A 71,889-nucleotide genomic window follows, 5' to 3' on the forward strand; every position below is an offset into this window, starting at 1 on the left:
TCTAGACAATGTGAAGATATAATCTTCAAATGAAATGAAACGTCTGCTGTATAAAAGAATACACCCTCACCCTCTTATTTGATTTGAGCTAAACTGCATCAATGCAATCAATTAGCCTAGAGTAGACAGTGTGTCTATGTGATGGAGATGGGGGAGAGGGAGGAATGGAGTGAAAATGCAACAATGATTTCACAGTTTAGACTTTTTACAAAATGTTTATTGATAAATATAAAAACGTGAATTTTATTATAGGCTATATAGATGATCATGTAAAATATATTTGTAATCAAATGTAGCCTCTTTTTAATTGTTATTTGTATTGATTCACTTTGTATATAAAATTTTGCAATTCACACATCTTGATTTGACATACTGCAGAACATTCACTATTACAAACATTTCCCGTGTACACCAGATATTCAGCATAATAGTCTATAAGATGACATATTCAATATTGTAAAAATACGTTGTTGCCATATAATCTCTGATACCGACATCTCTTGTTCTGTAAATCTCTAACAAAATGGCATTACGGTCATACATTGATCATTGGAGGTGTGTTATATTATCACAGCTGGGAGATGGTAATGGCTGACTCATACCAAACCCAGAAGCCTGCGTAGACAGCTTCGCTGAAGGTGGCATTGAAGCAGTGGATGAGAGACATGGAGTCCCCTACGCTGTAGAAGGACAGGGTGCCTGCTGCGTGGTCCAGGAACACCCCGATGCGGGACGAGTAGGGGGCCTCGATCTCCTGCTGGTCCTTGCTGTGGCGGGCAGAGTAGCTGGAGTCGGAGCAGAAGAGGCTCCAGGACTTGCGGTTGTAGCCGATGCGGCAGCTGTCTCCGTAACCCGTCCTCTTGATGCCCTTGTAGGTGACTCCAACGGCGGCCCCCTCCCCGCTCCACTCCACCTCCCAATAGTAGGCACCTCCAGAGAGGGGCTCCTTACACAGGACCTGGGGCAGGCAGTCGAACCGGGAGGAGCTGTCGCCATACGATTGGGGGTCTCTCTTGAGGGTGGCTTTCCTGTTTCCCCGAGATAAGTAGAGCTGTCTGTAGGCTGTGTTAGGGTCCAGAGTGAGCTGACAAGCATCTATGGGAGGAGACAGAATACATTATGGAACAACTGCTCTTCAGATTTAGCAACAGGCAGTTATCTTAATTGGCTTGGGTTAAATGTAAATCAGCAAAGTTTCTATTTCTCAGCAGCTCAAGTACCCTTCCACCTTTGCACCCCCCAACAGCAAGGTCATAGTAGTTAGTTGAATGGCTATTAGCTGTTAGTTCTGTTAGATATTTAACTAACTGATGCTATGATGGGATTCATAGGGGAAAGCGTGAGACCCTCTGGCTGGGTTAGATGTCACCTGCCTGCTGCTGTGAACCTCCACCTCGGCAGGTCACAGTTGGTGGGACACCCGGTGGCCTCGGCCCGATCTGGCCGGCCTATTATCTGGAATGCCAGAGGTATCAACACTATTTGTGAAACAGAAGTCCATCTAACAGTGCATCTTAAACTACATATGAGCTGGGGACCCACAGTGGACTGCTGGACTGTTTTCTGGTCAGCCCCCATGACAAGATTGCGAGCAAGCCCCAACTCCAGTGACTTCAAAAACAATGTGAATTTGTAATAACCAGGCAAAGTAGCAGTAAAAAACTGGTTGCTGCCAGCAGGAAAAGGCAAAGCTGCAGGTTTTGATTTTGGTTGGGATTGTTAGAAACAATCAGACATCACTTTCTGGGATTAACTGTTTTTTCAGATACATTTAGAGATCTGGTAAAGGAGCTGAGGCCACTGGAGGGTGTCTTTAGTCAGCCTGGGCCCTGGGGCACATTTATGGAAAAGTATAAAGATATTATATTCACTGAGATACCACTACTTCAATGGAATATTAATCAAATTGAAGTAAAGGTAAACATCTTCTACTCAAGTAAAAGAGTAGTTTGGTCACTTGTGATTTAATTTGTACATATCCTCAAATTGTCCCCACTTTGAATTATTAATTAATTTACCCAATTGGTCATCACCAACAACGTTATGTTTTGCTTATGTTAACTGTGATGTCAGAATGATAATTTTTTGACTACAAACACCCATTGCCATTGTCCTCATACATATATGATATTATACTGTATAGTTTTTACTCAAGTAAAAGCAGGAGGAAACACTAAAGATGCTGATCAGGTAACATGACAAAACTGTTAAAGTAGTTCACACTTAACAGTCGACCACTGGAAGACATGATAACTGACATCTGATTCTGTGGAACCTCATGAGCACCTGGTTTGCCTCATCTATTCAGTTATCACAGGCAGAGCATCCTAATGATCTGTTCGCCTGCAGAAGACAGCATTCTGATAAACTATCACTCAAGTTTCAGTTATCACAGGCAGAGCATTCTAATGATCTGTTCGCCTGCAGAGGGCAGCATTCTGATAAACTATCACTCACATTTCAGGAAGTCGTCCCTGTGCTGGGGTTCATGGGTTGGTACAGACTTGTACATGGCAGCTTCATCAGCTGTGAAAAGAAATATACAGCATGTTAGTAATGGTGGCATATTGACTTTCCATGCTTTGAGAAGAAAGACTTGTTTATAAATGAAGCATTGTACTGTTATTTTCAAAGTTAGTCTCAATTAAATTAAGTTACTAGTTTCAGTACTGACAGGTAATTGCCTCAAATGGAAGAAATCCAAATTCACATATTCTAATGATTGATTCCAATGATCAGATTGACCAAGATCAAGATCTACAACTCCCACCAAAAGCTAGATTCCAGAGAATGAAAACTCTATGAAGTGGATGGGAGCTTAACCTGGTGGAGTCAGAGTTTGACCTGTTGTACCAAATAAACTTGTAGAAATGCTAACACTCTGTGCATTGAATTAGTTCATGTGTCCATATCGTTGTAAAATCCCACTGGGTGGCTACTGTGTCTATCACACAGTCCACAAATCCTTTCACGATCAATAGGCCCATTTCACAGCAACCGTTTTGAGGTGGTGAAGGGAGCAGGAAGTAAAGCAGGTGTAATCAATAACATTAATGAGGGCTGGCACTGGAACACTTAAATGGAAAGGAAACATCATAATGGTATTGGTTACACCTGCTTTACTTCCTACTTACCACCTCAAAAAGGTTGCTGTGAAATGGGTCTATGGAGCAGCTGTTGAACATGTCTCTTGATGACAAATATTGTCTCTTTCCATTCCAGTTATGGGAAACACTTGTTCATGTGCACAAATACAGATGGAACTTTCCAAGACCATTGGAATAACTTGTATTTTAGTGGAATTCAATTTTAGAGGTTGTTGAAGTGTGTTTATGTAAACTCCATCGCAGTTTGGTATCCTAAGAATTATCAGTCAAAGTAAACATCTAACCATGTGGCTACTGAGTGACCTCGGCCTACCCTCTACTTAGTCTACTAGATATCACAGTGCTCAGGCCACGTCCCAAATCAAATAGAATTGCACAAGGACTTTCTGCAACTAAAAAGGAAATTGTAAACCCATTTGAATTTCCCTAGTCAAAGTTTGTAAGATAAACCTTACGTTTCAGTGTCCGTCTCCTTTTGGCTTCATCCAGCGTGCAGAAAGGCATTTTGTTGACTGCAATGGAGAAAATGAATAGTTGAGTTTAACATGGTGATTAATACCTGTGAAAATGTGGTGTTGCAACAAAGACCAAACTGTTATCAGATCATCATGTTTCCGTTTATATTATTCTGTTTTTTTGAGTAACAATCCTGTCTTCTCACTCACCTGTCTTGGCTACCTTGACCAGTTCATCATTGCCAAACTCATTGAAGTGCTCTTTCATCACGGAGACGGCCTTAGTGACCGGGCCGAAGGAGAAGTAGGGGTTGACAGTCACTGTGGGCAGCTCCTCAGCCTCTGTCTGCGCTATCAGCATGTGGTAGCTCTAATCAAGAGAAAATAGCAATACGCTTATGAGACATAAGCATAACATGCAGCATATTTTCAACAGGGCGTTTACATTAAAAATTCAAAAAACGTTTGACTGATACACCTTTCAAACATAAGAACAAAGTTACCGTAGTTTCATGAAATGTCACTCCAATGATGTATTTATATATCATAACACAATATAATGTGATACAAAACATTATTGAATCTTAAAATGCATTGGTAAATGGACTGTATTTACAGTATATAGCGCTTTTATTCAAAGCGCCTACATTCAGCTATTCACACGCCGAGGGCAGCAAGCTGCCATGCAGGGTGCTGGCACAGCCATCGGGAGCAATTTGGGGTTCAGTGTCTTGCCCAAGGACACTTCGACATGCTGACTGGAGGAGCCGGGGATCGAGCCACCGACCTTCTGGTTAGTGGATGACCTGCCCTACCTCCTGAGCCACAGCCGCCCCGCATTGGGATATAAGTTATAGTTATAATCAGAAATATAGCTAGATAAGAAAATTCACACCACCTTTACAAATTCATGCCAAGATAGCAAAGTATTTTTCTAATCAATTTGATATTAGCCTCATATTAAGAACGCAAAACTATCCAGGTGTAGCCTGCGTTGTGTCGACAGTACTGGCAACAACCATGTTAAGGGTTTGCCCAGGGGTGGAGGCTGGATTTAACCATGTTAAGGGTTTGCCCAGGGGTGGAGGCTGGATTTAACCATGTTAAGGGTTTGCCCAGGGGTGGAGGCTGGATTTAACCATGTTAAGGGTTTGCCCAGGGGTGGAGGCTGGATTTGATCCACCAATCTCCTGCTTGCAAAGCGCACACGCTAACCGCAACCCCAAGAGAGCTGGTTAACGGGCCTTTATACTGGGGAGTGAGTTGAATCAACTTACTTGCTACCACTCAGGACTCTCATTCACTTGGTTACACAGGCATAAACTATTTACAACCTTATTTAAACTTTAACTTATTTTCTGATATTGTGTCACATCACATTGTATCTATCTGAACTTCTCATCTTGTCCCTGTTCAGTCACAGTGTGAGTGTGTCAGTCACCTGGATGAAGTGGATGTGGTCCTCAGTGCGGGACAACTGGGTGATCTCCTGGTCCCTCCTCTTCAGGTCGGAGATCTCGTGGGTCAGCCGCTCCATGTGGCCCTCGGCATTGTTGAGCGCTGCCTTCTTATTGGAGGAGATCAGCTTGACCATTTCCTGCTGCATCCTCTCAATGGAGCGCAGCATGTCCCCGAAGATCTTCTCACACTCCTGCATGGCTCTCTGGGCTGAGTTCTGCAAACAAGGAAGAAGGCCATAAATCAACTGGGTGCCGTACTGGTTTTACCACTACACTGACAGAAGCTGTCATCACTGTTAGGAATGTTGTCTGTGTGTCAGTGGTGGATTTTGCTGTTAGTCCGTTCAATCCGTCATAAAAGCCTGCACTGGGGCCAGTCATAATAGCCTGCACTGGGGCCAGTCATAATAGCCTGCACTGGGGCCAGTCATAATAGCCTGCACTGGGGCCAGTCATAAAAGCCTGCACTGGGGCCAGTCATAAAAGCCTGCACTGGGGCCAGTCATAATCGAGAGCCAAAGTCAGCGTCACTTCCTGCTTCAGCATACGAACTAGGCCTGCACGATATGAGGGAATTCTGCGATGTCCGATAACATTGTTCAATATTGCGATGACGATATGACTTGCGATAAATAAAAGCATATTAGCTATACAGTTCCTATGTCTTTCTGCTTTAATATGTACACTGTTGACATAGACTGCAATATTGAATAGCCTATGCCTACAGAATAAAGAAATGAAATACACACTGCCTCGAGCTGAAACTACACACAGCGTGTTTGGGCTTTGGCAGAGAGGCGGAGCACAGCGCTGCACCACCACCATTCATATTTGTTCAGATGCTGGCGTGTGCAGGCCCTGACTGGAGAGCCTGCACTGGGGCCCATCATAATAGCCTGCACTGGGGCCCATCATAATAGCCTGCACTGGGGCCCATCATAATAGCGTGCACTGGGGCCCGTGGTAACTACCCTACACCACTGGGTACAAACCTTGAGTGAGTCCACAGCTTGTTTCAGCTCCTCCATCTGCTTCAGCCGATCATGGATCTTCTCCTGGATCTCAGCCTGCGTGGCGCCCAGCCGTTGCTGTGAGGAAAACAGCAGAGAGTGTTAGAAGAAAACAATGCAACAGCACATCAACAAGACATTGTCTGAGTCAATGTAAAAAAAAAATCTTTAACATTAAATAGGTGGTGCCCGGCCCTTAACACCAACCGCTCCAGAGCTGCTCAGTGGCCAGCAGATTAGACTGTGGTTGTACTGGTCAGCTTCCAGTTGTGAATGTGTGAATGTGTGTGTGTGTGTGTGTGTGTGTGTGTGTGTGTGTGTGTGTGTGTGTGTGTGTGTGTGTGTGTGTGTGTGTGTGTGTGTGTGTGTGTGTGTGTGTGTGTGTGTGTGTGTGTGTGTGTGTGTGTGAATGTAATCAGGGCGTTGTGATCAGAGAACATTGTTCTCAGTGAACTCCCCCTGAATAAATACAGGTAATAGATGGAGCTACTGCACCATGTATTACCTGTGATTTACTCTTTTGTGTGCTGCAAAGAGCTATAACACATGTCAGCCTGTATTCAAAATGTCAAAAAGTGTCATGGTTATGGCATGCAAAAAGTGATTGTCCTGTTGAGCAAAGCACATTCTAGTATTCTTAGTGAGCCTGTTAGTGAGCAGATGACTATGTGAAACATCAGTATTGTCATCAGCAGCCTGTTTGTAGAAAGAAACAGTGAAGTCTTACCTGCTCCTCAGCTCTCTCCTGCTCAGCAGACACCATGTCGTGACCTTTGTGCTCCTTCACCGTGCACAGCACACAGATGCACATCTGGTCGGTGCGACAGAACAGCTCCAGACCCTTCTGGTGCTGGGGACAGATCTGCCGGTCCAGGTGGCCAATCTCATCCACCAGCTTGTGCCTTTTGAAAGTGGTGTTGTCGTAGTGGGGCTTGAGATGCTTCTCGCAGTAGGAAGCCAGGCACATCAGGCAGCTCTTGATGGCCTTGTGCTTCTTGCCGATGCAGATGTCGCAGCCCACATCCTGGGGTCCGGCGAAGTTGTAGTCGGGGGACGGAGGTGGAGGTGGAAAGGATTCTGAGGCGCGCGGGGCGGAGTGCCGGGACTCCCGGGAGCCTCCCATGCGCCGCGGGCTGGGCCTCTTGTTGTAGGTGACCCTGCACTGGGGGCACAGGTAGGAGCCTGTGTGGTCAGCATGGTCCCAGTATGTCTTCAGGCACACAGAGCAGAAGATGTGGCCACAGGGAATGGAGACCGGATCCCTGAGGTACTCCTTGCACAGGTGGCAGCCGTCCTCAGATGACATGGGTCCAACTGGGTGCTACTTCTTCTAATGCAGTGAAGATGCTGTGAAGCTGCTGTGTCAGGTGTGAGTTCCTCTCAATGTCAGCACAGAGGCAAAGTGATCTCACAGGTACTACTGGCGCATGTTATATAGAGTAAACAGAGAGGGAGGCTAAACTGGTTAAGCCGAAACCAGTAAAAGAGGGCGGGGTGAGGAGAGGACAGAGTTAGAGAATGCAAGTAGAATGAATGAAATGTGTGATCTATGATACAATTGCTTGATTGACTGCAATTACATAGCACTTTGCTAAGTCCTCAAAGCACTTCACACATGGGGGGAGGGGTACGACTTAACTCATACACCAGCGAGAACAAGTTTTACACTTCAATATTATGGACAAAAATACAATAATCAACGTTCTCTTATTTTATATGGAAGCCACAAGACAAAAAGACAAACCCTGAGGTTTGCCAAGATTTTTTTGAAAGATTTTTTTAAATCCATTTCCTACAAATAGCCCAGTGAAAGTAAAAGGACTTTGAGAAGTAATTACCCATCTATAATGGTGCACAGAATGAAGAAGCCATGTTTTTTTTTAAATATTGAATTTACTCAATTTAAGTACATAGTGGTTGCCTAGAGACAGATCCCTGACTTTGAGGATATGGTGTATATCCAGTCAGGCCAAGGCACAAACTGACCTCTTGGTAAAGGGAGTCAATGATGATGCTTTTGTTCACAGCACAGTAACTAATGTCAAAGCTAGTCTACTCTAATGTATTGTATAATGGCCTCTTTATGTGCATCAACAGCAACTCATCACTGCAACATAGTCATTTGATGGAATGCAGTGATGCAAAACTATATGACATAATACAAATACAGTATACAGAAAGGTTAGCCTTGGTTGACTTAAATTGGTTTGGTCTTCAGGAGGCAGTGTGATTTCAAGTGTTCACTTTCCATGTAACAAGTTAATTATCTACTCTATGTTACATTCAAGATTATTACCACTGATTCCTTCTTCTTTCTTCTTAGTTTTGACCCTGTGATGTGCTTTGCCAGCAGGAGTTTCTTCAAGTCAAAACCACAACGTGCTGTAATCACAACTGTAACAATTTCTCAATGAAACAGAATTTGCTCCACCAAAATAAATTCACATAACATTGCCTCTTCCAACCTAAAACATTTCCTCTGTAGCTATATTTCATGTTACATTGAATGCTCCTCCCTGCCAAGATGGAGTTTCAGGGTTGTTTAAATGGAGAAAGGAATGCGCCCACACTTGATAGGCCAGATAACAGGAGGGCCGAGAAAGCTTGCTTCAAAGATTCCATTGTGTTGCAGCCAGCTCTGGCCAAGCAGAGTGCCAGGCAGTATAGGGTCTGTCCTCCATCAATAAGAGTAACTAGCTCACATGTAATCCTATGAGAGTAACTGTAGCTGACATGTATGTCTCATCTGACACGTTACTTTATGCTCTGCAGTGCAAGTGACGAAACCTCAATTGAACCCAGCCATAATGATGACAATCATAAGGTGAACAACCACTAACCACAAATATTTTATTCTGAATATTGTTCATCTATAATTATTTTCTTGGAAAGATCCTATATGCATGCCAATTTCATCTGAAACTATTTACTATAGTCAGATACACAGATGCATTATAGCACTTCTAGGAAATTAAATATGAAGACAATGTTAAGACAATTTTAATAACTTGGAGAAAAAACTGCCTCATTAATCCATGTTTAATATTTCAAATAATCCTCATAACCATCAGAAGACCTTGAAGGATGTTCAACAAATCATTGAGCAAGGCGACAGATTTTCGAGTTACTTACTGTGATTGACATTATGACTGACAGTTATGTCTTGAAAAAGCCAGTGAATTCGTAGTCAACAGCCCATAACACCTCCGTAACATGTGAGTACATGGGTCTCTCATATGTATCGGCATTGGCTAATTAAGTCTACAAATTAAATTGCAGTTTTTGACAATACCAGAAGCAACAACTCCCAAAAAAGAAAGAAAGGGGATTTGGTGGTCAGATTTTTCTTTTGTTTTTCCCATTCAAACCAATAACATTCCAAATGGAGCCATAAAAGGCCTCACGATGGTATAGGTAAAGTTGGCGTATTAGGTGATTGTATTTAATCAGGCCATTTTATTATTGTCTTGGAAAGTCTTTATTCCTATTTACATAAATCATTGGTCCTCTACTATTGTCGAAGCTAATTGGCCCTGTAAGTCTTTATTTGTCATCAGGTGAACTTTGCTTCTATAAAAACTGGGGACATAAAATTAAGAGATTTTATGACAGGCGGGACCTGCTGTCAATTTTACTACACTTAGCACTGATATACTGACATACTGACTTTTCTATGAATATAAAACTGACATAAACTCTGCCTCTCCCCAACCTCTTCAGCTACTGACATAAACTCTGCCTCTCCCCAACCTCTTCAGCTACTGACATAAACTCTGCCTCTCCCAACCTCTTCAGCTACTGACATAAACTCTGCCCTCCCCAACCTCTTCAGCTACTGACATAAACTCTGCCCTCCCCAACCTCTTCAGCTACTGACATAAACTCTGCCTCTCCCCAACCTCTTCAGCTACTGACATAAACTCTGCCCTCCCCAACCTCTTCAGCTACTGACATAAACTCTGCCTCTCCCCAACCTCTTCAGCTACTGACATAAACTCTGCCCTCCCCAACCTCTTCAGCTACTGACATAAACTCTGCCTCTCCCAACCTCTTCAGCTACTGACATAAACTCTGCCCTCCCCAACCTCTTCAGCTACTGACATAAACTCTGCCTCTCCCAACCTCTTCAGCTACTGACATAAACTCTGCCCTCCCCAACCTCTTCAGCTACTGACATAAACTCTGCCCTCCCCAACCTCTTTAGCTACTGAATGTTTTACTCTGAAGAATGTTTCACAGCCGGCAGGTTTCTAAACACAAACCCTATCAAATGAACTGTCAAATGTTCATTATTTTCATATGATCCTTTCCTTTCCTTAAATTCGAGATAACATAAACAAACTTAATGGAACTTTCAGTTTCGCTGGTCTTTGTCATGTATATTTTTGTGTGAAAGCTCATACTTCTGGCTGAAACGAATAATTCCAAAGAAGCGTGCAAAATGCGTGCAAAGTTGTCAGCTTTATTTTTTGTATCTTAAGGCAAAATGGCATATAATAATTCTAAAATATGTGCTTAGTATTTTTGGCATGATTGGTTACAAATAAGACTTGGTCTACTCCAGTCTATGTTTTGATTTGGACTCACTTCCTCAGTGGCCTCAACACTCACTGAGACGTGCTGTGAAGTGCTGGTCTGGGTTTGTATTGATTCAACCAAGGTGGTCTTAACAACAGCGATGCTTTATAATAATGTGCGGCCTGTTCATTCACATCTGGATTGTGTCAGTGTCAGCTCTCCTCCTATTTACCTTGTATCTACCAGCACTAACAAAATAACCATTGTGCCCCCACAACACTTAAATATCTTGTCTTCATGTTCGGATTAATCACACTCACTGAGATGGGTCCCTGACTTCTTTAATCAAATGGCCATTTGTGCTCTCTTTCACTCACCCTTCAAAACATCTCCTCACCACACCTTAATGAAGGTTGATCTTTGACCTTGATCTTGGACTCAGCAGAAATGACCATGTGGTTTCGCTCTGTTTGATCAAAGAACATCGGGGCTCATAACAAACATGCCACTATTATGGAGACATCTTACAGGTGAAGTATGTTATTATCCCAATCTCAGCTAAGTGCCTTGTACTGTAACTGGTTTGATTATGTTTCATATTCACTTTCTCAATTAAATATAGACATTGTCCTTGACTAACTTGCAGCTTATAGTTTGTGCTTTCTTGTCGTCGGTTGAAACACAGATAAAGGGAAGCCATGCTGAAAGTCCTGTGCCCAGCAGTGATCCTAACAGGTAGTTAATCTGTAAGCACAGAGTGCTCCATTTACTCAGGAGAGTTTATCTCTCAAAAAGAGGAAGGAAAGAAAAACTGGCTTATCAGAAACCTGACCAAATATGGAGAGAGGCGAAACTGCCTATGAAGTCATGCAAGATGTGTAGGGAGGAGCCATGTCTACTTTGCACAACGTTAAATTAGCAATACTTTTTTTCTGTGACACAATCCCAGATCGAGATCCAGAAGAAAACACAGTTTCAACAAACAATTCTTTGACAGTCAAGGGGTTTCCAAAGTCATTCTAACATCAAATAAAAGACTCTCCATGAGAGACATGAGCATGGGAGGAAACCAAGGAGTGGCCCTCATTTGAATGCTAATGAGAGGCTATGATGTCATCAGATACTTGAGTGAGAGAAAAGAGTGGAAGACAAGACAGTAGAAGAGCTCAATAGATCAATAGATCAATAGATCAATAGATCAATAGATCAATAGATCAATAGATTCAGACCCTGACAGAATCATTTCCCCAGGCTGGTTGGAGATGGCAATAAACCAACGAAGGCGGACGGCTGAATGTGCAACATAGCCTGTAGTGAAGTACGCACACAAATATTTCAAACATCCAGTGTGACAACACACCTGTATTTGACAGGAATGTTCTGTGTAATATGCATGTTTTTGTTTGTTTTTTTGGTCTGCCTCCACAAGGAATATTTTCTCTCTGCTTTACACACAGATGCTATCTACATATCTACAGTTACAAATAAACCTGTAAAAGTGACTAGACTGGTCTGACCGGTTACAGAGTCAATATTTTAAGTAGCTCATAAGCTGAACTCAAAACTGTTCTTGGACAAAACACCTGAGGCAGTTTCAACTTTGGACACGGCTACAAATTTTGGGTGATAAAAGCAGCGGACAGGTGCCTTTGAAATGACCCTGAAACTCTTCCTATGGCCATAGAGTCTCTGCTTGTTTATAAGGTGGTCCATAAAATCCCTACACTACATGTGTTCGTCTATGTTTGTTGAACTGTAACCAGGGTCAAACGAGACATCAAATGATGTGGTCATTTACCAGTTAAGACAAATGTCAAATGCTTTCAGAACTGCTCGAAAAAGAAGTAAAGTGTGTAGTGTCATTTATCTACAGATTACACATTAGTTTCACTTTTCGTGCCATTTACAGTTCATTCATTCTCACTCTGCCTGCCTATGCTCCTTTTCTTCTCCTGTATGCCCGCCCCCGCCCCCTCTCTCTCTCCCACTCCCTTTCTCTCTCCCTCTCCCTCTCTCACCATCCCTCCCTCCATCTCTCCCTCCCTCTCTCTCCCTAAATCTCCTGCAGCCTTTGCTCAACCTGCTTATCTGAACTGGGCAGGGCTCGATGGGGGAGGGCCTAGTCTGCTTTCAATCAATAACCTCTGGAATTCAGAAATACAAGTAGGTCCTGTCTGTGGCAGGCTGTAGCACAGTCCTTGAGGGCGGGCTCCCAGGCGCACTCGACGGTGTCCCTGTCTGCCTCTGGCATTCTCTCCCTGTCTCTGCAGGTCTGACTGTGTTTTGTGTGCCTGTCGCAATGGCTGAGCGCACGTCCCCAGATTACTTCAGCTGCCCCCTGTGTGTGAGCCTCCTGAGGGACCCGGTGGCGATCCCCTGTGGCCACAGCTTCTGCATGGACTGCATCAGCGGCTACTGGAACGAAGCGGACTACACAGGGATCTACATTTGTCCCCAGTGCAAGATCACTTTCACCCAGAGACCCGTGCTGCGCCCCAACGCCACTCTGAACATGGTGGCTGAGAAGATCAAGAAGAGTGGCCTGAACCTCAACCTCCACGCAGCCCCGGCGGGGAACACCTACGCCGGGCCCAGCGACGTGCCCTGTGACTTCTGCTCTGGCAAGAAACTCAAAGCCGTCAAGTCCTGCCTGAACTGCCTGGCGTCCTACTGTGAGAAGCACCTGAAGCCCCACTATGAATCAGCCACCTTCAAGAGGCACAAGCTGGTGGACGAGCTGGGGAACCTGGATCGGAAGATCTGCCCGCAGCACCAGAAGTCCCTGGAGCTCTTCTGTCGGACGGACCAGATGTGTATCTGCGCGATCTGCACAGTCAGTGAACACAGGGGCCACGACATTGTCTCCGCTGAGGCGGAGAGGAGTGAGAAACAGGTAAGGAGCAGTCACTCTTCCTGTTTCTGTTGATGGCTCTTAAGGAGTTGCCTAGAAACTGTAGGACACAGTCATAGCAGTGCTGTTCATTTGAGAAAAATCACTTGCAATCAACTTCTCAGGAAACGAAGGTGTCATGTCATGATAACACGATGAAGACAGGTAACCAGTACATTCACTTTGTATGACAGAAACACCAAGCTGAAAGTACAGGGCTCAGTCAAGGCAGAAGTCAGCTCTAACAGACTCAAAGTTTTTCACAGGGAGATCTTTTGACAAGAATCACATACATGAGGATTAAACAGGACCGTCTTGTTGAAGTCATGTGAGTAAAGGCAGATGTGGTGTTATTGCCAAACTGCTACCCCCGCACTCTAGTGGTTGTACGTGTACTTTGACCCAGTTCACCAACGTTATCAGCAAGCCTGGCAGGCGCTCACCCGCCAAAACAAATGAAGCCCTCTGATTCGCTGTATGGATGCAGGAGGGTCTCGGTTATCAGCTCTGAAAACGCCTTTTAGAGTGTGCGGTGTTCCAGCTGTGGGAAAGATACCACAGAAACATGACTTCATTCTGCCCAGGAAGATTCCCACCTGTGGGAGTGAGCCTGTGGTGAAACTGGAATGCCACAAGTTACTGGGAGTCAAGGCCTTCAACACCTCACTCACATTCAAATGACTCACCAATCAAATGGTGTGTAAAGCATTCTAGACTAGATAAGAAGTTTCGGCAGCTAGTATAAATCTGCATAATTCTGAGCAATGACAATGTATGCATGAGGGATTTATGAAGGCTATTTTCATGTCAGCCAGTGATATGTTTTTTTTCCTTTTTCTTTTTTTTTTACAAGATGAATGATGATGGTGAACTTAACTCCCAACCCCCAGGGGGAGAATTGGGTCCTACAGCAGACATAAGACATACAAAAGACAGATTACACAGTCCATTAAAACACACACACACACACACACACACACACACACACACACACACACACAAACACGCACGCACGCACGCACATTATATCTCATATCACTATCCAGTATCATACAACAAGCATTATGGGCTTTTAGAGTGCAAGCCAATCCAGCAATACTAAGCCTAGTCATCCACATCAAAAACAAAGGCCAATGGATACCCAATACATAAAGCACTAATGTTCAAATCTATTTAGTAAAGAAGTTAATTCTTCTTGATGCTTCCTTTACTAATGGGGAGTCTGTCTTCTCTCATCCCCAGATTTACAACCTGAGTCTCACACATCTCTCACTCTCCATCTGACTCTCTCCCATCCCCCTCCCATCCCCCTCTCAGTTTACCCCCCCCCCCCCCCCCCCCCGCCCCACCTCCCTAGATTCCCTGTACCCCCCCTGCCCCACCTCCCTAGATTCCCTGCATTCCTCAAGCTTATCTTGAAGAATGAGTTGGTGGGCTTGAGTCAAAACTGAATCAGAAGCCCTCCATTCTGCTGCATGTCAGTCCTCTGTGTACCTTCAAACATCTCTTTCAAAAGTCCCACAGCGCTACTTTCACATTCCTGACATGGCCAGGATTCCATGACAGATTTCCCCCCCCCCCCCTCTCCCTCTCAGATAAAAGCCGGCCATGCTAAGAAGATTCTTTGAGCAGGGTTTATTGGACAAACAGAACAATCTCCCCAGCTATTCCTTGATGAGAAAGAATCCTTCTACCGAAGCATTAATTATGAGGCTTTATATCTCGTAAGATGGCACCACATAGACTTTCACTGCAACAAGGCAACAATGATCACACTGAGATCAAAACTGGTGTATTAACCAACAATAAGACATAACAAGATTGATGACCTCCTCAGCATAACTTTTATGATGAAACACTGCATCATAAATTAAGCTCAAAAGATGGAAGGCAGTGCAAATGTAATTATGCAAGGGACTGCTTTGCAGAAAGTGAAGAAGGTGAATATTAAATGTGTCATTCTCATTCCATCAACAGAAACTCTTGGGAGTTTCCCAAGCTGAGATTAGGCAGAAATGCCAGGAGAGGGTGAAGGAGCTGGAGGAGCTGCGGACTGCTGTGGACTCACTGAAAGTAAGGAATACATCCTCAGTCTGGATCAGTGCTATTTTAACCACCACAAACTTCCTTACTGCAATGATTGGAATCCTGTCATCCCTAGAGCTGCAACAAACCATTATTTTCATTATCGATTAATTTGTTGATTATTTTTTCAACTAACTGATTAATCGTTTGTTCTATAAAGTGTCACAAAATGATGAAAAATGTTGATCACTTTTTCCCCAAAGCCCAAGATGACATCTTCAAATGTATTTATTTTTTATTTTTGTCCTGACCAACAGTCCAGAACCCAAAGATAATCAGTTTACTGTCATCATAGAAGACTAAAGAAACCAGAAAATATTCACATTTAAGGAGCTGGATTTCCCTCCCCCCTTCTTCTTAAAAATTGGTCTAAACGATTAATCGATTATAAAAATAGTTGGCGATCAATTTTCTGTCGATCGACTAATCAATTAATCTCAATAATCGACTAGTCGTTGCAGCTCTAGTCGACTCCATCACTGTCGATTCTTAATAAGCCAAAGCAGATCTGTTGATGACAGTGTAGTTCACCAGAGAGGCCTTATTAAGGGAACTTAGTAGCAGCTAAAAACACTGACATCCTGGGTCTCCTGTCCAGAGCTCAGCCCAGAGAGCCATGGTGGAGAGCCAGAAGATGTTTGAGGAAATGATTCGCTCCATCGAGAGGATGAGGTCAGAGGTGACCAAGCTGATCGGCATCAATGAGAAGTCTGCCTTCAACCAGGCCGAGGCGCTGACCGAGCGCCTGGAGCAGGAGATTGATGAGCTGAAGAAGAAGGAGACTGGCCTCAAGCAGCTGTACAGCACTGAGGACCACATTCATTTCTTGCAGGTGACGTATAGTCGACAGCATTTACCGATTTAAGAAGTAACGGAAGTAACAGATGATGAGTCGTCATGTTAATGTTCACCGTGGAGCAACCATCCCATGTGTAAGGGAGTAACTATACAGTCAAAAACAGAATTTCAATGTGATATTGATTCATTCAGAAGAAAGCAGGTCTCTCTCAAAGCCATAAATGAGAGGGGAAACACTCTAATTTGTGGTTGATCAAATGCCATACAATTAGTCAATATCTCAATGTGGATTATTGATTACTACATGTGTGGGTGTGGCCTTTGAACAGATTGTCTTAAATACCACTCACAGTGGTTGAACATTACTGTGAATATAGTTAGCAATGATATTAGTGGATGAAGTGCTGTAGTTTTAGCAATAAAACCTCCAGCACATATTCATCAATTTTTGATTGACACATTTCTCTACTGAGATTTGTTTGTGGGTTAAAAAAGGAGATTTCATGCTTTTATTTAAGCTTATCAACCCCCAATGTTGTACTGCATGTAGCATTTATGGACTGTAGGCCTATTACACAAATAGTTTATGAATTAGTCAAATCAGATCCATAAATTGGGCACCATTCATTAACAAATATGCAACAGACTGTGTCACAAAATTATCTCCAACATAATGAGAAGCCATTACATTAAATCTACAATCCATCAATCAACTAACAAGTCAAGACCCTGGATAGACATGTGGGAAATATTTGTATGCTATGATGGAATGATCATTGGGCTCAAATTTAGCAAGTTATCTCTGTTTCTCCTCTTCTCACCCACCTCCCCAAATCTAACTCATGTTGATGTTTATTCATCTTTATCATGAAGCTCGATTATATGACACAATTTCTTTGACCATCAGAATTTCAACTACCTCTGCACCCCGACTGATGACGGCTTCATACCCAGAGTGACCGTGAACCCCGACTTCTCCTTTGGGGTTGCCAGGAAAGCTGTGGCTGAGATCAAAGAGCGTCTGGAGGAGTATGGCAGAGAGGAGCTACAGAAGATCTCCAAGTCAGGTCTGACCTCAGCACTGGAAACACAATTGCTACAAGTTGGAAAACCAAACTCCAGAAAATTGCGGATTATGAATGTTTGATCTCTTACTTAATGAGGTCCCATCCCAGTCTGTTTGATGTCTTACTTAATGAGGTCCCAGTCTGTTTGACGTCTTACAGTGAATGAGGTCCCAGTCTGTTTGATGTCTTACTTAATGAGGTCCCAGTATGTTTGATGTCTTACTTAATGAGGTCCCAGTCTGTTTGATGTCTTACAGTGAATGAGGTCCCAGTCTGTTTGATGTCTTACTTAATGATGTCCCAGTCTGTTTGATGTCTTACTTAATGAGGTCCCAGTCTGTTTGATGTCTTACAGTGAATGAGGTGCCAGTCTACACTACAGAAAGTCTGAATATGAATTTTTGATGTCTTACAGTGAATGAGGTGCCAGTCTACACTACAGAAAGTCGGACATTAGATAGAAGGAGCAGAGGTGAGCATTGCCATTTCCTATAGCAATAGACGACTTGGAGTTCACTTATTGCAATTCCCCGGCAGCGGTGCTTCCAGCTTGGTCAGACGTTCCTACAGACACAATTGGCCGTGTATGCCGGTGGGGTGTATGAGTCGTAGTCACTGCACACTGCCTCCTCTGGTCGGTTGGGGCGCCTGTTCAGGGGGGAGCGCTAAGTCCTGCCGGTGAAACTCCTCGCTGTCAAGTGAAAAGAAGCGACTGGCGACTACACATGTATCGGAGGAGGGTCAGTCCTGCGGCCACCTATAGTCATTGGTGTGGCCTCGGCTCATATACTGTTTCTCTCTGTGCTATGTCATTTATTTTTTACCATTTGCCAATGTGTGATTTTAGTGGATTGCTATCTACCTCTATGTGTTCTATTTTTACTGTTATGCGCATTGTATATGTTGTATCTTGCTAATAGTAAGTATCATTTTTTGTCATGTATCTTGATTCTTTAGACATTAGGATTTTCCTTTAATTGCTGTATTTGATATGTACTGTGTGCGCACAGGACTCTGTGTGCCCAGGGACTACAGATGCAAATTAGCTTTTAGCTATCTCTGGTGCAATATATTTATTGTGTACTGTCCCTGCTTCAATAAACAATAAAGATAAAGATAAAGATGTGCTAGTCTAAATCTAAATCAGAAAAAAACGTGACAAAAAGGGGGCGGAGAAGAATTGATAAAGCAAATAAACAAAAGTACTGGGTGTGGGCATATGCAGTTGAGTATAATACACATTGTTGTCTGACATATTGCTTCTCCATCTCCAGTCAAAGAAATGACAGTGGACAGTGCTCCTCCTCCAGAGCCCAAAAGCAGGGCAGACTTTATCAAATGTAAGTATCTGGTCCATTTACCTGACTTTTGACCCTTTCTCAACTCAGCCAATATAGACAATAGAACTGTATTGACTCTCCTCATTCAGACTTCTGCCAGCTGAGACTGGACCCCAACACGGCCTACAAGGAGCTGCACCTGTCCGACAGCAGCAGGAAGGTGATCCGGACCAGGGAGCTGCAGCCCTACGTAGAAGCGCCGGAGAGGTTCGACAGCTTCGCCCAGGTGCTGTGCCGGGAAGCCCTGTCCGCAGGCCGCTTCTACTGGGAGATCGAGTGGAGCGGGGAGTTCTCCGTGGGTGTAGCCTACAGAGGCATCAGCCGCAAGGGCAAAGGCTCGCTGTGTCTGCTGGGCTACAACGACAAGTCCTGGAGTCTGCTCTGCTCGGACACAGGCTACTCCGCCTGGCACAACCGAGTGGACAAGGCCATCGACGCCCCCCACTCCCCCAGGATAGGCGTCTACCTGGACCACACGGCAGGCGTCCTGGCGTTCTACAGCATAGGCAACACCATGACGCTGCTACACAGGTTTGAGACCACGTTTGTTGAGGCCCTCTATCCAGGCTTCGGAGTTGGAACCTCAGTGAAGATCTGCCAAATCAAGTGAACACTGATACCCCCTCTGATTCAATTACTGGAAATGTGAGAATGTTTTGTATATCTTTTGTTTCTCATAATATACAGTAATGCCTTTGGAATACTGTATATTTTTGAAGTAATTGGAAACTGTCCCAGTCCCAAACTACATTAATGAAGTTATGAATTTGTTTATTTTTGAAGTCCTCACGAATGTGTCTCCTTTTTTTCTTTTTTTTAATATATACATCACTCTAAACATCACATTATAAGGTGTGTATTGTGCTGTCAAGTCACAAAGTGCTGATAGTTTCCTCCTGTCTATATACTATAATTTCTACTTAATCACACGAGTAGGCTACAATACAATGAAAAGTGTTACCCCATGTTGCAACTGATGATCTAACTGCTGGATAATGTAAAAATGTAATAAAATATCCCTCTAAATGTATAAAAACAAAGGGTGTAACAGATTTGTAATTATTATGTAATAATGTCAAATGATGAACTACATTCTTCTTATGCTTGAGTCATTACATTATTAGCATATTGTTAGCAATATTGCTATTGCATCATCAATTACAATGTTACACTGACTCTTATGATGGGTATGGGTAATGTATAAAATGTTAATGTTATTACAGCACACAAACATATTACCCTTTCAACTCATTTAGAGGGACATTTTGACAAGTTATTGCTAATCTGGCTGTAATTACATAATCTGTTGCTAAACAAAAAATATTTTTTTTCACTTGAACTAACCTCTATTTAATGTCTTGTTTATTGATATAAAGGAGAACCAGAGTATAATTATTATTCAAAAAGGACTTTTATTTTAATGACAAGAATTATTCATTGATAGTTCTCAATAAAGACTTGAATAAATGAATTGATTGTTGTGTTTTCTAGATGATTTTTTATTTTATTTTAGCATAAGATTAATATTGACTGGACCAGATTGTGTAATGTTTATTTTGTTAAATTAGCATTTAGTCATTCTATAATAGATCTATCTGACATGGATTTAGTTAATGATTGTTTTAAGGCATTTAATTACAGCTACACACGCTCGATTCCTGGGCTCACCTGCCCTGCAGCTCACATACGCAGCTCACCCGCTGTGTGGCCTCACCTGCTCTATTGGCACGCGCAGGCGTGTGTGTGTGTTGCTCACAAAATGTTATTTCCCTTAAGTTTACGTGTGCACGGGGGGTGTGTGTGTGCCCCTTAAGTTTACATCAGCGCCTATGACATCATCAGTGATGTCATAAGATGATTTTTCTCACCTGGCACGGTGGCGCAGTGGTAGCGCTGTCGCCTCACAGCTAGAAGGTCCTGGGTTTGATTCCCACCTGGGACGCTGTGAGCTCTGAAGGAGTGCGTGCCCGTCCGCATGTCCTCAAGTGCCCACCCCCCGGGTGGGGTCGTCAAAAGGGCCTTACTGGGTGGAGTTTCATGTTCTCCCCGTGCCCCCTGGGGGTTTCCTTCATATAGGAACCCCTCACCAAAACATGCAATATCCTGGTCGCTGAAGTGGTGCCTCCTCTGGTCATTCCTGTTCGGAGGGAGGGAAACTCGTTGGAATAGCGTGATCCTCCCACATGCTATGTCCTACTGGTGAAGCTTCCCCTGTCAGGTGAAAAGAAGCGGCTGGCTACTACCCATGTCTCGGAGGAAACATGGAGCTAGTTTCGGCTCTCCCAAGATCGGCAGAGGGTGGAGCAGCAACCAGGATAAAAAAATAAAAATAAAACACTAATGGGGGATAATAATAAAAAATCTGGAAAAAATCTGAAAAAAGATGATTTTGCTCTTATGACATCATCAGTCTTATGACATCACTGATATCATCAGTGATGTCACAATGCCTCATATTATGCAAAATCATCTTATGACACAATGCTTATGACATCATCAGTGGGACAAAAATTGAAACAGAGAACAGAGAACCAACATTGCCCACTTGCTCCCTTTGGCTTATAATATAGATGTGTGCATCAGTGCATGTGTCTGAGCATCAGCAAAGTCAAGGACAGGTCTAACATTTTCAGTTATTAATACTCAGGTAGTGAGTTTGAATTGATCAATTAAAATATCTAACTGGTGTGTGAAACAAGTAGGCCTACAACCCATTTACAGCGAGTCAGCAAACCACCTGTTCTGACGGTTCTTTGACTTTCAGTGATACCGTTAGTGTTACTTGAAGAGTATTTTATCGTCCTTATGGCGCCATCTGTTGGTTGCCAAGCTCACCACAGAAAACCCCTTTGAAGATGGAAAGAAATAAAACAGATACTTCAAGGGAATCACTTGATTATTACAAAATTTCTTACCGTAACTTCTTCTTCCCCTATTTATCGTTAATGGCGGATGGCAAACACCCTTGCTGGCCTTGATGAGGAGAGGAGGGTGAGTTCTTCTTTAATGCGGAGCGCGGACTGACGTTTGTGAGACGTGACATTTTAATTGAGAGGGGCCTATTATTATAATATGAATTCGAATTTTCATCTGGGCTATTTTAATTTAAAATCGTAAAATATTCTATTTTACGATTTGTGGAGCCTGATATTCAGAATGAATCAATGGCCATTTCGTGAATCCAATCACTTGACATAATGTAAATAGTTCGCCAGAAATGCCAACATCCCCCGGTTTGGTTTCTTTGCAGATCCCTCCGCACTTGCTCTCTCACAGCTTCACTCCAATGTAAAAACAAGACCCAGTTTACATCCTGTCACATACTGTAGTGTACTGTACACCATCCAATTGGCTTAGCTACCAGTTCATACAAATATGACATGTTGAGATAATTCATTTTTTAGATCTGATTATTGAGTTACTGCCTCGATACATACAGTCAATGCTCGATACATAAGAATACATGTATGCATAGAATAGATTATCCAAAAGGAGTAGATATAGCTTGACTGCACTGCTGGTTTTGCATTATTTATTCAGTCGTTAACTAACCCAGATAAGAACTGTAAATAATAACCAATATTTAATGGTGGACTGGGAACAGTATAAACTACGGCTATGTATTTATTTCCATGACAATTACATACTTTTGTTAGACTTTGTGTCATTTTAGTTGGGTTCAATCCATTGTTGAGGATGTAACTTTACTGTAATAGGTATTGCTAAGTGTATGCTATAAGTAACACATTAGGTTTTAAAACTGTTGTTTTTATACCTGATAAATGCATGTTGGTTATATTAAAATGCCCTTCTAGTTGCCTATACCAAGAAAGCAAGCACTCAAAAACACACAATGTAGTTCTTAAACAATAGACATTTATTTATTGGATCCCAAGATTGGTGCAGGAAAGTTGAGCATACAACGCTCAAAAGCACAAGGACAGTCCAGAATTCAGACAGCATAGCCAATAAGGCCTCCTTTGCCGATGCACTCTCCGATATAGAACCACATCAGCACCTCGGTGGCCACCAGTCCATTCCTTAACGCATCCTGTGAGAAAAACACATTGAAATTAGCCAACACTTGCATTTGCCAGCCAGGGATATTATTTATCAGACAAAACGTCTGAGAATTTTTTTTCCTGCCAGACAATCCACTTTTGCCCATTTATTAGCTGCGGCCAGCAGCTCTATAAGTCACTCTGACCTCTCTGCCCATTGACATGGCCAATTTCCTCACCACCACTCGCAATTTCAACAGCTCAATGATGGAGGATGGCCCTATGAGTGAGTGAAGGCATCGCAAGACATTTTAGTCTCAAGCCAACATTTTCAAATGACAAACCAGTGTTTCCATTAGATTATTTCATGTTGTGATGCATCACCTCTTTACTGGCCATTTATGTTGGATTTCTACTCTAATTAGCCAGCTCAATAGTCTCTGTGAAAATGTGTTCATTATTTGTGTAAATTATGGGCCAACATAAGCTGTGCCAGTCACCTGTCAATTCCTTGAGTTTGACAGACAGCATTATATTGTGTGAATCATGTGTGCCTGCTACCTTGCATCATTCTTTGAGTAGTCACGGTAATGCTGAGGAGATAACAGTGTTGTCTAGGGCTGTCGTGGTTATCACATTACCGCGGTTACATACTCAGGCCCACCGCAGAATCAAGCTGATTACCGCAAGCAAATGAGTAGACATGCAGATAATTCATTCGAATTTCAACGTCGCTAATACAAGGGCCAAGCAATGCGCACAATAGTGTTGGAGTCGAGACCACCTAACCCGAGACCGAGACAAGACCAAGACCGAGGAGGGGCGAGACCGAGACAAGACCAAGACAGAGGGGGGGCGAGACCAAGACAAGACCAAGACCGAGGGCGGGCGAGACCGAGACAAGACCAAGACAGAGGGTGGGCGAGACCGAGACAAGACCAAGACCGAGGGCGGGCGAGACCGAGACAAGACCAAGACCGAGGGGGGGCGAGACCGAGACAAGACCAAGACCGTGGGGGGGCGAGACCGAGACAAGACCAAGACCGTGGGGGGGGGCGAGACCGAGACAAGACCAAGACCGTGGGGGGGGGCGAGACCGAGACAAGACCAAGACCGAGGGGGGGCGAGACCGAGACAAGACCAAGACCGTGGGGGGGCGAGACCGAGACAAGACCAAGACCGAGGGGGGGCGAGACCGAGACAAGACCAAGACCGAGGGGGGGCGAGACCGAGACAAGACCAAGACCGTGGGGGGGCGAGACCGAGACAAGACCAAGACCGAGGGCGGGTGAGATCGAGACAAGACCAAGACCGAGGGCGGGCGAGACCGAGACAAGACCAAGACCGAGGGGGGGCGAGACCGAGACAAGACCAAGACCGAGGGGGGGCGAGACCGAGACAAGACCAAGACCGAGGGCGGGCGACCAGACAAATGCGAGACCATTTTTAAGACCATTTATACGCGACAATTTAACCTTTAGACTATTGCTCTACTAATACTAACAACAAAATAAATCATTAGCCTACATGTATTTAGGAATTATAGTAAAATATAAATGGCTGTACAGTATATACTCAGTGACAGAATGCAATCCTTTGATCTGAAACACTCTCATATCACTGACCTTCAGAAAGGCTCAACACAGTGGACAGAATGAAAAACACCTTATGACCTATGACCCCCCCCCCCCCCCTTTGTGGTTTGTCTCCAGCCACCTTTTTGACCTGTGTTGTCTTCCTTTGTGCATGAATGTGAGGGGAGTGGCTACATACAGCATTAGAAACTTTCAAACTGCAAGGTTATTGGTTGCGATTGCGATTAAAGGAAGGATTTTTACACCCAATCACAGTAAAAAAAGATATATACACAGGCAAGGAATGATGTCACTGCAGTTGTGGTTTCGGCTGGTCCTGAAATAAAATCCCGAGTCCGGCTTGCCCGAGACCGAGACGAGACCGAGACCGAGACCGAGACCGAGATGAGACCGATGGAGGGCGAGTCTGAGACGAGACCATCAAAATGTGGTCTTGAGACCGGTCTCGAATACTCCAACACTAGCGCACAATATAACCCATTAGCAGCAACAAAGAATCGCAAATAGCTCTCCAGTACCAGTCACTCTGGAACGAAAGTGAATGCAGTCAGGCTGCGGGGCACCCAGTGCCATTGATGATTGATTAACTTGTAGATAGGAGCGTGCATGTTGTCTGTGTTCCAGAGTATGATCTGAATGCAGACTAATTAAATATTCTTGCTGCAAAATATTTTTTGTTGTTTTTTATTCACCTTATGTAGCCACACCCATTTGACCCGGTTGTGTGGTCGTGTGACGACTTCCGGCAAAAAAAAAGAAAAAGAAAAAGGCCGGCTGCTCCAATATCATCCAACTCTGAATTAACTAATAATTTAGCCAATTGTATGTAACATACAAAATAAAAGCAAACGGCAATGTCTAAGAATGCAACGCCATGTAACTGGCTCGTTAATTCTCGCATTCCAGGGAATTACGTTAACTCTGCGGGTCTTATAGACGTAAGTGGCTTGAGCGGCGCTCGGAGGAGAGAAAACCATTTGAAACTTTCTTTGTTGGAGTCCAGGTATGTTTTACAAGAAAGTGCTCGTCATTGTCGACGATAACGTTATCTGACCTGGCTAACAGTGGATACTCCGCTTGCTTGCTGTGTACCAAGCTCAAAGTAGTAGGCTACCTTCTTTGTTTTACCCCCTGCACTGTCCGCTACAAAAACAACTGTCTTCTTCTGACTAGGGGTGCACCGATTGCAATTTTGTTAGCCAGTTCCAAATTCCGATTTTTGAATAGTCTGACTTGCCGATACCGATTTCTGCCGATTCCGATTTTCTTTCTAAGAACAATAATTAACAGCTTACACAAACATTTTTGTAACTTTGTTTGAAAATTAAGATTCATATAACAATTCTTATCATTTGCATGAAGTAGGACCATCTCACTCAAACACATCTCAAAATAAAAGTGTTCCAGGTTGCTGGACAGAGCTTTTTTGTGCAAATACAATGAATAAAAATGTTTATAAAATCCAATAGCCTATATCCCACAGCTATCATGCATTTACTTTTCCAAAAGAAAACGGGTGCAACAGAACATCAAAATGTGATCCATGGACAAGGAGTTTATAGCCTGGCTCCAGACCAGTCCGCTTGAGTAGTAGGGGAAATGAGTTCATGAGTTAAAGTAACGATCTTCAGTCTGAATATCAGGCGGTGTTTACACACAGTCCGAAATTTCGTATGCGTTTTTTTTAAATCTGCCACCCGAAAAAAAGATCGTCACACACAGAAAACCTTGCACACTTGAGTCAGATGCATTTTTATTATTATGTCCGTCGTTGTGTCCATATTATTATGTCCGTCGTTAACCTGGAGCACCCACGTTGATAGTCTATGCAGCGCCTGCACGTTCTACGCCGCCTCAGAGTTCATGGTGTCGACAAGAAATGTATGTTACTTTTTTATCAGTCTGTTTTAGATAGCCTTATTAGAAACGGCATCACAGCTTGGTTCGGTAACCTATCTGTCCAACTTAAGTCCAAACTGGTCCGTCTGATGCACACGGCATGGAAGATTATAGGGGTGAAAGACCACTCATCCCTGCAGTCTATTTTTTAACAGGCCACTCTGAGGCAGGCTAACAGAATAGTTTCTGACCCCTCCCATGTTCTACATGCAGAGTATGCACCCCGAGAGAGAGGGGCCAGTGAGGTGAAGCGAGCCGCTCAGACTGGACTCCAGCCGAGCGGGACTCGACCGCACCTCTGTCTCCACGGCTTATTTTCGACTTGCATGTGTGACAAACTGTGAGCTTTGTCTTCTTCACTGACGGTGAAAAAATTCCACAATGAGGAAGGTATGCTGGCGTGTGTGTGGTGTGGTGGCTGCCTGTCTCGGTGCTTTTGTTGTGCACGCACATCACGTGAAAAAGGGGGGGAGCCAACCGGCACACAGAATCGGCTACAGTATGTAGACTGACCGGCGCAGGTCACCGGTCACGGCCGATCAGCTGAAAATCAGCCATTTCCGGTCATGTGCCGATCATTCGGTGCATCTCTACTTCTGACGCTTGTATTTCGCACCGTGACTGCCGGAAGTGTTAACACGACCCGGAAGAATTTGGCCCACCCCCGCGTCTGAACATAAGGGGCCAGTTGCACCAACTGGTCTTACGACTGGTCTTAAGCTAAGTCGGTCGTAACTTTACGACCTAACAGCTACGCCGGTTGCACCAAGAGGGCTTAAGCCTTCTTTTCACTACGCCCAGGCGTAACTCTTACGCCTGGTCAGGAGGAGGCGTAATGAAGTGCCTGCCTGTAACAGAGATCTCCGTGTCTATCAGCGGAGACCTGCTGTAATTGAATCCTTACCGTCCTTATCGTCGTAAAGTCGCCTTTGAAGCATGACATTAGATTATAACGAACTAGTTGTGTGGCTTAGCCTTCCCAAATGTTGAGGGTCGTTTTTTAGAATTTAATACATAGAATTGGGAACGTTACATTCAATTTCATTCAGACTGCCTGTCATTAATCGCCGCCGCCATTTTCCCCCAGGGCTTCTACAGGAGGAGGGGGGTGGGAGGAGGGAGGGTGTAGTGACGCACATACAGTAGTGGGTGACGGCGCGAGGCACATTTGTGGGCCAATCAGGGGGCATTCCCCGGCAATTCACATGGCTACGACCAGCGTAGTTAAGATCAGAGGTAAGCCCTGTTGGTGCAACAAGCATAAATCCACTCTAAAGACTGGTCTTAACTAAGACCGACGTAGGAGTTACGACCAGGCATAGTTAAGACCACTTGGTGCAACTGGTGCAAACATTTTTTTAAACATTTTGGTCCGAGTAAAATGTTATGCGATCTCTCCTGTTTCTAAATATATCTGTACCGTTTGGTTTGAACAAGTAGGCCGTGTGTCCATCTAGCGTCTTTTTCCGACCGTTAAACGCTGGAACTACGCTGGGGAAGGTGACTCACTGTTACCTAAAGGTGACTAGTTTGCATCCCTGCTTATTCTATTATTGTTACTTGCAACGAAATGGGTTGTCTGCTTCCACCAAATTAAATAAAATACATTATGTTGTATGTTATGATGTTGACTGTTTTTTTTATGTAAATGTGCGCATTTGTTTTCCTTATTATTGATCTTCAAACAGATCATGGTCCAGCACCTATAGTTAAGATAAACTCAAATCGATTCTCCCCAAAGCTAATTATCTACCCAGTATCTGCCGTTAGCGGGTAGACTGGATGTTTTATTTCAAGTAAAGCGTGAGAAGTTTTTATATGGATCACACCAGGTCTGGGAGTATGAAGTGCTTTCAATGCGTGGATGTTTGCCACAACAAGCCGTTTGGAGAGTGCTTACACCGATTGTGCGAAGACCGGTTCACTAGTAGCCACAGCTAGTCTCAGCCACAGCTAACATTACTGCTAAACAAATCTGCTGCCTGCTCGTCAGGTTTGGTTTAACGTAACGCCAGCTCAGGCTTTTCCTTTCCTCTGGGAAAGCCTTGCGAGACATGCGTTGCAAATCAGTAGAGGCTTTTAGCGTTGTCGAGAGAGGACTGAGCGTGCTGTGTTTGCCATGGATGGTGTTTGCTGTCAACTTGCCAGCAACGGAAGTGAAATTTGGTCCGCGGTGTAATCGTCTGGCCAGTCGTTTGAATGCATTAAGCAACGTTCCGCACAAACACATAGATCGGTCAGCGTAAACCAAACTACTGCTGCTGGTAACCACTTCACCGGGCTCACCAGTGACTGAGTGACTAAACGTTTTGCTTGTTAACCAGTTTGAGTCACGCTCTTTCCAGTAAGTACATCATCTTTGAAATCCATTGGCCGGTTGTTGAGCTGCTTGCTTAAGTTAACGTTTTACGGCGGTTGCAGGTGTAGGTACCAGATGTAGCAGACAAAGAGTATTGAAGGCAAGAGGCAAAGCTCTTGTGCTTTTTTGACAACAGCGCTCCCGCCTTGATGTTGCAGTGGAACTTCAGTTCTTATCAATTTAAGTTATTTGGCGCAGAATCGTCAAAGTTGCCCTGCTTGGATACTGCGATTGGTCAAAGAGTTTGATGATTTGACAACAGACAGCAGCCAATCAGTTGGGGCTGAAAAATACGTCACTGAATCCGTGGCTTTGAAATGTTTCTGTGACACTTTTAAATATGTGTGTATCACTGATTTAGACTGCTTGGGAGTGACTGTTGGGGGGAAGTCTATTGACGGATAAGGGACTCTGGAGGGGAGATGAAGTGTCATATACCCGGAAGAGTGATGTAGGGGCTAGTGTCATCTCTGCTTTTGCAGCAGGGTTAAAGACAACAGGAATTCAGAATGAAAACCAGTCCTTATTTGTAAATGTGTGTAAACTAATTCACTTCACCCTCAAATTTAGATGCATTTTTGTGTAGTTTCCCATTGGCATGGTATGTCACTGTGGTTGATGGGGTAAATCTTACATAATTGACACAGAAAACCCTCATTAGCATTAGGGGGTCATAAGTGAACAGCATGAGTATATTATTATAATATACGGAGTGCAGTACCAGGGTAACTTTCTGGGGCTAGCTTTACCCCAAAGTAAAATATGTTATTGTCCATTTAATGTTGATAAAGGATTCGGTTTGAGTCATACATTATCTACACAAATAACTTGTTTGACACAAAATGTCTAGATCTGTCACCTTCACTGTAGTTTGTCCAAGGCGTCCTGACTGGAAACCCTTAATGATGTTTTTAGCCCCTTCGATGGCCTTGGGGATCTCAGCAGGGGAAGGAGGGACCAGTTCAACACGGGCGTAATACCAGAAGGTCGCTAGCCGGGGTTTGGAGTAGGTGACAGCGGCTAGGAGAGAAAACGCAGCGGTCATGGCTCAGGTGTTAACCCCATGCTATCGGTGGCTATCTGCGTTCCACATAGTTAGCTATAAAGTGCTGCAGGGAGGTCCTGCTTGCTAGCATTAGCAAACGAGCTACATGGCCTTTACAGTAGCGTTACATAGTTAAATTAGGAAGGAAATAAGACAGATTTTCACTTCGCCGATTACTTCCTGCTCTGTTAGGTAACATTAACTCCAGTTAACATAACGTTAGCGGTCTCTGTGGCTAGCGTTAGGTCACGGTGTGCATAACATTAACGTTAGCCTAGCTAGCTAATGCCTGTCAATGAAGCTGTTTATTTTCACGCATCTTCCCATAATTATTCGCATGTTGTAGTAGTAGCAACGACTTAACTTACCGCCGACCAATGTAGGTACTTTTGCCACCAATTTCTGCACTGCCTGTGCCATGTTGAAGCGTTATATTGTATTGGATCTCACTGCTCCCACTGGCCGTCAGCCGACTGAATGTCACCTCCAGCAGAAAGGTTCTCATACTAGAATGGATCAGCCGGAGAGACCTAACCTAACCAATCGCCACTCATCATGTCCTTCCAGACGATCCATTCTATTCTAACATCGACCGACCCAGCAGAAAGACCCACAAGCTGCCCACTTAACTGCCTGTATGGAAACAGGCTGCACATGGGCTGCACTATCAACGCGTATCAACGTGGGGTGCTTCCAGGGGGTCCCCAGCAAATTGATTGTTAAACTTTGGCATTATTTCATTTACAAGAAGTTAACCCAAAAGACTGACAGTTCTGTCTGTTCTATTCTACAATTATTACCATCGACATAAATATATCTCTATAATGATTACAGACACACATAGGCTACGTCACTACATGCCGTCACGCCCACATGGAATCCAGCCAGAATAATTGTGGTTGCAAACATCGGTGTTTAAACAGAGCACCAACAATTTAATTCGTACATTTTTGTAAGATGGGGCCGCTCTTTTAATACATCCATGGATGGGGTGGGACTTCCGCAACCACGGATTGACGCCCCGCCCCTAAATCCATGTGTGTCTGAAAGAATATAGCCCATGTTCTGGACAAAATCATATGTAACAATGTCTGAGAAACAATATCGTGAGGAGGGGGGGGGGCTGTGGCTCTAATGTGGACTAAATTAGGGGTTGTTGGTGTGAAAAAGGTTGATAATTTAAGCTCCCTACAATGCCGTTGGCATAGGCTATTATGCGGGACCTCAGTTTGAGAACCACTGGTGTAGTTTAGACTAGTGGTTCTCAATCTGAGGTCCCCCAAGTTTCTTTGTTAAATGTAATTTCATTATTTTTTTTTATTTTTTTTTTTTATTTTTTTAACCTTTATTTATACAGGGTGTGCCCTTGAGAGCATGCTCTCATTTTCAAGGGAGCCCTGATTACAATATGCACACATACAGTACAGCAGTTACATGAATACAAACAAGAATAGATAAAAGAACAAAATAAAAAAGAAGAAATATACAATTATATAAAACATCATAGAAAACAAGAGCATCTGTTGCATAGGGTACCCTCAATGAGCACTCTAAAAGACTCCAAGGGGACTAAGTGGTCTAGTTTTAAAAAGCTCTGGAGTAAGTTCCATTTGTTAGGGGCATAAAAGGAGAATGCAGTCTTTCCTAGCTCAGTCCTTACGCGGGGTACAGATAGACTGATGAGTGATTGAGAGCGTGTATGATAGCATGTGTTGTTCAGACTAATGAGTGAAGACAAATAAGAGGGAAGCTTCCCGAGCAAGGCTTTATAAATAAATAGAAGGCAGTGTTGTTCCCTTCGAGCCGACAGGGAGGACCAGCCTACCTTCTCATATAAAATACAACGATGTGTAAGAAATGTATCACCTGTTATAAAACGCAGGGCACTGTGATACACCGCATCAAGCGGCCTCAAAACAGAAGCTGCAGCATGCATATACACGACATCACCATAATCAAAAACAGACATAATTAATGATTGAACAATGGACTTCCTAGTACAGAGTGAGAAGCAGGATTTATTCCTGTATAGAAAACCAATTTTTCCTCTTAACTTCTTAGCGAGGTGTTCAACGTGGTTCTGAAAGGACAATTTGGAATCCAGCCAAATACCAAGATATTTATATGAGTCAACAGTTTCAATTTGCACACCATGGAGTGTGCGAATACAGAAACTGTTGATGCCATCAGTGGACCGAGAGAACATCATTGATTTGGTCTTGTCTGAGTTTAAGACAAGTTTATGTCTTAAACATAAACATAAAGTTTATGTTTATTATAATTCTCTTGAAATGATTGTCCAATTTAGAGATTGAATATGAGTGATTTAGGTAGGCCTACACTACCTACCTACATTATTTATAGCCTACTACAGTGTTGTAGCCTACTCATTTGAGAGACATTCTTATGAAGGCCACATAGGCCTACTATAGCCTATTTGTTGCATTTGCACAGGCGCAAAGGTTCAAGTGAGTTCATTTAGAATTACAATAAAACCACTGCATCAGTACAGACCAGTCTGGTCAGCTGTGTTCAATAGTTTAATTGAGCCCAGCCACTTAGAATTAGAAGAAAAAGTATTTTCCCAGGTTTAATCAAAACTGGTTAGCAGTTGAAATAAGTCTACAACACATAGGCAATTATGGTCACAGACAGTGGTGTATAAAGAAGCCTACTCAAAAACCATACTTGAGTAAAATTAGGCCTACATATACAGTATCTTCCCAGAAAAAGACTTTGGTAAAAGTCAAAGTCACTCATTAGAATATTACTTGAGTAAAAGCTGATATTTTCTGTAGGCCTACTTAAGTATCAAAAGTAATTTTCTGATATTAAATGTAGAAGTATTGAAAGTAAAAGTATAAGTAAATGCTGTAAAAAAAATCAAGCAAAAGACATGCCTGGGCTTGAGTGGAAGGCTATTTCTTCTTCTTGACTTTTATAGCTGTTGGCAAACAACGTTATGTTGCATTACAGCCACCAACTGGAATGGTGTGTGGATCGTGATTAACGTAACTTGCAAACTAGGAGCACTGATTTGCCAAACCTTATTGCTTGCCGGCTACCCAGTTTCTTCTGATTTTACTTTGTAATAAGATGCTTGGAGGAAATGTAGTGGAGTAAAAGTATCCATTTTATTTGGGAAATGTAGTGGAGTAAAAGTGAAAGTTGACAGAAATATAAATACACAAGTGGCGGCTGTAGCTCAGGAGCTAGAGCGGGTTGACCACGAATCGCTTTGGATAAAAGAGGTCGGTGGTTCGATTCCCGGCTCCTCCAGTCTGCATGTCGAAGTGTCCTTGGGCAAGATACTGAACTCCAAATTGCTCCCGTTGGTGTGCCAGCACCCTGCGTGGTAACCTGCCGCCATCGGTGTGTGAATGGGTGAATGTACATTGGATAAAAGCTTTGGATAAAAGCGCTATATAAATGCAGGCCATTTACCATTTACCATTTCCCACAAGTAAAGTACAGATACTCAGAAAAAATACTTAAGTACTGTACTTAAGTATTAATACTTCATTACATTACACCACTGGTCACAGAGGAAAAGGTCCATGACACCCTAAGGTATGCATCAAATGCTTCTTTGGAATTTTATATTTGTGTATTTTCTGCACAGTGTCATATTTGTGACTTCATGACAAACGGAAATCTTAGGTGTCAAATGGCAATAGGCTACGCTTTAAAATGTTACACAAGGAGTATGAAAAATGATCCATCCATCCATCCATCCAAGATTCAAGATTCATTTTAATAGCCACAGTGAGTAATTCGATTAAAAAAGAGGAATTTGACTTAGTGCAAATATGCAGCACAGCGATCACATCAACAGCAGCATAAGATGGAGCAAAACAGAATCCATCCATCCATCCAACTTTTACTTTCAGCTATACACAATGCAGGAATACATCTTCTCTACAAGAACAAACATCTTAGTTGTGTTGAATATAAGTTATGCTCCACTTCTCATGATCTCAGATCATGTCTGGTCATTTGATGGTGAAGTGATCTCTTTCTGAATAAGATCATGTCTGGTCATTGTGAAGTGATCTCTTTCTGAATAAAATCATGTCTGGTCATTGTTGAACAACACTGTAAATATAGGCCCTATTCTCCCACAAGCCTTCGGCGCTAAAACGGGCCTTAAACGCAAAAAAACGTGCCTTGCGCCTGTTTTGGGACGATATCAATATGGCTTTACGCTGCCAAATGCGCTTTAGGCCGAATGGGCGTGGCGCAGTCCCAGAATGGCCCAGAGTGGGCGTGTCGGCCTTAAATCTTGGCGTACTGCTATCTTCCCAGCTGGCGTAAATTTAGCGCTTTGCGCTTTTGAAAACCAGGCCTATTCAGAGTGCGCCAGTTGCGCGGAGCGCTCCCCTCTGGCTCTCTCCTTTGTCACCCTTCTCTGTGTCACTCTCTCCCTCTCTCCTCAGTCTGACAGGCACAATACGACTGTCTCTCTCTGACTCCCTCACTCAGACAGACACAACACACGTCCTATAGGAAATAGCAGTTGTAAGTTCACTGCCTGTGAATGTCCCAGCATGCAATTGGGTACTCCATTTCGCTACTAAATAGCAACCAAATGAGGCGAAATAGATATAAAAGGTCGATCTAAAATAATGTGTAATGGTAACACAGCCTGCAATTGTAGAACATTTCAATATTGGACCAAATAAAACATGGAAATTAAAACACCACCCTAAGTGAAACATATATGTCCTCCTGGGCCTATATATATATCCCTTGTCGATTTAACGTGATTTAGATAAGTGACAGCGGAACGCGCTTCCTACTGTCATCTGCTATACTATGATGTCCGCTCCAATAACTTGGCCCTACTTCACATTTAGTTTTACAATAAAAACACATTTATGCAATGACTTTACATAATGTAGGGTATATTTATGTGCATCATCCTTCCTGCAGCAGGGGAGAGAAAATGATATCTTTCTGGACAAACTTTCACCAATCTAATAGGCTATATTTTTCTAGCTGATGCATTTAGAACATTCTTTTCACTTTGATCTTGCTATAGTGTAGCGTATTTACATGCTTGCAGTATTTAAACTGCAGTTAGATTGGTTTGAGAAGCATAATAATATGGAATAATAGCCTATATGGAGACAGACAGACTGGATGAAGGGAGGGGGGGGGGGGGCAGAGCGCTTGGCTTCCGTCTGGTTTTGCTGGACCAGTGGAATTGGAGCTTAAAAGGCAAGCGTGCGATTCGTTTATTGCACTTATCCAATGAGCATGACGGTGCATAATTTTACGCTTAAAAGGCGTGGTTGTAATGCTTTAGAATGCGTGTAGCGCCAAGACCAAGATATCAAGTGCGCTGGTCCACGCCCACTGCGCCAGGCGCTCGGCGTAGAAACTAGGCTACTAAATCCCTAAATGTTGTAATGCAGAGTCACACAAATTACTTTGAACAAATTGCTTTGTGGTTTGTGCACTTGAGACTGCTTGTACATTTCTTCTGAGATTTGTTTTGCTTATTTAACAGTTTCATCTTTTGGATTTGTTTGAGAAACCCAAAAATCAGTTTAAGGCATGACTTTGAGCAATACATTCTTCCGTGAGATTACCATTTTCTTGCTCAACTCCAGTCGATGTCTCCTCAGTGGGATATTGGGGATCAGGATTGTCACTCAGAGAGCTGATATCTCCTGAGTTTCTTCCTCCTGCGGAGTCACAAACAAAGTACTTAGATAGAGCTGACATTCTAAATTAACTCCAAGATTTATTATTATTATTATTATTATATATTTTTTTTACCTCAGAGTCAATGGCATCTCTAGTAGAGGGCGTCTGATTCTGATTCACCTTGTTGTAGCTACTCTTATCCATAACCAATAAGGAAAGAAAATTCCCTCCTTCCTTCACAATCATAATCACATCTTCCAGACATTTCCCGTCCACATTATGTCCATTGACCTCCAACACCACATCCCCTACAAGTAGTCCTGCGCTCTGCCCAGAGCCTCCTATAGCCACCTACAGGAGAAAAACCAACACCATATAAAAACCACCAGAAAAAACAACACCCTGGCATCCTCCAATAAAGACTTAGAGCAATGCTCAGGACAACATGTTTTAACAAATGTCAAATATCCAGTAATTATTTCATCCATACCTGGCTGACGAAGGCCACAGGACTCTCTGGGACACAGCCCAGGTTAAAGCCAAACCCCAAAGGGCCTTTCTGGAGAAAGCAGAGTCTCGGACTGGACAAGCCAACTGTTTCCCCTTGTGATGTCTGCTGTGCAGCCACAGAGGTTGGCACACTGCTCTCCTTCCCTCTCTCACCAGCATCGTCTCCACAGAAGAGAAGAGGGGATAGACCCAGCTGCAGAAAATGAAATGTAGGAAGTAAATACAACCGGCATCACTTCACTAAACTCTGATGTTTGGCAAGTCCCTGTATCTGTCATTTTCCATGAAAACTTCCAAATCCACTAATACTGACTATATATCATGAAGTAATTATTATTGGTCACCTGACCAAACTATCTTGCACAGATACAGTACACACAGCTGCCTTAGGGAACATTGGTTTTAGATATGACTTCCGAATAGATTTCTGTTTATTTTCGCTTGACTTATGCTATCTAGGGTGGCTGTAGCTCAGGAGGTAGAGCGGGTCTTCCACTAATCGCTTTGGATAAAAGAGGTCGGTGGTTCGATTCCCGGCTCCTCCACTCTGCATGTCGAAGTGTCCTTGGGCAAGACACTGAACCCCAAATTGCTCCCGTTGGTGTGCCAGCACTCTGCATGGTAACCTGCTGCCATCGGTGTGTGAATGGGTGAATGTACCTACTGACTGTAAATCGCTTTGGATAAAAGCGCTATATAAATGCAGGCCATTTACCATTTACCATCTATTCTAAATGATAAAATTACAAGATCAAACTTGGATTAACTTGGACCAGGGTATGGAGGGTGCCACACCACGCCGTGCCCAGCTGACACCCATGAATAAGCATTTGATTATTAGATATAGTATAAGCCGTGGTGTTTTACAGTAACCTTTGTCCTAGCTGGTTACATGGTCTCACCCACCTGGGTGTAGAACTCTAGTCCCTGTGGAGTGATGGTGGTGAGGTGGACCTGTTGGCCTCCCTGCCTCACTCTGTCCACAATCTCCTCGTGCTTCAGCGGCTCCACTGACTCCCCATTGACCTCCAGCAGCAGCTCTCCTTTCTGCAAGCCTGCTCTGGCTGCTGGACTGCCACTGTCCACCTCACCCAGAAGATGAGCTATTGTTGAAAATAGACAGAAATTATGTCAGAGTCCAAAAGGTATACGGGCGACATGGTGGCTCAGTGCTTGGCACTGTCATCTCACACCAAGAAGGTCCATGGGTTCGAATCCCCACCCCAGACCTTTCTGTGTGGAGTTTGCATGTTCTCCCTGTGTTTGCGTGGGTTTCCTCCCACAGTCCAAAGACATGCTGTGTTTGTGTAGTATCGTAATGTAATCTAGTAAAATGTGTAGTATGTATATGATGTATGTATGTAACCTACAGTGTGTTGTATGTAGATAGAATATGACTATGATGATGCTATGTAAAGACCTTTGCATGCTTGTGATAAGGGTCTATAAACATAACTTTACTAAAAAGGTAGATAGATATATAGATCGATCGATCGATCACACACACCTATGCGTCCTGATGGCATCTTCTCCTGCCTGAGGAAGAAGCCGTAGCCCTCAGGCCCAGAGAGCAGGTTGCGCCTCCTGGCCGTGTGAGGCAGGTTACATGGGACAGCCATGGCAGGCAGAATGGGCATCTTCTGTCGGACGTAGCTCTTCTCACTCTCACTGTCAATCACCATGATGGTGATGTGATCGCCACATTTTTTCACCTACAATAAAACATTATTATTGCCAGATAAAGCAGAAATTAACAAATACATTACTATTGTTATTATAATTGCATTGTGTTTTTGTATGTGTTTTTGAGCTTTCTTTTTAAGCTAGTAATTTCGTATAGGAGGATATGAGAAACCACAGTAATCAACTTGAAGTTAAAATAAAACAGAACAGGATAATAATTGAAAAATAATTTTACTTGTTTTGGCTAAGAGTAATTTTACTTCTACTTCAGGTAAATTTTCAGGAAAGCAACAGTACTTGTACTTGAGCTGGTTTGAGCCAGCAAGCTACTCTCTGGGTCAAGCGAATCCAGTTTTATCCTGTTCTTTGATCTTTTGGCTCTGCTATGTGCAAAGGCACCCTTATCAGTGCAGGGTGGGCTATGCAACCGAGTTTGCCCAGATACAGCTAAATACCCAATAAGGTGCAGCACTGCTTCGATGACTCATCGGTCTCTTCTTCATCAGCTATAAAAGATATACTTTGAATGCAGGGCTGTTGCCTCTACTTTGAGCGAGCATTAGCCTGTTTGCAAAACAGACAGGGCATTTCTCAAATTTCCAGTCTCTTATCATTATTAGGCCTACAGAAATTTTCACCACATAACCCAAAACATGTATGTCTATGAGGAGGGATCAAATTCATAGTGAAACAGCTTATTACACATGACAGTACGCACCATCTTGCTGAGTGCAGAGTGTGTGAGATCAGACACTGTTGCTCCGTTCATCCACACCAGACGATCCCCCTTACACACCCCCGCCCTCTGGGCCGGGCCTCCTGCCAGCAGGCTCACAGAGAAGCGACCCTTCTCTCCTACAGGGAGGAACACCACACTTTACCAACAGCAGGCTTCACTGATACTCAACTCCAGGCTCTCGAGCCACACACGGCTCCTTTGTGGGTAGGTGTGGCTCATTTAAGTCCTACTTTTAAAAAAATCATCAGAAAACATTTCATTCTCAAGTCACATCAATCTATTACACTCCAACCCCTCAACCCTCAGAACTGTAATGGCTAAAAATGGCTAAATGCTTTGTTGATCCATCAATAATGAGTTGCTCGTTTCAAATGTATATGAGGATTTTTATTCTGAAAGTTCCATCTGTGCACAGAGTCTCTCCGACAGTCCAAACGCTTAAGTCAAGAGAGCCCCAAGCCCTCATCTGCACCTTCTCATATAGTGATAGTAGGGTGCCCTCCCCACCCTGCACCTTCTCATATAGTGATAGTAGGGTGCCCTCCCCACCCTGATCTCGGCTGTGAAATTCCATTAGCTCATAGGAGTTCCATCTAGCCCAGTACATTTCCACAGCTACCTTGATCTTTCATAAGAGACAATACAACCTTGGTCTGGTCACAAGACAAAATACATGTTATCTATCTTCAGGAATGCTCTGCAGATGGAGAGCAGAGTCCACAAAAGACATCTTAGAAAAGAGAGAGAGAGAGAGAGAGAGAGAGAGAGAGAGAGAGAGAGAGAGAGAGAGATCGAGAGAGATCGAGAGAGAGAGATCGAGATCGAGATCATTATTGAACAGAGTCAATAATGATCAATGACCAATCAATAAGCAATCAATCAATAATTTTGCTCTCACAGAACAACCAATCACAATTTATTTCAGGTCTCATGCTCTGATACAAGTACAAACTCTGTCACACTGGGGAAACTAGCTTAGCATGAACCTAAAATGGCTAAAGAACATAAGAAACGCAAATATGAAGAGGAATATCGGACATTTAAAGAGGACTGGGGAACTCTTTTTCTTTGTGTCCATTCAGGCAAATGCACCTGTCTGCTTTGTGTTAACGTCATTTCACAATTCAAAAGGTCCTATTTGCTGCGGCATCACGAAACAAATCACCCAAGTTTCAGTGCCAACTTTCTGAAAGGTGGAGAGCTCAGTGCTGAAGAGCTGGAGAGACTCAAACAGAACTGAACTGGTTTCAGGGAGGACAATTACATTTTTGGATTGTGGCTCTTGCAAAAAATATTTGTTTTGCAATTGGCTCCTGAGTAGGGCAAGGTTGAGTCCCACTGCTTTAAATGAAGGACCCTGATCTCAAATCCAGGGCAATTACCACTGGCAGCATTACCTTCCACAGGTGTGAAGTTGATGCCCAGGCCTGAGGCGGGGTCCCTGCTGATGTGACAGAGCCTGGGGGGGTTGCAGCCCTTGGCCTTGTGTGTTCTGCTGAGGGCTTGGAGGTCTTGGCCCCGGGACACAGCCTGCTCATACTCCTCCCCACCCAGCACTAATAAACACAGCTGCTGTCCACTTAGCTTTATCTTCCTGGCCACCTGATTCATAAAGACAGAGACACAGTAGCTCCAGAGATGCTCACAAGTCTTTTTTTACAAGTCCAATTCAAGACTCAAGTCTTTGGTCACAAGTCCAAGTCAAGTCTCAAGTCTCTTATGGATGAGCATTCTTTCTTCTGCTGGATGCCATCCGGTCTGCTTAGAACAATGCATAGATATACAGTATCTAAGGAATTCAAAGCATGTACTGTATTATCATCTCTCCTTGTATCAGCATTGATTAGTTGACATTATTATTAGTGGACATTCCCTTAATGTCTACCAGTCCTCATGAACAGCTTAATGTAATACATAATTTAACCTCTAAGAGGCCAGTCACACCTCGGGGTGAGAAAGGTCATCAGCAAAGCAGTTGTTGACTTCCAGAAGCCTGTCGCCGTCTCGGAGGCCGCTGCGCTCGGCCACCCCCAGCGACATGACGTTTCTGATGATGTGGCCTTGGCAGCCCCTCTCCACCCGCAGATGGAAACCGTAGGCCTGCCCCTCGTCCTGTCTGAGGACACACAGACGAGGTTTGGGCGTGGACCCCGAGTCTGAAGAGCAGGAGATGGACAAGTGCTGTCATACCTGGGTGGTGCATGCTGTTTTATGTGAACATACTGAACATTCATACAATTCATCACTCACTTTTTTACAATTTTCAACCAAACCAAGCTCATATGGTGTGACAAAAATATTGTGTCCCCAGCACTTTTCACAAAGTTTAAACTTGAATAAAACAATGAAAAATAAATGCAACTCTCCTCAACAAAGTACAGAATGATAACACAGATGTCTATTTGTGAGTCTGCTCATTTCAAAGTCCAGCCATAATATTTTGAGGTATTTCTGATCAAATTTCTGATTGTCCCAGAAATGAAAATCATATGGTGTGACACTATATTTGATATTTAAATGAGCAATGGTTTGATACCCTTGTGGAGGAGGCAGGGTAGGCTAACAAGGTGTCTCTTGTAATTTTTTCAATAAATCAAATCTTTTTGGGACTTCCACTTCAGTTCCGTTTCACAGTGTCTTTTGGTGTGATTTCTTTTTAACAAAACTGCTGAAGATGAAGATAAATTACTTTTTGGTCATTGTTACAAGTAATTGTTACAAGTAACAATGACAAGTAACAATGACCAAAAAGTAATTTATCTTCATGCTACCATGTGGCTGTGGGTGTGTTGTTAGCATGGTAGCATTTAACCACAAGGCACAATGTTATGCAAGGTGCGTGAAACCTCATAGGTGTGACACTATATCATGTGGTGTGACCGTTTTTTTGTCACTCCATATGAATTATTAGTCACACCAGATGATATAAACTGTATTTTCTTACACACATAATCATTATTAATTTGAGCTAACAATGTATTATTGTATTGTATGACTAATAGCTACGTGTCATGTTTTGACTATTTCAACACGTCTAACCCTGTCTATTATCACATGAAAAAAGGATGTATACCTATTCTACTCAGGATAATCCATACTTACCTACTCCATTTGTCACACTTAGTCCATGCATACCTACTCCACTGTCCTATTTGAGTGTTAAATGCATATAATACATGTTTTTGCATTGTTAAATTGTGGTTTAGTGTGGTTCAACATATGGCGTCAAAATTGGCAATAAAAAGGCTTTTTGAGTGATAAATCATAAAAATCTCAATGGAACACAATAGAAAATAGTGTCAGCAAGCATTTTGTTTATAACCGGGTTTATCAGAATTAATCTAAAACATATTGAAAAATTGAGGACATATGTCGATGATGATTAAGAAAATTTAAACAAAATGTAATTTACATAAGGAAATGCTAGATCTCAAGATAGTAATGATAAAGAGTCATGACAAGGGCGTCATTTTGATCTCAAAGTTGGTAGGGTCGAGGACGGCATGAGGGGAGGTGGTGTTTTGAGGTTTTTTTTAACCTTTTTTAGCCATATTTAGAGGAATATCTCATTTTAAATCAACATTAGGATTATACTGTTGTGATGTCATTATTCAGTATCTTCTCCTTTTCTCAATAACTTTCATGTCACCACCTGCTCAGCTCTCTCACAGCATGATTGAGAGACATTAAAAGCAGCACAGAGTAGGCTATCAGGGCTGAGAAGTGAAACGGCTTTCAGTAAAAAACAAGTTTGGTGATTCATTCATGTACTGATGTACGGTCGTTTGAGAGTGAAAGCGCACTCAGTACTGCACATAATAGCGTTTCATTGCGACTTTTCACGGGCTGTTCTCACCATTACCATTGTACAATAACATGCTGATCACTTCTGAGTATAAAAGCATCTGCGCCAGCGCGAGGTCCGCACGGTGACTCGCGGAGACTCGCGGAGCTCCACCCCACAGAACTTGCTCGAGTATAATGAGCCCTTTAGCTGTGTTGTACTTATAAACGGCATCACAGTTCTTGCAATGAACAATGTCGTCTTTTAACTGGAAATGGTCCCACACAAAACTTCGCTTCACTCTTGTCATTTCCTCGTCTGGGCTGGGGACTGGAGTGCTAAGCTGATCTCACCGCAGCCAGCCCAGTGAGACCATGCCCATAGCCCATTGTTCTGGCACATTCAGTGGTGAAAAACAGGGGTAAATGTGACTTTGAACATAATGCAAACTAATTTCACTCAATAATGGTCGGGTCAATTCTATCCTTGCAAAATATGGGAAGACAATCTAAATGACCTATATAACTGCACTCCAAAGATAATGCAAATAAGGTTGCTTAAAAGTTGGTAGGGACAATTGGACACCCTGAAATCTTGGTTGTGGCATGTCACAACCAACCCTACCCAAATCGACGTGCTTGAGTCATGATAAAGTGAGTTAGTTAAATAAAGTATAGCCCATTTTCATTTTATACGCAAACTTTCATGTCACACCATATGACAATTTTAGGGACTCGACTAATACAACAAATTGGTGAATAAATTCATATTCCAATCCAAAATACAAAATACCACGTATATTTTTGGGAAATCTAGAGTCAGTACTACACAACTCATCATTTTCATGTGCAATATTTGAAGTTTAAAGGGATACGCCACCCTTTTGGGAGTTTCGCCCATTTGCCATATTGCCCATAACCAAGATACCCAATGCGGTAACACTTTATAATAACGTTCAGTCGTAAGTCATTTATAAGCCTTTAGTTAATGATGAACTAACCATTTACAAAACATGAATATACATTTGTAGATGATTAATACATGTCATGTTAACATATACAAATGTGTTGTACTTACTTACTTAATCCTCTTCGTGCTCGATAGCACATAAGGTCTTTACCAACGAACGCCAATGCTGCCTGTCTGCTGCCCAATGCTGCACTTGGCCCCAGGTCCATCCCAGTTGTTTCATTTCCTTTTCCACAGATCTTCTCCATGTCTCTTTGGGTCGGCCTCGTTTTCTTTTTCCAGGTGGTGTCCATCTCATGGCCACCCTTGGGATAGCACTTGGGTCCATTCTGCAAACATGTCCGATCCATATCCACCTTCTGTTTTTGATCACATTTGACAGTGGGGTCGTGCCCGTTCTCCTGTAAAGGTCTGCATTTGAGATTGTCCTAGGCCAAAATATCCTCAGTATCCTCCTAAGGCTTCTTGTCTGGAATACATCTAGCTTGTGACAGATGGTCTTTGTCACTTTCCATGATTCTGCACCATACAGGAGAACCCCAAGGACGTTGCTCTTAAATATCCTCAACTTTGTCTTTGTGCTTATCTTGGATGCCTTCCATATGTTTCTTAGTGCTGCAAAAGCTCCCCTTGCCTTAGAGATCCTGCCCTGGACATCTGCCCCTGAATCTCCATCTGTTGTTATCTTACTACCCAGGTAGGTGAATTCCTGTACCTCCTCCACGTTCTTGCTATTGATGGTGAGTGGCTGGTTGGATTTTGGGTTTACCTTCATGAATTTAGTCTTGTCAGTGTTGATGTTAAGACCGATCTGTTTGCCATATGTTGCTAGATCTTCTGTTTTGCTTTGTATGTCCTGGTGGCGATGGGCTAACAAAGCAATGTCATCTGCAAAATCAATGTCCTCGAGAGTTTCTGTGAATGTCCACGATATTCCTCTTTTGTTGTTTCCTGTTGTTTCTTTCATGAGCCAGTCTATGCAAAGTGAGAAAAGTAGTGGGGAAAGCAAGCAGCCTTGCTTGACTCCTGTTTTAATGATGAATTCTTCAGTGAGATTGGATCCACAGATAACTTTGGCCCCAAAGTCTCTGTATAGCATCTTGATTATAGAGATGATCTTGTTGGGAATTCCATAATGGCTTAGAATTCTCCACAATACTGTTCGGTTGATGCTGTCAAATGCTTTAGCAAAGTCAATGAAATTGGCATAGATGGTTGTACTCCATTCATTGCTCTGTTCCATTATCTGTCGCAGTGTGAATATATGCTCTGCACAGGATCTTCCCTTTCTAAACCCTGCCTGTTCTTTTCGAAGGTGGTGGTCAATTTGATCATTTAGTCTGTTTAGTATAATTCGACTGAGGACTTTACTGGTGACTGGTAACAACATGATTCCTCTCCAATTGTTGCAGTTTGACAGATCGCCCTTCTTTGGTAGTTTGACGATGAGGCCCGTTTTCCAGGATTGTGGTGTTAATTCTGTAGTCCAGATGTCCCTGAGAATTTCTGTGAGGGCTGTTGGTGTTTGATGTTCCTCTGCTTTCAGCATTTCCGCGTGGACTCGATCTATTCCTGGGGCCTTCCCATTCTTCAATGCCTTTATAGCTCTCTTTACCTCCTCTATGTTTGGTGGCTCCGTTTCTATGTCTAAAAGGTCTACTGCTGATGTGATGTTTGCCTCTGTTTCTGGGTCATCTCTGTTTAGTACCCTCTGAAAGTGTTCTTTCCAGCACCGTAGTTGGTCTTCCTCTTTTGTCATTGTTTTTCCGTTTGGATCTTTTATTGGAACGTCAGTTGACTGAAATCCATTCGTCAAAGACTTTGTTAGCTTGTAGAGTGTGCCCATGTCCTGTTTTGAGGCAGCTTCTTCTGCTTCCTCTGCAATCTGCTCAATATATGCCTTCTTATCTTCTTCAAATGTGTTGTAAGTCATCTATAAACCTTTAGGAAATGAATTGTTCCTCACCTGTTGTAAATGATGTGTAAATAATTTTCAATTCATTTACAAGGCTTTCTGCATCCCCTAATCTAAAGTGTAAACCATTCATGACACATACATGAGTTACATACAAGGGGGTAGCTCTGTTTGTCAAAATTGAAGCCAATGCGGAAGTGTCCTCTTTGCCTGCAGGGGGCGACCCATTGGTTTGTTGGCTTCTGTTTTGAAGCCTCAAGTATGGCCTCAGTAAACATTTTCCTAATGCGTTTATGGTCTCAATCGCTAGTTTCAGACTATGTTGTAGTTCCAGACTGTTTTGGGGCATGATTGACAAGTCGCTTGTCCACTGATCACACAGCTCGCCGATCACGGACCAATAGCAGGTCGTGCTCATGTGGAAAATGGAAACCCCTGGACTTGTGTCGAGATCCAAGACGGCAATGGCCAAAATGCCATACGTGAGGCGTCAAAAGACCAATGGGTCGCCCCCTGCAGGCCATTCGAAAGAATGCAGGTTTAAGTGAACTTCCACATTGGCTTAAATTTTGAGAGACCTTCCCCCTAACACATTTATGTGTGATGAATGGTTTACACTTTAGATTAGGGGGTAAATGATTTACCCATCATTTATAACAGGTGAGGAACGCTTCATTTACTAAAAGTTCATAGATGACTTACAACGCATTTGTGATTATGTTAACATAGCATTTATTAATCATCTACAAATGTATATTCATGTTTTGTAAGTGATTAGTTCATCATTAACTAAAGGCTTATAAATGACTTACGACTGAACATTATTATAAAGTGTTACCCACAAGGCCTTTACCGGCACTCTCCGTGCAGTATAGTGAGCTACAGTCGTCCAGTTAGGATGAATTGGAGGAAATGGTACAACCATTCAAAGTCACCAAAAACACACATTTCTAACAGCACCAAAAAGCTCTATGTACATGTTGTGACTCGGGTACTCACCACGCGATGAAATAATAATCCATGTTTAGAAAGTAGTTCCGGCTATCGTACCCCCCAAAAAATAGCGTTTCTCTGCATTTTGGATTAATATTTCATCTCGTGGTGAGTACCCAAGTCACAACATGTACATAGAGCTTTTTGGCGCTGTCAGAAATGTGTGTTTTTGGTGACTTTGAACGGCTGTATCGTTTCCCCCAATACTAACTAACTGGACGACTGTAGCTCACTGTATACTGCACGAAGAGTGACGGTAAAGGCATTATGTATCTTGGTTATGTATGGGCGATATGGCAAATGGACAAAACTCCTAAAAAGTTGGCGTATCCCTTAAAAAAATAACTTTTCAGGGGCATACGTCAACCACCCACCTTCTCAGAGCATGGTTTCTGCATGGTCTGATTGAATATATTTGGAAAGTTTGTGACATAATGAGATACCTGCATCGTCTGTGATGACCATCATTGGGTTGTCTATTCCCTCTTTAGGATTGAATGTAAATTTCCTTCAAAAGAAAAAGAGACATTTGACACTTTTCAGTGCAAGGTGAATACACAAGTTCAGACCTAAACTTTAGGTCTAATGGGTCTAATATAGGCATACGTCTAAATTACTATAATGGCATTCACTTTTGATTGCATTACTGTAATCATTAGCACACGCTAACAACACAATCATATCTGTAGTGTTTAATGACAAAAGCTTATCTTGGGCCCAAAGTCTTAAAGGCGGCTGGCTATCTACTGCAGTTCCAAAAGTCAACATGCCATAAGCAGTCAAATACAATATTTCCAAAATCCTCTCTCGCTGTATACATTACATTACATCATTTAGCAGACGCTTTTATCCAAAGCGACTTACAATATCACATTTTGTCAACAGTAGTTTTTTGGGACTCATGCAGCTGTAGATTGTTAGGCTACTCTGTTTTTCAGGCTAAACGCTAAACTCTGATCTGTTAGATTCTCTCCTACATAGGCTACTAACGTCATTTATCTGTCTGAGCAGCTTAATTATTGTTACATATATTTCAATATGTTCCACATTATAATTGTTACGTTTTGAATGGTGTAATGAAATGATTAAGCTACTTTTAAAAATATGGAAATTATGTGAAAAATAAGATGAAACCAAACTTACTCTGTTAGCCCTATTACTTCCACCAAACCTTGAAAAACAGAGATCATATCAAGTTAATTGTTTTAGCAGCACAAACTGAGCTAGTACTTTTTTTTTTGTCATATGTGGCAGCAATAAGCTCACTAGCCTCTAAATCTGTCACACACTCCAGATCAAATTTTGTAACATACCAACACAAATGATAGGAAATCAACCACAGATCCATTTGAACTTACAGCTTTATGGAAGTCTCAGGGTTCTGTCCACTAAACCATTATCTTTAAAGCTGAGAGGCATCTGCTCAAGAGTGAGACTGGGGTGTGAGCCGTGCATGACAAATCTGCTGACTACAATTATTAGGTGGCACTGTGGTAGCCTGGGTAAACCCAGCCTCCACGTGACCTGCTCTCAGACCTGCTCTCAGTCACTACTCAGTGACTCAGTGACTGAGAGCAGGTCTGAGAGCAGGTCACGTGGAGGCTGGGTTTACCCAGGCTAGCTAGCACTGTGGCACCATAAAACAGGGTTGGACAGAAAGTGATTACCTTTAGCCTTTGTCCTGTCTACAAAGGCAGGAAATTAAATAACTGTTTCTAATAAAACCAAACAAAAAAATTTGATTTGCAAATGTCTACGGTAATCAATATTTAATTATTACTAATATGGCCAAAGAGGAGAGAAATCCACCAGAACTGGGGCGGACCTGTCAGACTTGGGTCAAACAGCATTTGTTTTTTTACAGATTCCCCAGAATGTTGCTAACACCCCCTCTGCTGATCTGGAGAGAGTTGTAGACTAGCATGCTTCATCCGATACATGTGCAGTCGCCAGCCCCTTCTTTTCACCTGACAGCTAGGTGTTTCACCAGCAGGACAGGACATAGCTCATGGGAGGATGACGCTATTCCCCCCAGTTCCCCTCCCCCCGAACAGGCGCCCCGACTGACCAGAGGAGGCACTAGTGCAGCCACCAGGACCCTTAATCCGGCTTCCCAACCGCAGACATGGCCAATTGTGCCTGTATGGATGCCCAACACAGGGGTTCGAAACTGCGACCCTGGTGTAGGCAGCTGGGAATCTACCCCTCAAACAGCATTTTGTTAATCATTCCTATAGCATGTGAGATACGATACTGGCAGATATTGTCAGTCTTAGAAATGTTTACTTTGGCCTTCAAAGAGTTTAAATAATCTGGCACTCGTATTTTTTTTGTAGCCAAACCGGTCTATGGGCCAATCTCATACGTTTTGTGCACCAAGCAGGTTCGGATAAATGAAAAGAATTATTATAAAATTCCATACGACCCAGAGCCTACTGTCAGCTAAGATTTTTAGGGAGGGTAAAATAAAAACAAAAGCAGCATTTTATAAACTTCTACAAATCCCCCCCCCCCCCCCCCCCCCTATGAGGCTGTTTCATCCGTTTGATAAATTGATTCATCCAGGTGTCGGGCATCAAAGTGGTATAAGCTTATAAGACCACTAATGATCGACACCTGGATAGACCAGAGGATGGTCAAAGTTGGCCATGTGCCTTGATGATGCAACTGGCAGAAAGTAGATGATGTCACCAACACATCTCTACTAACCATCTGCTCTCAAATTAAATCCAACACCGCCTCTCTCACATCATATCTGAGTGCTGAGCCTTCACTGATCACAGCTGCTTATACCGCAGGCACTTTGCTGCAACTAATGGATCACTGTTTGCCTTTCCCCACCATAAACCTGCTTTCTAGTGTCCTAGGACACAGTGATGCTGCACACACACACACACACACACACACACACACACACACACACACACACACACACACACACACACACACACACACAAAGCCCAGTGAGGCTCAACTATGCCGAATATCCATAATCAGCTGACCTACTATACAGACATAAGAATGTGAGACGGTGACCAGGACTAATGATCACAATATCATTTTTGTGATATGCAATACCATCATCTCACAGTCACCATGCAGGGGGTCCAGTTTGTTCAAGTGAAGGTGTAGAGGTAAAGTCACGTCAAATATATCTCTCTTTTGTAAGGGGGTAGTTTATTTGTCAGTACTGTGGAGTATTCTCTCCCCCCCCCCCCGCCCCCCCACCATTCCATCTGAATTAGCTCCCGACATTTTCAAAATGCAGCATCTTCAGCACAACAGAGAAAAACAGAAAGCAAGCAGAATGTAGTGACACTAAAAGATACAAACACAGCAGAATGGATGAGAAACACCATAGAGATAAAAGCATGCCAGCTGGAAAACAAAGATAGGGAATGAGTTAAATGTACCTGTAGTTTGTCTCATGTTGAGTCTCCTTCCCATCAGCTCAGCAGAGAAGCAGAGGGATGTAACAGCGTATTTCCTCAAACTGTTACGTTTGCCACTGTGGCAACTCCTCCCCTTTACACTTACTTAAGTGACAAGTGTCAGTGCCAGGCTTAATGTTTAAACTCTGTGTGTGAGGTTTTGGGCATGCGCACACACACACACACACACACACACACACACACACACACGCACACGCACACGCACATGCACACGCATGCAACATCTGCCTGCATCAGAGCACCCCTCAATGTTCTGTCTCAAATAACTTCTCAGTTACAATGTATCATTTTTGGAATGCTTTAGTGCTGAAAAGTGACAACATTGCACCAGTGTGTGTGTGTGTGTGTGTGTGTGTGTGTGTGTGTGTGTGTGTGTGTGTGTGTGTGTGTATGTATGTATGTATCTACTGTATCTGTATCTGTGACCATGAGAAAGAATGCAAGGCTATCTTAGCCTGCCTGTCAGTGTCAAGGGTATAGCTTTGTTGTTACACAAACAGACTGCACTCAAATAAAAATAACAGAAGTGATTTGCAGTTCAGCCGGTGTTATATAAGATAAGATACACCATCCTTTATTCATCCATCCCACAAAAACAGGGACATTTACAGTGTTACAGCAGCAAAGGGGATATTGCAAAAACAAGTAAAACGGCATCAGTAAAAAGCTAGATCTAATAAATAGATATAGTGCACATTAAACTGTTAGAGTAAATTGAAAATGTGAACAATTTAGAATTGATTGAGTGGAAATACAAGGAAAAAGAGGAAGAATTCAAATAAATAAAAACATTAAGTGGCATATCTATTTGGCGTGAAGCCAGTATAGGAGGGAATTACCTTTAAAAAAAATCAGGAAGCCATGTAATACTCATTGTTTATTTATTTGTTTACTCAATTAACATTTCAGGACATTTGCTCGCATTTTGGATTGCCATGCCTCTTTGATGGAGAGAAATAGGGCATTGAGTCATCATCAGTTATCAGAATCAGAATATCATCAGTGATCCGAATCAGAATATCATCAGTGATCAGTGATCAGGATCAGAATCAGAATATCATCAGTGATCAGTGATCAGAATCAGAATATCATCAGTGATCAGAATCAGAATATCATCAGTGATCAGAATCAGAAGATCATCAGTCTGATCAGTGATCAGAATCAGAATATCATCAGTGAAATACTGATTGCTTTTTTAGTTTGGTACTGACATTTACCGGTACCTGGATATGAGAGCACTTGAGAGGATATTCTTGTTTTTTTGTTCCCATTTTCCAACCTTGCGCTCCAACCTTGTGCCCCCCACTACAAATGTAAAAGCTTGGAAAGAGATAATCATGTTACTTAGAGAAACATGTCCACGCCACAGTATGCTGGTGTTCCTGAATGACGTGCTTTTAAAAGTTATTGCTCATTGAGAAGTTTTGCCTAGGCTATATTAATTATTAATCCATTCTTATCCAACTTTATTGTGTTGAAATGTTGGTGGGAGCTGTGAGCTAATGTCTGTTGCTACATTGTGCCATCACTGGGGGCCTTGAAAAAGTAGGACAGTATGTTTTACACTGTCAAATCTCACTATACTGCATTGAAATGAACTGAGTGATAGAGGAGCTGTTTGGTTGCCACTCAGTAACGCCTCCTATGACTGCTGGAAGTGTCAACTGGGTGATTGTAAGGTGACTGCTGGAAGGTCAAGAATGACATGTAAATGTTACTCTTATATATTGTCCTAAAACATACTGTATATAGACCAATATACTTTCAAAGAACAGCAACACTGTTGTTTCAGGGTGGCCCGTTATTGATGGAAATAGTTTCTTGCCAGCAGGGGTCCCTCTTGTCCACAAACTAACCCAGCTTCAAAGGAAAAAGTGTACAGCTTTTACAGGCTTTATACTGAATGTGTCCTCCTCTGACTGTCATTGACAGTAAACAATGCTATACTGTGGATTTCTTTGCCTGTTAGGCCACATGGCATCTCTGTCTAAAGCAAACATTCTAAACAAGTCACCTCGGCTCCCCCTCGCTTTGGAGACGTGTAGTTACATGGCAGGTGCAGGTCTGTTACACGAGGAGAGGTTGTAAGCAAGCCACTGGAGAATGAGCAGGTATTTATGGTGTAAATAACAACAATCGGGTCAAAGGGTCCTGAGAGGAAGAGGGGGGGGGGGGGGGGGCAAGGGTGATGTAATACAACCCACATAACTCATGACTGAACAGCAGCCTTAAAACCCATTACCCTCATCAAAATCAGAAGTGTACACAATATGTGACTGTCACACCAATTCACACAACACCAAATTGCCATCCACCTCAACTTATATTGTCAGTTATAATTCAGACCGTGTTGAAGAGTATAGGACAAATAAAGTAGGACTGAAACACAACTGTGGAGGCATCTCCTTGCCATTGCCAAACATCTCTCTGCCTGACTTTGACACCACAGCAGAGATGGTGTGTGTGATGCTGCTAATGGTTTGAGCTAGAACTCTGCATTTCCAAATGGGAAATCCTACACAAATGGCAAAGCACCAACAAGGTGCAACACGGAGCACTTTTGTGCCAACAGCCATCAGACTGTACAATGTCTTCTCTGCATTCCTAGGCTCTTCTGTATACATATACATTATCATTCATTTTATAGTACGTTACTGCAGTGTCTTTCCTCTTGACATCTGCTCATTCTGCTGGAACTCTTCCTGCTCCCTTTTCTAATAATAGAGTGACACCGAACGGATAATAAGGCACATTCCCTTTTGCACACTGACATTCTCCTCTACATGGGGCACCTCCCTCCTGGAGCTTACATTCTCCTCTACATGGGGCACCTCCCTCCTGGAGCTTACATTCTCCTCTACATGTGGCACCTCCCTCCTGGAGCTTACATTCTCCTCTACATGGGGCACCTCCCTCCTGGAGCTTACATTCTCCTCTACATGTGGCACCTCCCTCCTGGAGCTTACATTCTCCTCTACATGTGGCACCTCCCTCCTGGAGCTTACATTCTCCTCTACATGTGGCACCTCCCTCCTGGAGCTTACATTCTCCTCTACATGTGGCACCTCCCTCCTGGAGCTTACATTCTCCTCTACATGTGGCACCTCCCTCCTGGAGCTTACATTCTCCTCTACATGTGGCACCTCCCTCCTGGAGCTTACATTCTCCTCTACATGTGGCACCTCCCTCCTGGAGCTTACATTCTCCTCTACATGTGGCACCTCCCTCCTGGAGCTTACATTCTCCTCTACATGTGGCACCTCCCTCCTGGAGCTTGGTAAAGGCATAGCTAGCAAAGCACATATCCAAATGGACATATCCTGTATTTATGCTCAGCAGGGACATGCCATATACCGGCTATGTTAGGATAGTTTAGGTTAGGCTGTACTAGCTGTAGGGTTGCCAGGTAGTTCAGGTTAAGGTAATTTGTACTAAAGTAGGGGTCTTTGGTTGCCAGGTAGTTCGGGTTAAGGTAATGTGTACTAAAGTAGGGGGTATTTGGTTGCCAGGTAGTTCAGGTTAAGGTAATGTGTACTAAAGTAGGGCTCTTTGATGAAAAGGCGTGATAATCACTGCATGAGAAAACACATCAGGTATACTGTAGAGCAGGAAGTGATTAATTCCATCAGCAAGTCACAAACTCATTGTTTTCAGCTCCTGTAAGTCTGATTGACTCTGTCTCTGGCAGAAATACAAGCTGAGAGTGCAGATGACCAAAGCAAAAGGAGTGAGGCTATAATGAACATCTGGGCTTGTTGCCGATTCATGCTGCTGTATAGCCTACACTCACTCTCACAGGACCACCATCTACAAAGACTCATGCTGCTGCTGTATATCCTACACTCACTCTCACAGGACCACCATCTACAAAGACTAATGCTGCTGCTGTATAGCCTACACTCACTCTCACAGGACCACCATCTACAAAGACTCATGCTGCTGCTGTATAGCCTACACTCACTCTCACAGGACCACCATCTACAAAGACTCATGCTGCTGTATGTCCTACTCACTCTCACAGGACCACCATCTACAAAGACTCATGCTGCTGCTGTATATCCTACACTCACTCTCACAGGACCACCATCTACAAAGACTCATGCTGCTGTATATCCTACACTCACTCTCACAGGACCATCATCTACAAAGAGTCATGCTGCTGCTGTATATCCTACACTCACTCTCACAGGACCACCATCTACAAAGACTCATGCTGCTGCTGTATATCCTACACTCACTCTCACAGCACCATCTACAAAGACTCATGCTGCTGCTGTATATCCTACACTCACTCTCACAGGACCACCATCTACAAAGACTTATGCTGCTGTATGTCCTACACTCACTCTCACAGGACCATCATCTACAAAGACTCATGCTGCTGTATATCCTACACTCACTCTCACAGGACCACCATCTACAAAGACTCATGCTGCTGTATATCCTACACTCACGCTCACAGGACCATCATCTACAAAGACTCATGCTGCTGTATGTCCTACACTCACTCTCACAGGACCACCATCTACAAAGACTCATGCTGCTGTATATCCTACACTCACTCTCACAGGACCATCATCTACAAAGACTCATGCTGCTGCTGTGGGGTTCCTCTGCCTTTCCGAAGCCCTGCCACTCCGAACGTTAACTTCCATTATTCGGACTGGCGGTCGTTCACCTTAGAAGCCGCAATGCCGACCTTAGATTTAGGCGTGGGGGTGGGAGAGGTTAGGTTTTGGGTTAGGGTCTGGGGGAGGTTAGGTTTAGGCATGGGGGGAGCTTAGGTTTGGCGTGGGGGCTGGGAGAGGTTAGTGAAAAACGGGGAATATAGACCCCCTTTCTGAGTGCCGATATTTCGGAGTGGCAGAACGTCGGAGTGGCAGCACGTCGGAGTGGCAGCATGTAACCTGCTGCTGTATATCCTACACTCACTCTCACAGGACCATCATCTACAAAGACTCATGCTGCTGTATATCCTACACTCACTCTCACAGGACCACCATCTACAAAGATTCATGCTGCTGCTGTATATCCTACACTCACTCTCACAGGACCACCATCTACAAAGACTCATGCTGCTGCTGTATATCCTACACTCACTCTCACAGGACCACCATCTACAAAGACTCATGCTGCTGTATGTCCTACACTCACTCTCACAGGACCACCATCTACAAAGACTCATGCTGCTGTATGTCCTACACTCACTCTCACAGGACCATCATCTACAAAGACTCATGCTGCTGTATATCCGACACTCACTCTCACAGGACCACCATCTACAAAGACTCATGCTGCTGCTGTATATCCTACACTCACTCTCACAGGACCATCATCTACAAAGACTCATGCTGCTGTATGTCCTACACTCACTCTCACAGGACCACCATCTACAAAGACTCATGCTGCTGTATGTCCTACACTCACTCTCACAGGACCACCATCTACAAAGACTCATGCTGCTGTATATCCTACACTCACTCTCACAGGACCACCATCTACAAAGACTCATGCTGCTGTATGTCCTACACTCACTCTCACAGGACCACCATCTACAAAGACTCATGCTGCTGTATCCTACACTCACTCTCACAGGACCATCATCTACAAAGACTCATGCTGCTGCTGTATATCCTACACTCACTCTCACAGGACCATCATCTACAAAGACTCATGCTGCTGTATATCCTACACTCACTCTCACAGGACCACCATCTACAATAAAAAGATAAAAATGACAATAAAAAGACGGGCTGCCGTCTGAAATCGTGTTTTTACAAAGACTCATGCTGCTGTATCCTACACTCACTCTCACAGGACCATCATCTACAAAGACTCATGCTGCTGTATATCCTACACTCACTCTCACAGGACCATCATCTACAAAGAGTCATGCTGCTGCTGTATATCCTACACTCACTCTCACAGGACCACCATCTACAAAGACTCATGCTGCTGCTGTATATCCTACACTCACTCTCACAGGACCACCATCTACAAAGACTCATGCTGCTGCTGTATATCCTACACTCACTCTCACAGCACCATCTACAAAGACTCATGCTGCTGCTGTATATCCTACACTCACTCTCACAGGACCACCATCTACAAAGACTTATGCTGCTGTATGTCCTACACTCACTCTCACAGGACCATCATCTACAAAGACTCATGCTGCTGTATATCCTACACTCACTCTCACAGGACCACCATCTACAAAGACTCATGCTGCTGTATATCCTACACTCACTCTCACAGGACCATCATCTACAAAGACTCATGCTGCTGTATGTCCTACACTCACTCTCACAGGACCACCATCTACAAAGACTCATGCTGCTGTATATCCTACACTCACTCTCACAGGACCATCATCTACAAAGACTCATGCTGCTGCTGTGGGGTTCCTCTGCCTTTCCGAAGCCCTGCCACTCCGAACGTTAACTTCCATTATTCGGACTGGCGGTCGTTCACCTTAGAAGCCGCAATGCCGACCTTAGATTTAGGCGTGGGGGTGGGAGAGGTTAGGTTTTGGGTTAGGGTCTGGGGGAGGTTAGGTTTAGGCATGGGGGGAGCTTAGGTTTGGCGTGGGGGCTGGGAGAGGTTAGTGAAAAACGGGGAATATAGACCCCCTTTCTGAGTGCCGATATTTCGGAGTGGCAGAACGTTGGAGTGGCAGCACGTCGGAGTGGCAGCATGTAACCTGCTGCTATATCCTACACTCACTCTCACAGGACCATCATCTACAAAGACTCATGCTGCTGTATATCCTACACTCACTCTCACAGGACCACCATCTACAAAGATTCATGCTGCTGCTGTATATCCTACACTCACTCTCACAGGACCACCATCTACAAAGACTCATGCTGCTGCTGTATATCCTACACTCACTCTCACAGGACCACCATCTACAAAGACTCATGCTGCTGTATGTCCTACACTCACTCTCACAGGACCACCATCTACAAAGACTCATGCTGCTGTATGTCCTACACTCACTCTCACAGGACCATCATCTACAAAGACTCATGCTGCTGTATATCCGACACTCACTCTCACAGGACCACCATCTACAAAGACTCATGCTGCTGCTGTATATCCTACACTCACTCTCACAGGACCATCATCTACAAAGACTCATGCTGCTGTATGTCCTACACTCACTCTCACAGGACCACCATCTACAAAGACTCATGCTGCTGTATGTCCTACACTCACTCTCACAGGACCACCATCTACAAAGACTCATGCTGCTGTATATCCTACACTCACTCTCACAGGACCACCATCTACAAAGACTCATGCTGCTGTATGTCCTACACTCACTCTCACAGGACCACCATCTACAAAGACTCATGCTGCTGTATCCTACACTCACTCTCACAGGACCATCATCTACAAAGACTCATGCTGCTGCTGTATATCCTACACTCACTCTCACAGGACCATCATCTACAAAGACTCATGCTGCTGTATATCCTACACTCACTCTCACAGGACCACCATCTACAATAAAAATATAAAAATGACAATAAAAAGACGGGCTGCCGTCTGAAATCGTGTTTTTACAAAGACTCATGCTGCTGTATCCTACACTCACTCTCACAGGACCATCATCTACAAAGACTCATGCTGCTGTATATCCTACACTCACTCTCACAGGACCATCTACAAAGACTCATGCTGCTGCTGTATATCCTACACTCACTCTCACAGGACCACCATCTACAAAGACTCATGCTGCTGTATGTCCTACACTCACTCTCACAGGACCATCTACAAAGATGGGTAGTTAGGCTGAGTCCAGATGGGAAACTAGATTAAAGATTCATGGATAGAATCTAAAATAAACAACAATAAAGAATAAAGGCAATGATGTCGACACATAGGGACACAGACACCCATTTGATGAGATTTTGCCAGATATGAGTTGGTCCAGAATTCCATGATAGGCTATTGTAGGTAGAGAGATAACAGTCATGCTGAAGTTTAACAATTCATCAGTTTGGTGTGGACCCCCTGTAAGGACCCCTGGTGGTCCCCGGACCCCACGTTGAGAACCACTTTTCTAATGCACACTGACAGTCACATAAACGAGATGTATTTTTTCCAGACGGCCCACTTTATCCTTTCTAGATTTAGATCTCTCATTCCTGGATACTCTATGATGAATAAAAGGCATGATAATTACTTTTTGCCTTTTCTCCTGATTGTGGAATATACCATACAGCTATTTGACAGTATGTGCCTAAAATAGAAAGAAAGAAACATGTCTTGTGTCTTTATATGATAATCAAATTACTTTTACTTCCTTTATTCACCAGGAGATCATGTGTTCGGTCGTGTGTGTGTTATCCGTCTGACTGCTGACTCTGGTGTGGCCATGGTTAGGCTCGATCATTTTCAAGAGTGCCCTGATTACATAAGGACATATATAAACAAGTTATAGACATACAGGATAGAACAGTGTGAACAAATGATAAAACATTTTAAATAAAACATGATCTGCACTCTACTGAGTGCACTTTTCTAGTCTTTAATGATCTCATCTTGTACCAGGAGGTGGACAGAAAATCTAATCCCATCAAATGAAACTGCTTTTCTCTCTGATAACTAACCCAATGGATTATTACACTTTTGAATGATCCAGTTTCAGCAGGAAATACATCACATTAAGGAACAAAATGCTGTGAAAATTAGGTTTCATTGTGACTTCAAAACTTTGTCATCATGGTGTATTATGTTTGCTCGCAATTACTGCTATCTAAATGATTAGAAGACAATGCCAGGCTGCTTGGGCTGAAAACGTGTGTCAAGGTCAGGCCCTTGATGATGTGTACTCCTCTCAATATTGGACTTATTTTCTTTTATTACTGTAGCAACACCAAAACTACAGAGTCCTTTTCATTTTCTGTACTCAACAGGTACAACAGTACAATCAATCGGTCAATGTGTTCAAAATGTGTAATGGTAATATCGGTTAAGCAAAAAAGGGAAAAAAATAAAAGGTGATTTGGGGTTGATTTAGTGACACTTTGGGTGAAAATGAGTGTATATCAAATCAAAGCTCTTGATGAGTCTTGAACTATTTGGGACCAAAAGGGGTGTAAGTGTGCTTTGGCCCTGACAACTTTCTTCCAAATAAAAAGAGATAAGACACATAATGTCCAAATATTGTTAATTAAATATTGAATTTAATAAACAAAATCAGGACAAAGTCAAATGTCACTTACACCCCTCTGGTTCTCAACCCTCGATTACCTCGAACCTCGATAAAGATTTGGACTAAATTAGTTTGAGCCTCATAGGCAAATAATGTGAGCTAACAGCAATAATGGATGCTTACACAAATCATTTCCGGGTGAGCAGGAAAAAAGGTTATAAATAGTTATCTTTATTATAATCCTTGGGACAGCGTTCAGTACACAGAACTTGCATTGTTTGAGTTGAGAAAACATATATCAAACACAAAATGATAAACAAATCATATCAGACAAAAGATAAACAATTTGTGTAAACAACAACAGCCTGCCATTCCATTGCTAATTTTCCAGTAAATTGGAGCTTTCTTTAGGAATACATATTACTTACCATGCATGATAGAGTGCAAAAACATCTGGTGCCTTACCAACGTAAGGCACCAGGCATGATATATGAAAGCATCAAATTTAGCACTTTCCATTTGACCATAAGTTGATCAGCCACATCAGAGACTCCCTCACTCAGAGCCTCGTTGTACCGCTTAAACCTGACTGCATTACATTCAAATAGAGCCCAGACACATCTGTTTGTGATGAGGGATTTCAACGCCTGGAACGGGTGCCGACAAGAAAATCAAGAGAATTGTAGAAGAATTCAAAATGGTTGTTTAAATAACAAATTGTCTTCCAAATGTAAATACTGAAACACAAAATTTGTTACAGAGGATTACTGGATCACTCGGCTATAAATATCCAATGGGATTTGAATAATTACAAAGATCCAAATGATAAATCTTGTCCAAATTGGACAGGAGAATCTGACTGAAAGGGGTGTAACTCCATATTTCATGTATTGCAGCAGAGAGGCTTATTTGTTTCTTCTTTGGTACCTATAAGGCCAAGCCTTGCCTGGACTGGTTAGCAGAGATGAGAAGTAACTAAGTACAAATACTTTGTTACTGTACTTAAGTAGGATTTTCAGGTATCTGTACTTTACTGAGTATTTATTTTTTACAACTTTTTACTTTTACTCCCTACATTTTAGCACAAATATCTGTACTTTCTACTCATTGCATTTTCAAAACTTTAGTTTTAATGCACGACGGACAAAAACCATGTCACGTTGTCTGTCTCTCGTCTCGCATTCTCCCAGCTTTCACACATTATTTGCACCTTTTTAGTGGAAAAACCATATCACACAAATTATTAATCAAAGTATATAGTCTTTATACATCTTAAAATATGTTTGGAGGGGATCTTCTAATTGCTATCCTACTACTATAATTGGAGGTGTGTTTGTCTGTCTGTCTGTCTGTCTGTCTGGAGTTGCAAGATGTGCCGTCGCTCCGATCACCTCCAAAATAGTTTGTGTGTGTGGGGTTACCTCCCCCTTTTTTTAAGCAGTGCAGCCGCTTCTATAAACGACTTGTGTATAGGAGCACGAGATGTAGGTGTGTTACTCCCCGAGATTTGGGTCTGGATCGAGGCGACAAGGAAGAGGGTGTGTGTGTGTGAAGTGATGTCACTCAACTGGAAGTGATGTCACGCAATTGCTCGACTGTGATGTCATCAGACAGTTTTGATGTCATCAGTGATGTCACTCGAGCAATTGTCTTCTTCTTAGTTAAAATTGGTTAAGTGGTGTCTGTCTGTCTGTGGCGGTGTCCGTCACGATTTATGACACAACAAATTATGTCACTCAACTGAAAATGATGTTACGCAATTGCTCAACTGTGATCACTATGTCACTCAGGCATATGGCGAGATGTGTGTTGGAGAAACATATAAGTTCCATTGGCATTTCCTAATCAATAAGCTAATAATTGCATACGCATAATTATGCTACAGTGAGTTACCATGACATGACATCTCACACATATAGGACTTCTCCTTTTGCTGAGACCTTGGTCAGTGCGTCGTGTTCCAATAACAACTGATAACTCTCTGTTAGACTCCACGACACACACACATTTATCCCCCCCCTCCTCTCTGCCTTTTCCTCCTGTCCTGCCTTACAGTATAAGTAATCACTGTCAACTGTCAATCGCGACTGAATATTTGACTCTGTATAACGTATCAGAATGTGTACATTGAGATTCAGTCCTCTGACAATACATATTGACAGAGAATGTTATTTCATTAAGACATCTTCCTGGACTCCTGGTTTCGATTCATTTGGTTTAGGCTATATCAGCTGTTATATATACATTTTAGCGGATGAGGAGTGGTTAAAATTCCATTCTCTATCAGGGGGAGATTTGGAGGTCGGTGTCCGGTACGTTGAACGGCGGTCAAGATTTTGTGACGGAAGTGATGTCACTCAGGCAGTTATGTGTGTGTGTGTGTGTGTGTGTGTGTGTTGAATGCATAGAGCACCACAGGAATGAGTCAGGAAGTAGCACTTGTTTTCGTCAGGGGAAAAGTCTATGGGGGTTTAACATGGGGATTTTGATAAAATAAGGTCTGTGGTTAACAAAAGTTTATGAAACTGTGGCCTTTGTGTCAGCACGATAATCTTCACAAATTACTTTTGAAACATAAATGTGTGTTTTTAACGCAATTTTTAGAAAACGCTTCAAAAGGCATAAAAGTGATTCACTTTTGTGAAGATTATCGTGCAGACACTAACTACATAAACTTTTGGAAACCACAGACCTTATTTGATGAATTTAAGTGAAATCCCAATTCTAAAACTCCAGACTTTTCCCCTAACGAACCAACATGGCGGTTATTTCTGGTTAAGCCTACAAAAATACATCATCCCTGCGGTACTCTATTTGCAATACATTTAGGCGGTGTCTCGTCATAGACGCGTGGTCAATGGGTCAGCATGGGGGAAATCCTCCCATTCTTCCCAGCCAGCATAGTTAGCATTTAGCTGTTAGCCCAGCCCAGGCACAGGATCGGGGATTCAACCACCGCAGTAAACGCACATCTGAACAGACGTCTATGTAGCCTGTAGAATCCCCAATCCTGTAGTGTAGAGCCGCAGCACCGTCTTTTGGTGAGTCAGTCCATTGAGATACAGTACATGTCCGTCCCCCCCACTGTCTAGTCGTGTGCGCCACCTGTAGTAACATCTTGTGGGCGTTCCCACACAGACCAACTATCTGTTGCCCAACTGTGATGTCACTCAAGCAACTGTGATCTTATCTTAGTCACAATTTGTGACGGAAGTGATGTCAGTCGGGCAGTTGTGTGTGTGTTGAATGCATTTGCAATTGCAATTGCTCAACCGTTGCTCAACTGGATCTCGCGTGCTGCGCGCGCTCAGATTCCTAGGCTCCTAGGCTCGCCCGCTACGTGGCCTTTGTCCAGCTGCTCCTGGACCACAGCGCCAAACCGGCCCTGGTGACGCAGAAGCAGGCACAGCTGGAGGAGAGTGCAGATCCCGAGGCACTCAGGATCTTTCTGGAGGCCAAGAGATGTCCTCGCAGTCTGGCCCACGTGTGTCGGATCCGGATCCGCTAAGCACTGGGCAGACACCTGATCGCCTGATCCAAGTCCACTCCCTACCACTGACAAAAGTGATGGACTATGTGCGCCACCAAAACTGACTTAGAGAGTACTGTCAGTTTCTTTTGATTTCCTAGATTTAGTTCTTCAGTGACTGTGTTTCAAACAAATCCAGGAGATTAAATACAATCAGCATACACCACCTGTAACCAATCCTATTGCTATAATTAGAGAGCTGTGTGCTCGGTTCATCGTCTCCAGAGTCCCCACCCCAGAATTGAGCATGCAGAAATTCTGTTTATTTTAATATGACGTGAGGTTCAGTTTGCACAGAAACAGCCGGTGAAATACTTTTTACTTTGATACTTGATTACATTTCAGACCCTGTAATTTTTTTACTTTTAATTGAGTAAACAAGTTGAATCAGTATTTCTAGTTTTACCAGTCTTTTTTTTACACAAGTAACTGTACTTCTACTTAACTCTTCCCATCTCTGCTGGTTCGTGGCACTGCTAATTATCCCGGCTTTGTGCCTGGGCTGGCTCACTTTCCTTTCCTAGATCAGTTTCCATTCTGCAGTTGTGGGGTTTCGACCACATCAACTCACACCCACAGGCCTGCTACCAACTCATGACTTTTGACCTAATTTGGACAAGGTTTAAGACAAATATCTGCTGTGCATGCAGTAAAGTTGGATTTTTGCAACAATTATTTCTGTGCTACAGACATCCCTCCATTTTGAGCAGCAATTATGGTGACCTTGGGGGTCTGTTGTTAGAGTGGCAACAGGTCTGACGTCTGCCCAGTGATCACATCAGCATCCGTCACCTATCCTCATTTAGTCTCTTAAAACAGACGGTCTCAATTTTCAAATGCTTCAGCCTAAACGTCTGTACTTGAAGCAAGGAAAAGTTGGTCAAAACGGAAAGGGAAGCAGAAAGGCGGATGTCGCGCCTATTTAGGCGGGACATCCGCTCATTAGTCCAATCACAGTCCAATATCCCACAATATCCCACACTTCCGTGGGACTGGCTGTTTCCGTGTTCCCTGTACGTAGCTCCGACTGGAAAACAAAACATAGCCGAATGCTAGCTAACCTGCTGCTGAGCAGAAATGGAAATTGGACAAAATATTTTTCCGTGGACACACGTGTCGAATTCCATCGAACTTCCTTCCGGTCTGAAGGTTTTTTCCCCAACTTCCTTTGTCCATGTTCTGTGGGCGTGAATTACAGACGTACGTTCACAGAATGTAGAAGAAAGTCTGGCTTGAGAGACTAATCCTCATTCTACCCTTGTTAATATACTCTTGCTCCACATGTTGGCTGCTTGATAAGGTCATCCAGTAAGCAAGCCAACAAAAGTCACCACTTACTCACCAGATTGCCAACGTCACATTTACCCTTCATGAAATCAGTCTCATAGAGGTAAATACCTTTGGATGGTTATCGCACATAATAAAACAAGTAAGCACAGCAACAAAATTAAATCAAGTATGTAACATGAAATCATTAAATGGGCATGACTACAGATGCCATAGCCATGGGAGGTATAACAGTGAAAATCACAACATCAACTATTGCTATTAACGACAGCCTCCAAATCTCAGCTGCTGCAGCGGTCCCTCTCTGTACAAGACTGGAGCAGGAAGCAGTGATAGTGATCCACTTTCTAACCCAATGTGTTCCTCAACAGACAGGCAGCCTGACCACATGCTACATAACAGACAGGCAGCCTGACCACATGCTACATAACAGACAGGCAGCCTGACCACATGTGTTCCTCAACAGACAGGCAGCCTGACCACATGCTACATAACAGACAGGCAGCCTGACCACATGTGTTCCTCAACAGACAGGCAGCCTGACCACATGCTACATAACAGACAGGCAGCCTGACCACATGTGTTCGTCAACAGACAGGCAGCCTGACCACGTGCTACATAACAGTCAGGGCCGGCTCTAGACATTTTGGTGCCCTAGGTGAGATTTGATTTGGTGTGGTGACCCCCCCCCCCCCCTCTCTTTAAGCTCTAAAGTGAGAAACATGCTTCAACATGAGCCTCGAGTTGGGAAGTTGTCGGCGGCAGCTAGACATACTTGACCGTCAGCTCAGAAACACACACGGCATTCCTCCTGCCATCCTGCATTTCGGATTTCATAGAATTTCCAAAATGGCTGTCAGGGACACCGCCTATGGCCTATGCCTTGAGCCGGCCCGGAGTACATTTGGTTGAATGCTGTAGTTCATATCCCTGCTTCCTAGCACACTTCACATCTCACTTATCTGATCCTCTCATTCATGTTGTATCTATATCTGTGAAGCACATGATTCCAGGTCATATAAAAATGTTCAGCAAAAAAAGGCGAGGCTTTGCCCCTCCTCAAAAATGCCAGAATAAATACATTTGGATGAGGAAATCAAATTGTTACGCTATACTATGAAATTTATTATTTCATAAATTTCATTCCTAAAGTGATCATGCAACATTCAGTTGCTGTTTTCCCCTTATACTTTCAAGCAGCACTCGTCACATTGATATATAAAAATAAAATTAAATACAAATAAATAAAAAATAATAAACATACATTGAAAAGTGCAAATGTACATTTCTTTACAGCATAACATATTCACTGTACAATCATTGATTATATACTCACGTTATTTTATGCATTATAATAAGGATTACTAAGTAGCATAGTTTGAGTAAGAAATATTTCATAGCAATTGTATTGGAAAATAATATCTGCATTGCCCTGTGGCAAGGAGAGGCTCTTCTAAACACTGCCAAGGGTGTGGGTGTGTGTGGGTGTGTGTGTGTGTGTGTGTGTGTGTGTGTGTGAGAGTGTGTCTGCGCGCGCGCATGTGTGTGTGTCAGCATGTATGTTGACATAAGGTGTACTGTATGTGCAAACAAGGAGCATTGAAGCAGAATAAACTCATACCATTCTAGTTCAGAGGCACAAAGACCGCCCAGCCAGCATTTCAAGTATCTAGCATTGATTTTGGACAACACACATCTGTCGGACATCAGCAAAGCACAGGGAAGAAAATCATTTTTTCCCCTTTCATAGCTCCAGGAAGAGTCTGCTAAAGAATCATATGACAAGCAGGAACAAGCAGTTCAAAGATTTGTGTCAAAAGAGTGACACCATTTACACAAACATCACTCTCACCCCCCCAACCGCCATTTTTTTTTTTACCATAGAATTGGCTATTGCACTTGACTTAAAGCATCAGTCTCTCCTTATATCGAACACAAGAATCTGCTTCAGTCTGGAATTGGGAGCTCCACAATGCTCGCCTGCACATTAGGCTCCTAGGTATTCTCCCCGTCCGCTCAGTGGTTACGTGGTTATGGCAGAAACACATGTGAAAAGTGAGGAGCATAGAATCGTAGGCCCAATCTGAGACCCACTACAGTGCACCCACATTTTCAAGGACATGTCTTAACCTTCTACCTCCGTCATCGGCGGGGCGGACGGTCTGCCAAAACGATCCTAACTGGAGATACAAAGCATGGTGTATCATCATCTGGCAGTCCTTCTGTTAATGTTGTATTCCTTAGAGAAAAGTCAGTGTATCCTATCTCATGGCAAGGATATCTGATAAGCTGACCCTAAAGGAGAGAGAGAGACGCAAGAGTTTTCTGGCACTGAACATTTTTCGCTTTTCCTGATGGTGTTGAGAATGTGTCCATCTTGACTCCTTATTCCTGCACCATTGTGAGTGTGTTGTTGTCCAATTCAGTATCAATTAATGGCCTTGCATTGTGGATCCTGTGGTTCTGGACTTCTGATATAAAGGTTGTTATAGATAACCTTTACAGATCCTGTGGTTCTGGACTTCTGATATAAAGGTTATTATATATAACCTTTATAGGCGTTGGAGGGAGAAGTTAGACGCGGCCTTCTTGGATAATCCTGCATCAGAAAGGTCATTACGGCTCCCCCTGGCTGTAGCTCACACAACCGCAGTGCCGTGCGGTTGACCGTTGCCTGCCTGGAATTTCCTCGTCCAATAACTACACATCCCAATTTCTCACTATAAGGAAACATGCTTGTTGCTATTATGTTGGGTATTCTGTTCATGTACTGTATGGTGCAGTTACACAACATTCGGTGATCATTAAATACTCTTAACAAAAATACTATTAATTGGAGGACAACTAATTATGGGCAAAGGAGGAAAACAACACTCCATCGTCTCAACTGATCTTCCCTTTCCTTCAGTAACAAACTGTTTCAAAGATAATAGCGTACTGTACAGTTTGGGCGATGATGTGGCACAGCTTTCGGATGATAGTGTGCTGTGTTTATTCTAATGTAGGTGTTTGTATGTGTGTATGTGTGTGTGAGTATGCGTTTGTACATGTGTGGCAGAGAGAGAGAGAGAGAGAGAGAGAGAGAGAGAGAGAGACAGAGACAGAGAGAGAGACTACAGGTTTGCTTACTGTCTCTTACTGCAGGCATATGTGTGGCATCCAAATCCGTGAGTGGTTGACTATGGACATCTTAACGCTCCGACTTGACCTTGTAGCGTAGGACCAGGTAGGTGGCCAGTCTGAGGACCAGGAAGAAAGCCCCCAACACCAAGAAGTCCACGTAGATCTTGGCATCCTCCACATCCAGCAGCTGCAGGACCTCCTCTGGCTTTTGGAATTTGCACACCAGGCCACTCACACACTCCAGCTCTGACCGGTTCATCCCATAGATGGACAGGATCACTCCCTCAAAGCCATACCTGGTTCACACCACAAAGACAATCTACGTGTGAATCTTTTTGTGTGTGTGTGTGTGTGTGTGTGTGTGTGTGTGTGTGTGTGTGTGCTTTTACTGTGATCTTTTTTGTTGTGATCTTAGTCTTATCTACTTATTTTATAAATTGTCTTGTCTGCTTGTACTGACCGGAACAAAATCAATTTCCCTTGTGGATAATAAAGTACATCTAAATGGTAAATGGCGTGCATTTATATAGCGCCTTTATCCAAAGCGCTTTACAATCAGTAGGTTAATTCACCCATTCATACACTGATGGCGGCAGGCTAGCACGCAGGGTGCTGGCACACCATCAGGAGCAATTTGGGGTTCAGTATCTTGCCTAAGGACACTTTGACATGCAGACTGGAGGAGGCGGGAATCAAACCACCGACCTCTTTTATCCAAAGCGATTAGTGGACGACCCGCTCTACCTCCTGAGCTACAGCCACCCCACAGCCGCGCTACATCTAATCTAATCTAATACTCACTGAAATTGAAAGGAGAACCATTTTAGGTCAGAAAAGGTTTGATGAAAATGCAATTCAATTCACAGAAAATAATGTCTTAACCACTGTCATATATCAATTTAAAGCTCTGAAGACAAAGATCAATAATAGCCTGTTTTCAGCCATTTAAAGTGGCTACAGTAGATAGAGGCTTTATATTCTTGGAAAGCTAACCTGGGGGAAGGATTTTTTTTTTTACATTGTGTGGATGATGGCAGTAATGGCTGAGGATACCTGACATAGGACACATAAGAGCTCCACTGCAGGTACTTGGGGATGGTGTCAAAATTGACAAAGAAGCCAGAGAAGAGGAGCACGGGTATAGCTGTGACTGGACCCACGAAGGTTGCCACCTGGGGAGCGAAAGCACATTGTTCAGGGACACACAAAACAAAACAAACAAAACAAAAAAGTATAACATTGCTGTTGTAAGTGAATGAGATGACTGACTTACTGACTATTTTAATAGCTAAACTGTTGTCGATTAAAGCTCTTTTTTTATATATTTAATTTTCAGTTTTAACAATATACAGTATATGAACAAAAATGAACAAGCTCAGACACGGTAACGGAAAACAAAAACATACATATATCAACAGTTATCATAATGTGGTGCTACCATCCATAAGGTGCTTATATACTTGTAAAAGATGGTAAATGGTAAATGGCCTGCATTTATATTGCGCTTTTATCCAAAGCGCTTTACAATCAGTAGGTACATTCACCCATTCATACACCGATGGTGGCAGGCTGCCACACAGGGTGCTGGCACACCATCAGGAGCAATTTGGGGTTCAGTATCTTGCCCAAGAACACTTCGACATGCAGACTGGAGGAGCCGGGAATCGAACCACCGACCTCTTTCATCCAAAGCGATTAGTGACGACCCCCTCTACCTCCTGAGCTACAGCCGCCCTCGGAGATGTCACGCATGGGCATCCAACAGAAACCAACAGGGCAAGTCACCCACCGCCCCCTAACCTCGTCGAGGTAGGCCAGAAACGGGTCCTAAATAGTTAGAAACTTTTTAAGTGAGTTGGTTCTCAAGGATCTGAGCCTCTCCATCCTTATAACAGAGATCATATCCGTCAACCACAGTTGGAAAGAAGGTGAAGAGGGGGACTTCCATTCTTTCAGAATTAGTTTTTTGGCAACAGTTGTCCCCAGTGTCAGAGACTGTTGCACAGCTGTAGGGAAGTTCAGAGAGGTCTCCGAGCAGCCGAAGATGGCGAGTTCTGCCTCCGGCAGAAGGGTAATTTTGTAGGCCTTAGAGTACCAGTCAAATATTTTGGCCCAGAACCCCGACAGTGAAGGGCAGAACCAGAAGGCATGAGACAGAGTGCCCTCTGACACCTGACACCTGTCACACAGTAGTGAGACAGAGGGGAAGAACTTGTGCAACTTGCGCTTAGAATAGTGAAGATGATGAGTAACTTTAAATTGAATCAGCTGGTGTCTACTATTGACTGAGCAGAGTTGTACCACAGACAAACTCCTTTCCCATATAATGTCAGATAATTCAATACCAAGTTCCCCCTGCCATGCTTCTCTAATCCTCTCAGTAGAGGCCATAGTGCAGCCATCAAACAGACATACAAATCTAGAAATAAGGTGTCTGGAGTGAGGAGGGCACAGCAAAACATCGAAAAAGGCATGTTCATTTGGGAGCGCCGTTTGAATCTTGGATCGAACATGATTTCTGATTTGCAGGAATCTGAGCCAGTTCCTGTCGGGCAACTCAAACTTCCTTTTCAGTAGATCAAAGGATGCAAAATTACCATCTATGTATAGGTCTTTGATGGAAACTAGCCCGTTCTCACTCCAGGCATGGTAGTTTCTGACTGACCACGGAGGCAAAAAAGAGTGATTGAAACAGATTGGTGTGTGGACAGAAACATCTGGTAGACTCAAAACATTCCTAACTTGGTTTAGAATTCTGACAGAGTTTCTCACCACAAAGCTTGAATTTTGTAAAGTCCCAGGCGATTAAAGCTCTTTTTAATCAAATCTGTTAGCAGTAGATACACGTTGGCATGCGGGGGTTCCTACCTGCAGCGAGGTGGATGCAGCCCCTATAAGCAGACCCAGGGATTGAGCGACCAGGGCCGTGGATGTGGACAAGGCCATGAAGAGCAAGTAACGACCTGCCTCTGGAGGCTGCTCAGTCATCCAGTACACTATACTGCAGTATATGATCGGACAAATCACCTGTGAAAGACGAGGAAATCTTTTAGCTCCACAAGTTCAAGATGGTGCAGTCTTGTCTGCCTCGTTCACGGTCTGTTGCATGGCTGTAATTGTTACCTGGAATGGTATGTCAGCCATGGTCTTGGCCAGGTAGTAGGCCTTCAGGCTGTACCAGTAGTTGAGATGTTCCCTTAGAAACACAGACATCTCCAGAGGGACTGGGGAATGATGTTACAAGTCATTAGGACCTTTTAGTCAAAACAGAATATCAACGTGCCCAAATAAGGTTTCCAAACCCTCCCCAGGCTGAGCATCTTACAGGTGAGGACAGTGGGCATCAGGGCAGCAAACATGAGGAATAGCATGGAAAAGAAGAGGAAGCCTGTGTTGTTGAAGACCTTGCTGGCATCGTTGCCGATGTTGAGATAGAGCAGGCCAATCAGCACTCCAACAAATAGATGGGACATCACCCTGAGGTGGGTCAACACCTTGAAAACACACACACATCAACCAACACATCAACCAACAACACACATCACCAAACACATCAGCACAACAACACACATCACCAAATACATCAGCACAACAACACAGATCACCAAACACATCACCAAACACATCAGCACAACTCAACTCTTCATCTGATACCGATTTATTTTATTTTATTTAACCTTTATTTATACAGGTGAATTGAGACCTGGATCTAATTTTGAAGTGCGACCTGTTCAAGCAGCATCCGATGATTGGTTAACAAAAATTCATAAAGTTTTTTCATATTTTCATCCTGGGTTTCTGCCCAATTGTACTTGGCCAATTCCCCCTGCTATCTATTGCTCCACCCACTCTACTGATCTGGGGAGAGTTGTAAACTAGCACATACTTCCTCCGACACATGTGCAGTCGACAGCCATTTCTTTTCACGTGACAGTAAGGAGTTTCACTGCCAGGAGCCCAGGACGTAGCATGTGGGAGGATCACGCTATTCCCCCCAGTTCCCCTCCGCCCAAAACAGGCGCCCCGACCGACCAGAGGAGGCAGTAGTGCAGGTACCAGGACACATACCCTTAATCCGGCTTCCCACCCGCAGACACGGCCAATTGTGCCTGTATGGACACCCGACCAAGCCGGAGGAAACACGGGGGCTCAAACCTGCGACCCTTGTGTTGGTAGGCAGGGAATCTACAGCTGCACTACCCGGACACCCATGATTGGATTAACTTTTTTACCTTTATCAATCCGACCATTCTCTTTTCTCTGATTTAACATCATTTGAAAATCAAAAACTCATAAATTAATTGATTTACCGTGTCCCTGCATATTGTAAGTAAGGTTCTTTTGAACAGGATGCAGAACTGTGTGAATGTACTGGTGGCAAAGCTGTGTTTCTCAATGGTTCCCGTGTCCTGTGGAGAAAGAGAGAGGGGACACAGATTCCGTTATGTATATTAAAAGTTTGTAGTTTATGAGTAAAAATTAGTAGAAGAATGCAAGCAGTCGGATTCATGCAGTTCACACAACATTGATTGAGTGGAAAGTCTAGTGTTGTCATGCAGCCTAAATAATGTGTGTATTTATCATGTCACATAAGAAAGTTGTGTTATTTTCTGAGATTATTATGCTTGCATATCAGCTATCAGGTAGCTATTATGGGACTGGTTCCAAATTCCAAAGTGGTGCCAAAATGTCCCAGACCGATGCCAAATTATTAATGCTGAAGTGTCAAAATTAATATGCATTTTGTCCCTACATCAATAAAAGTTCACAGAAAACACACATCTCTGCACCATACTCTAGTTTAGGTGATGAATGAATGCAGAGATTTTGGAGTAGAAGCAGAGAAGTCAGTATAGGTTAATATAAAGTAAAGAGGCTGGTACCTGTTAACATACATGTCACTATTGTTGATCAATATGTTAAATCTTAAACAAACAATCAAAGAAGTGGACAATCTGGAGGGCGACCGACCAGAGGAGAGGCACTAGCACAGCGACCAGGACACATACCCTTAATCGGGCTTCCCACCCGCAGACATGGCCAATTGTGCCTGTATGGACACCCGGCAAAGCTGGAGGTAGTCTCTCCCCAGACTCAAATATTACGTTGAATCGCTGTGCTCCGCATACTACATAAGTGAGTCTGTGCCAGTTAACAGCCACTGCTGGTTTTGAAGGCGGGTTGAAATTTAATGAGTGACAGGTCGTAGCACCGATGAGAGAGCGGTTCGAAAAATGGGCTGCGCCTCCCGTGTTGTCTGATCGCAAAGTCGTTACTGATTGGAGAGGACTGAAGCCATCACTGGCATATGACTGGCCAAGTGAACGGTTCCCTCCCATAACCAGCCCTCTGAGGGAAAGTGTCCCAGACCCAGAGAGAGCTCTGCAGCATGCAGTAACGTAGTGTATCAGCGTAAGAACTTACAGAAAAGAACAAAAGGCCAGCACTCAAAACAGTC

General features: G+C 43.3%; 5 protein-coding genes across 6 annotated transcripts in view; 1 reads left to right on the forward strand and 4 right to left on the reverse strand.

Annotated features, from left to right (window-relative positions):
* Positions 1 to 205: 205 nt before the first annotated feature.
* ftr83 (finTRIM family, member 83) lies at positions 206 to 7,422 on the reverse strand. Its single transcript, XM_083642000.1, has 7 exons — positions 6,760 to 7,422; positions 6,015 to 6,110; positions 5,004 to 5,237; positions 3,773 to 3,932; positions 3,563 to 3,619; positions 2,458 to 2,526; positions 206 to 1,095 (listed from the first exon to the last, which is right to left on the reverse strand). Exons 1-7 carry the CDS (start codon positions 7,336 to 7,338, stop codon positions 569 to 571), a joined length of 1,722 nt encoding a protein of 573 aa, XP_083498126.1. The 5' UTR covers positions 7,339 to 7,422; the 3' UTR covers positions 206 to 568.
* A 5,337-nt stretch (positions 7,423 to 12,759) lies between these two features.
* Positions 12,760 to 20,182, forward strand: ftr82 (finTRIM family, member 82). The gene is made up of 7 exons (XM_083641988.1): positions 12,760 to 13,443; positions 15,418 to 15,513; positions 16,124 to 16,357; positions 17,231 to 17,390; positions 17,806 to 17,862; positions 18,665 to 18,730; positions 18,820 to 20,182. Exons 1-7 carry the CDS (start codon positions 12,850 to 12,852, stop codon positions 19,338 to 19,340), a joined length of 1,728 nt encoding a protein of 575 aa, XP_083498114.1. The 5' UTR covers positions 12,760 to 12,849; the 3' UTR covers positions 19,341 to 20,182.
* Positions 20,183 to 22,586: 2,404 nt separating this feature from the next.
* Positions 22,587 to 30,132, reverse strand: atp5l (ATP synthase, H+ transporting, mitochondrial F0 complex, subunit g). The gene is made up of 3 exons (XM_083638183.1): positions 29,998 to 30,132; positions 29,444 to 29,604; positions 22,587 to 22,781 (listed from the first exon to the last, which is right to left on the reverse strand). The coding sequence occupies exons 1-3, from the start codon at positions 30,047 to 30,049 to the stop codon at positions 22,683 to 22,685; spliced, it is 312 nt and encodes a 103-aa protein (XP_083494309.1). The 5' UTR covers positions 30,050 to 30,132; the 3' UTR covers positions 22,587 to 22,682.
* Positions 30,133 to 35,286: 5,154 nt separating this feature from the next.
* On the reverse strand, positions 35,287 to 47,064 carry nherf4b (NHERF family PDZ scaffold protein 4b; the record flags this gene model as incomplete). The annotated part of the gene is made up of 10 exons (XM_083642018.1): positions 35,287 to 35,319; positions 35,414 to 35,632; positions 35,772 to 35,984; positions 36,698 to 36,894; positions 37,299 to 37,503; positions 38,193 to 38,329; positions 39,611 to 39,815; positions 40,158 to 40,369; positions 46,318 to 46,382; positions 47,018 to 47,064. The coding sequence occupies 10 exons, from the start codon at positions 47,062 to 47,064 to the stop codon at positions 35,287 to 35,289; spliced, it is 1,533 nt and encodes a 510-aa protein (XP_083498144.1).
* Positions 47,065 to 66,498: 19,434 nt separating this feature from the next.
* abcg4a (ATP-binding cassette, sub-family G (WHITE), member 4a) overlaps positions 66,499 to 71,889 on the reverse strand; it is a gene marked incomplete at both ends in the record, with an annotated part of 20,340 nt that continues 14,949 nt past the window's right edge. For both annotated transcript variants that reach the window (XM_083636113.1, XM_083636112.1), the window contains 6 exons: positions 66,499 to 66,727; positions 67,485 to 67,603; positions 69,300 to 69,458; positions 69,555 to 69,655; positions 69,757 to 69,925; positions 70,742 to 70,840. In XM_083636113.1, the coding sequence (XP_083492239.1) occupies positions 66,499 to 66,727; positions 67,485 to 67,603; positions 69,300 to 69,458; positions 69,555 to 69,655; positions 69,757 to 69,925; positions 70,742 to 70,840 (876 nt within the window). The remainder of the gene's footprint in view (positions 66,728 to 67,484; positions 67,604 to 69,299; positions 69,459 to 69,554; positions 69,656 to 69,756; positions 69,926 to 70,741; positions 70,841 to 71,889) is intronic.

This window comes from Poromitra crassiceps (genome assembly GCF_964638095.1).
Source record: "Poromitra crassiceps genome assembly, chromosome: 1".
Classification (NCBI taxonomy): domain Eukaryota; kingdom Metazoa; phylum Chordata; class Actinopteri; order Beryciformes; family Melamphaidae; genus Poromitra; species Poromitra crassiceps.

Bases quoted from the DNA above. Each gene is read 5' to 3' on its own strand.
- ftr83 (XM_083642000.1), bottom strand. From the start codon at position 7,338: ATGTCATCTGAGGACGGCTGCCACCTGTGCAAGGAGTACCTCAGGGAT. The intron at 5,238-6,014 runs GTTTGTACCCAG...CCTTGTTTGCAG, and splicing joins AAGCTGTGGACTCACTCAAG to AACTCAGCCCAGAGAGCCAT. The intron at 1,096-2,457 runs GTGAGTGATAGT...CTCCTCCCATAG, and splicing joins CAGGGACGACTTCCTGAAAT to ATGCTTGTCAGCTCACTCTG.
- ftr82 (XM_083641988.1), top strand. From the start codon at position 12,850: ATGGCTGAGCGCACGTCCCCAGATTACTTCAGCTGCCCCCTGTGTGTG. The intron at 15,514-16,123 runs GTAAGGAATACA...TCTCCTGTCCAG, and splicing joins CTGCTGTGGACTCACTGAAA to AGCTCAGCCCAGAGAGCCAT. The intron at 17,863-18,664 runs GTGAGCATTGCC...CTCCATCTCCAG, and splicing joins ATTAGATAGAAGGAGCAGAG to TCAAAGAAATGACAGTGGAC.
- atp5l (XM_083638183.1), bottom strand. From the start codon at position 30,049: ATGGCACAGGCAGTGCAGAAATTGGTGGCAAAAGTACCTACATTGGTC. The intron at 29,605-29,997 runs GTAAGTTAAGTC...TTTCTCTCCTAG, and splicing joins AGTACCTACATTGGTCGGCG to CCGCTGTCACCTACTCCAAA. The intron at 22,782-29,443 runs GTGACAGATCTA...TTTTTCTCACAG, and splicing joins TTGGACAAACTACAGTGAAG to GATGCGTTAAGGAATGGACT.